At 36.1% G+C, this 72,089-nt stretch overlaps 5 protein-coding genes across 5 annotated transcripts; 3 read left to right on the plus strand and 2 right to left on the minus strand.

Moving 5' to 3' along the window:
• Positions 1-508: 508 nt before the first annotated feature.
• On the plus strand, positions 509-9,098 carry LOC120175910 (1-phosphatidylinositol-3-phosphate 5-kinase FAB1B-like). Its single transcript, XM_039182454.1, has 11 exons — positions 509-1,492; positions 1,779-2,669; positions 3,384-3,537; positions 3,663-4,007; positions 4,182-5,021; positions 5,107-5,438; positions 5,791-5,914; positions 6,006-6,176; positions 6,274-7,740; positions 7,998-8,264; positions 8,370-9,098. The coding sequence occupies exons 1-11, from the start codon at positions 867-869 to the stop codon at positions 8,691-8,693; spliced, it is 5,541 nt and encodes a 1,846-aa protein (XP_039038385.1). The 5' UTR covers positions 509-866; the 3' UTR covers positions 8,694-9,098.
• A 43-nt stretch (positions 9,099-9,141) lies between these two features.
• On the minus strand, positions 9,142-9,995 carry LOC120175911. The gene is made up of 3 exons (XM_039182455.1): positions 9,747-9,995; positions 9,515-9,639; positions 9,142-9,420 (listed from the first exon to the last, which is right to left on the minus strand). Exons 1-3 carry the CDS (start codon positions 9,942-9,944, stop codon positions 9,312-9,314), a joined length of 432 nt encoding a protein of 143 aa, XP_039038386.1. The 5' UTR covers positions 9,945-9,995; the 3' UTR covers positions 9,142-9,311.
• A 17,460-nt stretch (positions 9,996-27,455) lies between these two features.
• On the plus strand, positions 27,456-30,916 carry LOC120175855 (O-fucosyltransferase 36-like). The gene is made up of 3 exons (XM_039182412.1): positions 27,456-28,856; positions 29,370-29,619; positions 30,517-30,916. The coding sequence occupies exons 1-3, from the start codon at positions 27,607-27,609 to the stop codon at positions 30,691-30,693; spliced, it is 1,677 nt and encodes a 558-aa protein (XP_039038343.1). The 5' UTR covers positions 27,456-27,606; the 3' UTR covers positions 30,694-30,916.
• Positions 30,917-40,679: 9,763 nt separating this feature from the next.
• Positions 40,680-44,480, plus strand: LOC120175956. Its single transcript, XM_039182498.1, has 8 exons — positions 40,680-41,280; positions 41,433-41,497; positions 41,649-41,747; positions 42,290-42,337; positions 42,678-42,747; positions 42,860-42,931; positions 43,537-43,665; positions 44,152-44,480. Exons 1-8 carry the CDS (start codon positions 41,086-41,088, stop codon positions 44,293-44,295), a joined length of 822 nt encoding a protein of 273 aa, XP_039038429.1. The 5' UTR covers positions 40,680-41,085; the 3' UTR covers positions 44,296-44,480.
• Positions 44,481-44,680: 200 nt separating this feature from the next.
• LOC120175957 (protein STRUBBELIG-RECEPTOR FAMILY 6-like) lies at positions 44,681-49,266 on the minus strand. Its single transcript, XM_039182499.1, has 15 exons — positions 49,164-49,266; positions 48,176-48,308; positions 48,009-48,080; positions 47,854-47,919; positions 47,689-47,760; positions 47,550-47,621; positions 47,402-47,473; positions 47,255-47,320; positions 47,097-47,159; positions 46,700-47,007; positions 46,288-46,571; positions 45,900-46,171; positions 45,440-45,715; positions 45,180-45,336; positions 44,681-45,019 (listed from the first exon to the last, which is right to left on the minus strand). Exons 1-15 carry the CDS (start codon positions 49,264-49,266, stop codon positions 44,843-44,845), a joined length of 2,193 nt encoding a protein of 730 aa, XP_039038430.1. The 3' UTR covers positions 44,681-44,842.
• Between the last annotated feature and the right edge of the window lie 22,823 nt (positions 49,267-72,089).

Consider the following 72,089-nt stretch of genomic DNA (forward strand, 5'->3'; position numbering starts at 1 on the left):
GATTATTTTTGTGCATGGAAACAAATGCGTAGGCTCTTTCAGGTATTGTTTTGATACCGACTTGCTAAATGGAAAGATGGGGTTCCTTCTTTGATATTGAGAAGGAGATGCTCCTTATCATGGTCAAGAATTTCACCATTTTATTGGTTTCTTGACAAAGAATCTCATCCTGCATTGTGGGGGCTTTTACCCACTTTTCGTTTCCTTAGTGTTTGCTTGCGTGACAAGAATCTATCGGCTGGTTGCTTCATTCTTGAAGGTGTTGATCATGATTGTTTGATGCTGACGTTGTTGATTGGCAATTCGAGGTAAAAACTGTTGAATTGCAAATCTTTCTGTTGTATTTATCTGCAGGGAGGGAGAAAATCCACCTATTGATTGATTTGTCATTGGTTGTTGTAATGAAGAAATGATATTTTTCCAACAATGGATTTTGTTTAATTCACGTCTGGTATTGATTGAAGAAAGATGGATTTGTGTTGGTTCATGAGAAGGGGTGTGCTTTGATCTTATCTTGTAGAAAGTAAGAATCGGTCTTATAATTTTACGTTTATAAAGTCTGGGTTCTTGCAATCTGTGACTTCGTTCGACTAGTTTTGGTTCAAGAATTTGAAGATGGAAGAATTTCATTTTGTTCAACTAGTTTGTGTTGCCAGGAATTGATTTGGTTCTGATTTTAATGGAGTTGGAAACGATATCTTGTCTGACGTATGATATAGTCAATTCTAGGATTGAGATGAAGAGGTAGAATTTCTTCAGTAGGTAGATTGGTGGGCGTAAAAGTTCAGTCACAGAATTTTCTTGGTCGGATTTCGTCTTCCGGCCTAGTATATGGTTTGTTACCAGGGTCAAATGAATATAGCACAATGAATGGAGATAGTAGGATCATCGGTAGGTGGATGATGGATGCTTCTAATAACATATTTTCTGAGCTAGTTGGTGTACTAAAGTCATGGCTCCCTTGGTTATCGGAGCCTGCTAATGTATCACGAGATTTTTGGATGCCTGATCATAGCTGCAGGGTGTGTTATGATTGCGATGCCCAGTTCACATTATTTAACCGTAGACACCATTGTCGACTTTGTGGCCGAGTTTTCTGTGCCAAGTGTACGGGAAACTCAGTTCCTGCTCCATCTTATGACCCAAGGATCCCCCTAGAAGAGCAGGAGACGGTGCGGGTTTGTGATTATTGTTTCAACCAATGGAGGTATGGCTTAATTGCTAATGATGGTAGAGTGTGGGTGCCCAACCGAGCTCTTTGTTCCTCAATGTTGGCCACTAGTTTTTACAGCACTAAATCTAGTGGCCTCAGCTCACTGTCATATCGAACGGGACGAAATCAACATATGCAACCTAGGTCTATTGTCAGCCCTCGTTCTGCAATGAAAAAAAGCATGCGTAGACCTAGCCTGAAAACGCCAAGGTTTAGCAAAGATCTTATTATGGACGCAGGAGATTCATCTTCAAACCAATACGAGCTTTCATGGAACAGGTCAGATGATCTTGCACCCCTAATTACATTTTTCTTAAAATTTTCAAGTTTTGTATACTGGTCAAGCATAACTTAATTATTTATATTTTGACTTGGACCTTAGGATGTCTGAAAGTATGTATAGAGCATTATTTTTCTTGATTTATCAATATGATTTTTTCTTTATTTCTCTTAAAAGGGAAAGGAAAGAGAAGTAAGTAGCCATTGAAACCAATTGGAAGAGTTAATGAGAAAAGGTTTAAACATGCAATTCCAATTGCTTACATGTTGCTTGCTTTTCTTCCAGCATCGAGATTGATGATGAGGACATGTCTGATTTCTCTGAAGATAATGGCTACTATACACCTCTTAGTTTTGATGATATGAGCAATAATGATGGATCGCATAAATTTCATCTTGAAGGAGAAAATGTTGGCTCAAAAAGTTCCAAAGGAATATTGACTCAAAAGGTTTGGATTGATGAAGAGGATGATGAGTACCGCATATATCTGTCTGATTCTGAGACATTGCATTACTCTGATGACGACGATGGCTACTACACTCCTATCGACTTTGATGACATTAGCAATGATGATGAGCCACAAGAAGTTCATCCCGATGGAGAAAATATCGACTCAAAAAGTTTAAGCAGTTCTCTAGTGAACCGGGTCCCTTCACCAAGTTCGGAAGCAATATCACAGCTTGTGAAGAAAGATGAACGCGATGGTTATGAATGTGAAGCATCACCTTCTTTATATCCTGCCGAGCCAGTAGATTTTGAAAATGATGGACCTCTTTGGCTCCCTCCCGAACCAGAAGATGAAGATGATGAAAGTGCAGCTGGTCTGTATGATGACGAGGATGATGGGGATGGTGCAGGAGACTGGGGGTATTGGCACAAGACAAGCAGCTTCAGAAATGGGGAATCTCGCTCTAGGGATAAGTCTACCGAGGGGCAAAAGAAAGTAACAAAGAATATTGTTGATGTACATTTTAGGGCTTTGATTGCTCAGCTTTTACAGGTTGAGAAACTTCCTGTGGGTGATGAAAATAGTAAGGATAGCTGGTTGGAGATCGTCACCGCTCTTTCTTGGGAGGCTGCTTCGCTTTTGAAGCCATACACAACCAAAGGGGGTGAGATGGACCCTGGTGGATATGTTAAAGTGAAATGCATAGCTTCTGGGCATCGCAATGAGAGGTAAGTGTTACATAAGATCATAGATGTTTGCATGGTACCCTTAACCATTTTGTTCTAATGATTTTTGATATCTGAATTAGATAAATCACTGAGATGAACACTATGATTGTTTTGTAAAAACAGATAACCCTGTATCTTGTCTGCATCAACCCTTTACATTCTCTTTAATGTTCTAGCATATGAATGTAGTATATACTGCCTTAGTTTGGCAGCTGAATAGCTGGTTCCTAATTTGATAACTAATCTAAATATAGGAAGTTCATTCTAGGATTTTCTTCATTTTTTCTGATCTGTGATAAGTAAGAGATGAATCGATCAACAATCTTATCCAAGTAAATAGCCATGCATATTGTGCTGCAACTTGAGAAAGTCATTGATTTCTGATAAAAAAAATTAGAAAAAAAAAGAATTAAATTATCATGTCAGGAATGGCTTGCCAAGTAGATTGAGATACCTCTCTTTTGAAGTCCAAAATCTCACTGTTTTCCACGGCCTAAACATAGCAAGATCTGCTACCTCCCTTCAATTCTTCTAGTATCTCATGCTGCGAGTAAAATGAAGGTTTTCATAATAGTTTATTGTTGAAATTAGACTATCAGTTGCACCACTTTCATTTGCTGCATTGATATGTTCCGATTTAACTATGACACTTTCCTCGTTGCAACCTTTTATTTTTGTTTTAACTATTTCTGATTTTGCCGTGGTTTCATGTAGTATGGTTGTCAAAGGAGTTGTTTGCAAGAAAAATGTTGCTCATCGCCGAATGACTTCAAAAATAGAGAAACCTCAATTCATGATTCTTGGTGGAGCTCTTGAATACCAGCGGGTCTCTAACCTATTGTCAAGTTTTGACACTTTGTTGCTGCAGGTATTTCATGTTTTATAGGTTTCTTCTAATTTTGCTTCATTGATTTTTATTTCAACGGGGATAATTTTTTTTCATATAAATTCTAATTTTTGTGTTTAAGTTATTGGTTTCACATGTTTAACCAGGAAATGGATCATTTGAAGATGGCTGTAGCAAAGATATATGCACATAAACCTAATATCCTTTTAGTAGAGAAAACGGTTTCTCGATTTGCGCAGGAATTTCTTCTTGAGAAAAACATATCACTTGTTCTCAATATCAAGAGGCCATTATTAGAACGCATTGCACGCTGCACAGGTGCTCAAATAATCCCTTCAATTGATCATCTGTTTTCTCAGAATTTAGGCTACTGTGAAAAGTTCCATGTTGAGAGGTTCAGGGAAGATCTTGGCTCTGCTGGACAAGGAGGGAAGAAACTGGTGAAGACTCTAATGTATTTTGAAGGCTGCCCTGAGCCATTGGGTTGCACTGTAAGTTATTTAAACTAACCAAAAACCAAAGAACTGGAAAATAACAGTAAATAAAGTTAAAATTTACTTACTTTTTGTTGACATTCATGTTCTCCACAGTGTTGATCTATATCAAATTTGTTGCTATTATGGACCATTTTATTAGTTAACTGAATATATATATGTTTGCTTCAGATACTACTTAGGGGTGCAAAAGGAGATGAATTGAAGAAAGTCAAGCATGTAGTTCAATATGGAATTTTTGCAGCTTATCACTTGGCTTTGGAGACATCATTTCTTGCCGATGAAGGAGCCTCTCTACCAGAATTCCCAACCTCTCCAATGGTTGTGGCACTTCAGGATAGCCCGTCAACCATTGCAAGATCCATATCAACAGTTCCCGACTTCACTTTTCCTGCCAATATGAAGTCTCCGGTGCCACAACATTTTAGTGGACCACAAAGGGCTACCAGTGTTCCATCGGCAATCATCAGTCGTAATATTCAGAAGATAGAGGAAACTCCAGCATCTTGTTTAAGTAAAGGTACAAACTTGTGGTCTGTACAGCCCACTTTGAAAGAGTCAAGTGCTCTTGTATCATCTACTTCTGAGAAAACTTCAGGTGTATTTTCCAAGAAAAGTGAAATGGGTACCAAAGAATCCTCAATTAGGGAAATTGTTGTGGATAAAAATAAGTCATCTTTCACGAATAACGGTGTCCTTCCATCTGAATCTTTAGCACACATGAATTCAGAGGATAATATCACAACAGTTGAACTTCAACCAGGTTGTTCAGAGGCAACATCTGTGCAACAGAATGGTAAAAACCATAATAACCATTCTGAGGTATCAAAACCATTAAAAGAAGTGTTTCCTTCTGCACCTTCTGATAATCAGAGCATTTTGGTATCATTATCATCCCGATGTGTGAGGAAAGGGACTGTCTGTGAAAGATCCCATCTCTTTCGTATCAAGTACTATGGCAGTTTTGATAAACCTTTGGGTCGGTTTTTGCGGGATCGTTTATTCGATCAGGTAAACTTTCTGTTCTTCACATTTATATCTTTCTCTGTTCAGACGCAGCATTCCCCTCAAACTAAGGAGACTGCTGATTTTTCAGAGTTACCAATGCCCTTCTTGTGAATTGCCTTCAGAAGCACATGTTCACTGTTATACTCATCGGCAAGGAACACTAACCATGTCTGTTAAGAAACTCCCTGAACTTTTCTTGCCTGGTGAAAAAGAGGGCAAGATCTGGATGTGGCATAGATGCTTGCAATGTCCTAGGACCAATGGTTTTCCTCCGGCGACTCGCAGAAGAGTGATGTCTGATGCTGCATGGGGTTTATCTTTTGGGAAGTTTTTGGAGCTTAGCTTTTCAAACCATGCAGCTGCGAGCAGGGTTGCAAGTTGTGGCCATTCTTTACATAGAGATTGTCTTCGTTTCTATGGGTAATTTTCTTTCCCTATTGTTTTTATTTTTGTTAACAAAATATCATTTGTGAGTATAAATAGTTTCCTTCAAGAAGAATGTGCTATTTTTGTGAAGGCTATTGACCATTATACTTATAGTTAGCTAATAGCTACACTGTGTCATTAAACTCCTTAGTCGGATGACATTAATCATATCATATTTTTCAGTGATCTTAGATAATTTTTTAATGTTCTGGGTAATTGATTAAATATTTGGTATGTGATGTATATCATGATCTGGCTGATTAATTAACAGGAACTATTAGCTGAAAAAAGTATTCATACATCAAATCTCTACACTTCCTCTTTCTCAATGTTTAAATATATGCAGATTTGGGAGAATGGTGGCCTGTTTTCGGTATGCAACAATTGATGTTCATTCGGTATACCTCCCGCCTCCAAAAATTGAGTTTTACTATGAGAATCAGGAGTGGATACAGTTAGAAACAGATAAGGTGCAACAATAATCGATTTGGTTTTATGAAGAATCCAATTTGGTTCTCTCAGAATTTGTGTAATCTATCTTTATATTTTTTTTATAAACAGGTGGCTAAACAGGCAGAGCTTCTGTTTTCTAAAGTACTAAAGTCCATTGATCAAATTGCTGAAAAACAGATTGACTTAGGGCCACCTGATAATAACACGAAAACAAACGATTTTAGACATCAATTTGCTGAACTAGAGGGAATATTACAAAAGGAGAAGTTGGAGTTTGAGGTAAGACTTTATATGTTGTACTTTTTCGCCTAGTTGACATGGATTTTATGTCTAGGCCTAATTCGGTGGAGCTTGTGTCTGTGTCCCTTTGGTTTAGGAATCATTGCAAAAGGCTTTGAAAAGGGAAATGAGAAAAGGACAACCTGTTGTAGACATCCTTGAAATTAATCGGTTGCATCGGCAATTACTTTTCCAATCTTATATGTGGGACCAACGTCTGGTTTTTGCAGCCAAATTAGAAAGTTACAGCCCCCGTCATTGTTTCAGCAATTCATTTTCAGGACATGAGGAGAAATCCGTTGTTGATATTGATAAGCTCAAGGACATGGATATGTCGGAACATGGAAAAGGATCTGAATCTGGTGACTCACCTGTGGTGGATGCAAAGCTCAATGCTAATCAGTCAGATGCAGTCCATCAAGAACCAAACATGAACGGAAATTCAAATTGCGAAAAAAAAGACTGCAACAATCTTTCTGCTAGCCAAAGCATGTTTGATCAATATGGCAATGAGAAACCGAAGGCAAATGTTCGCAGGGTCATGTCTGAAGGCCAGTTTCCTGTCCTAGAAAATTTGTCAGATACCCTTGATGCTGCTTGGACTGGAGAAATTCAGCGAGGACCTATATTATCCAAGAAAAATTCATTTTCACTTCCTGATATTGGTGCTGTGGATTTGGAAGACCGTTCTGAGGAAAATATTGTGCCAAAGGTTTATGGTTCTCCTTCCCCTGCATTGTTCAGTATAGGTTCTGAAAATATGGAAGAATTCGTAAACTGGTTAAAAATGCCTTTCTTGAGCTTCTACCGTTCATCGAACAAAAACTTTTTTGGAAGTTCTTCAAAGCTTGATGCATTGCATGTGTATGATCAGTTAAATATTTCATCATTTAGAGAATTGGGACTACAAGGTGGGGCTAGGCTGCTTCTTCCAGTGGGTGTTAATGACACTGTCATTCCAGTTTATGATGACGAGCTCACAAGCACCATATCGTATGCTCTAGTATCACCTGAATATCATTTTCAGATAAGTGACGATGGCGATAGACCTAAAGACTGGGGGGAGTCCATGTCTTCATTGTCCTCCGATTCAGTGTATTCTCAGTCGTTCCAATCTGTTGACGATATGCCTTTTGATCCTCATAGAAGTTTTTGTTCCGCAGATGACCCTACTAGAAGCCGAAGCTCCGTCATTATGGACCCACCCTCTAGTTTGAAGTCTTTGCATGTCCGGGTGTCATTTGGAGATGATGGGTCAGATAAAGTGAAATATACGGTTACTTGTTACTATGCAAAGTGGTTTGAAACATTAAGGAGAGTATGTTGCCCATCAGAGCTAGATTTCATACGATCTCTGAGTCGCTGTAAGAAGTGGGGAGCTCAGGGTGGAAAGAGCAATGTTTTCTTTGCAAAGACCTTGGACGAACGGTTTATCATTAAACAAGTCACAAAGACAGAGTTGGAATCATTTACAAAATTTGCACCTAAATACTTCAAGTACATGTCTGAAGCAATTAGATCTAGAAGTCCAACATGCCTGGCAAAGATTCTCGGTGTTTATCAAGTACTTATTCCTTGAGCCTCAGATGTTCTAATGATGTATATCATAATCAATAATCTTTCGGATAAAAAAGATGGTCTTCTGTCCTTCCTAAAACATCTACCTTACGAGGAGTTTTAGAAAGGACAGTTGACCTTTGCTTTTTCTTGCTTTTAGGAACTAGATGGTACTAGGAGTTCATTTATTCACAGACACATTGCATGTGTTTTCCGTAACCATTATTTATACCTTATTGTTGTTTTTCTTCTCTTTCGTGGAAGGTTACAACAAAGCAACCTAAAGGAGGGAAAGAATCAAGGATAGATGTTTTGGTTATGGAGAATCTTCTGTTTAGGAGAAGTGTCACGCGGCTATATGATCTCAAAGGATCTTCTAGATCTCGTTATAATCCCGATTCTAGTGGAAGCAACAATGTTCTGCTAGATCAGAACTTGATTGAATCAATGCCGACTAACCCCATTTTCGTGGGTAATAAAGCGAAGCGTGTGTTGGAAAGAGCAGTCTGGAATGACACTGCTTTCCTAGCAGTAAGTTATAAATTGTTGCTTCGAGTTAGCATGCATGGAGATCCGTTCACATGACACACATCTTCGAGTGTATGCTCACTTTCTTTATCTTTTTCCACCTTGCAGTCGAATGACTTGATGGATTACTCTTTACTGCTTGGAGTGGATGAAGAGAAGCATGAGTTAGTTATCGGAATCATCGATTTCTTGAGGCAGTATACATGGGACAAGCATCTTGAAACTTGGGTGAAGGCTTCAGGCATCCTTGGCGGGCCGAAGAATGCATCGCCAACCGTGATTTCACCTGAACAATACAAGAAGAGGTTCAGGAAAGCAATGTCAACGTATTTTCTAATGATCCCAGATCAGTGGTCTCCTCCTACCGTTTCAAGCAAATCTCAGTCAAATACAGGTCAAGAGAACAGTCAACGTTCTGTCTCCACCAAGTGATTCTGTGAGTCTGGCATTGAACATTCAAACTATAATCTGGGGTTTAGCTCTTCCATTCTATTTCTTTTTATAGTTCATATGATTCTTTCAATTTTTTCGATTCTTTTGAAGGGTAGTTTTCCATTAACACCAAAAGATATTCATAATTATGTTGTTAGTAGATGCAAAAACAAGGCTCTCTAAAGCCATGGGAATATCTGTCAAAGGTCCAATATTTCTTGTCCGCAGCAGGAAAGTTTTGTACAAATATTCTTTGATTTAGCGTTTTATCATGTAGTGTGTCTTTGTCAACCTTTTCTTTTTCATGTATCACAATGAATTAGAAGAATTCTGGAGTCTTTCATATGTTCTTTATTTCTGGGTTCATTGCTCATTCAGAATCAAGTGATCCTTTAGAATAATAGTTTATCGATTGAAAAATAACAATAAACCGAAAAGGGCTATTAGCTTTGATAATCAGAGTACAAAAACAAAGTGATTATAAGACGGAGATGTTCTAGTTATCTATATACGATCTCTAATACTTGATCTTTCTTGTAGAAACAATTATTTCCTGAAATCTGTGGAATCTGGTAAGAGAGAAGCTTTCTGATACTGGAACTTGTTAAATTCAATCCACTAGGAGTCATCTTGCACAATGCTAACACCTTTATTAGCCCTGCTTAATCCGCCACCATTAAGTATTTGAAGCCATCTATCTTGAAGAAGATCAAGGATCTCAGCATCTCTGGACTCAGAACATTGCCAAAAGTTTCAACTTGGAGTACAAAACACAGTCATTTGAATATGGCTTATCATGGAACCCGAGACAGGATTCTTACCTCGAATGATACGATGCTCCCGGAAACTGTCGTGGGCAACGAGGGCCTTCATCATACCCTTCGCAAACAATTTCTCCATTTTCATCTCTATAGCATATTACACCCTGGGACTGATCCTCGAAAACCTTTTTAATTATGATGCAAACATCAGATCAAACATCCATGACAAGTTAGGCAATCTATATATGAACGAGAAACATAGAAGACAAAACAGGAAAGCAAAAATATTGACCTTGTTGGAGAATGATCTGGTCTGATTTGTGTAAGCTTTCTTGTCAGGAACTTCACTCTGTTTATTCATAACGATCTTGTTGGCATGTTTGATAACTGGTTTATATGTTGTAACTGGAACATGAAAAGGAACAGAGCTTATTACAGACATTGATCTTGTGCTACCTGGATGGAGGGGTATCAAAGGAAGAGAAGACATCACTGTGTTTATGTTTAACACTTTGGAACATGACGAAGCATAGGTTATAAAGTATTGCTTTTTTTTCTAATGAAAATTTCAAAATATTATTTTATTATGAAAACTGATACAAGAATTATATATAATTGTTGGGTGGTTAATGTCTTGTCATGGTTTTGCAACCAGAAGTTTTTATAGGCAAGGTAGGTCCCTCAGAGCTTATCTTCAACTTATTGCTGCAGGTGTAACCTGAGTCAGCTTTTTTTTATTCTGATTTTTTTTCTATATAATTTGTTGGCACGTCCACTCAGATATTGAGTTATATTACGGTTATTGCTTTGTAAATATTAGTGTTTCGTCCTAACACTATTTCTAATAGCCTATTTTTGGATAAAAATAATTTTAGAATAGTTAAAATTCTTGTCCTAGATAAGACCCTATTTTATTTGTAACTAAAGCTCCTTGAACTACACCTATAAAAACAATCTTGTACCATTCTTTTTCAAATGTGAATTGAATAAAATTCCTAGTATTTTTCAGTAAATTATAGTTTCTACATAGTATCAGTTAGGATAGATCCCAACTACGATGGTTCTTTTGAAGGCTGTGACCTCTGTTTCTCACTTGAATCCTGTTGACACCGGTAATTATGCTACGGTCAATGCTGCATTATTTTCTTCGTTTGGTTCTATTTATTGGATTGTTGATTCCGGGGCTAGTGATCATATGACGAGTGATTTCACACTATTTCATAATTTTCATAAAGCAGTCTCTTACTTTAGTGTCTGAAGTGTTGATGATTCACTTTCGACTATTGTTGATAGTGGCTCTATTCACATCAATTCGCATATTGTTTTATTTTCTGTTTTTTACGTTTTGAATTTGGTTTACAATCTTCTTTCGGTTAGTAAATTGTCTACTTAATTGTGTTGCACTACCATTTTTAACTTTGATATTTGTGAATTTTAGGACTCGAACTCGTGGATGGTGATTGGCAGTTCTAGGCATCGTGGTGGACTTTACATCCTTGAAGCCCCCCTTCAGTTCATACCCAAGCCAACTCTAGCATTGTGTCTTCTATTGTTTCGATATCTCCATCACCTAATGATGTTTTTGCTGAGATTGTTTTATGGCATTTTAGGTTACGTCATTGTAGTTTTTTTCCATCTTGCAAAGTTGTTTACCAAACTCTTCATTGATAAAAATCTTGCATCTTTCTCTTGTGATATTTGTCATCTTTTCAAACAAATTTGTAGTACATGTCATCCTTCCTCATATCACCCTTTTATGCCTCTTGCGATCGTATACAATGATATTTGGAGTACATCTCGTGTAAAAAGTCTGAATGGAGTTCGTTGGTTTGTTTATTTTATTGATGATGATTCTCGTATGACATGGACTTTTCTCATGCACGAAAAATCCGAGGCTGATGATATTTTTAAGCGATTCAATAAAATGATTAAGAATCAATTTCAGAGTTTTGTTTGGATTTTTAAGTCTGAAATGGTAGTGAATATTTTTCTCACTCGCTGGGGTCTTTCTTTAAGGAAAAATGTGTAACACCCCAAAGTAGGGGTCAAATTATGAGTTCATGAAATTTATAGACAAATATATAAAGTTACAGGAATGTGGGGATCAAACCCATAATTAGACTATTTTCTTTTATAAGTAAAATTTAACCCCTCCCCCAATCGTGAAACCCGATAACCCAAACCCCGATAACCCAAGTAACCCCACCGTAGCCCCTCCGATCAACCCCTCCAACTGGCGGTTGATTACGCTGTTCGTGTCATCGACATCAACAGCGACTGGCGATCCGACCTCGACCCTTAGAACGTCGTTTCGATTGCCGTTCATCGCATGGAGTGTGTAAGGGAGAGAATCATTCGGTTACCTCTACGTCGTCTCTGCTCTGGCCGATGGTGCAGGTTACGCCACCTCCAATCGTCACGACGCGCCAGCCTAACCAAAACCCCTATCGATCCTTGTCGTAATACGGTGGCAATCGTCGAGAATCGACGTTGAAGCGTTCGACAGGAAAACCTAGCCATCGCCTCTGTTTTCTTCAAATTCATGCCGATGATGACCCAATGGAGTTACACCGCCCTCACCATCAAACTCTCCATTCCGTCGCGGTCATGACCCAGTCGGCGATGTCCCCGATCGACGTGATTTTCTCTGGTCGTCATTGGTAATTACCTCCGATCACTTCTTTAATTATTTTTAATTGGTTTTAATTGAGTTTTGATGTTGAATTTGATCAATTATGGTGATTGTTGAAGCAGGGGGTAATCGGCCTACTGGAATGGCCCTTGTCGTCGCCGCAAGCGCCCCACGCACCGTCGGGTGCGCGTGGGACTTGTTTTGGGTCCTAGGAAATTTCTAGAACCGGGTCAACCCAACCCATCTGCCCAACCCGCCTAGTTCGGTCTAGTCACCGAGTCAACTCAGTCTGAGTCAACCAGTTGACTTTGACCAAAAAGTCAATTTTTTCAAAAAAAAAACATATTTTATGTTTTTTGACGTCCTGAGTCTGAATTTGAAGTACATTTTTTCAAATTCGCACCCGATAAGCTATTTTCGATGTTTTACCTTCGGAATTCAATAAGATTCCTAAATTGAGTTCAGTTTCTGACGTAAATTCGGTTGCTTTGTATCCGAGGAAATATTGGACGTTAAATTCAAGTTCGAGGGCGATCAAATGAAGTTTAATTGGTCAATCGGTATGACACATAAATCGAGGTAATACTCTACTACTTTTTGTATGCTTTCGGACTCATTGATGGATGGTAAATGCATGAGTAGAATTGATTGATACATTAGATGTATTTAAATATTACTGGACTCAGACATTGTAATAACTCTGAAAGGATAAACTTGTTTAATTATCAGAAAAACTGCATATGATCGAATTGAAAAGAATTACCAAAATATCCTCGAACTATAATAACCTCCATTGAGCAAAGGAATAAATACCATGAGCGCTAAAGGAACTAGAATTCATCCAAGCCTAAAGGAAATGACGATGATACGCTTAAGATGTTTAGCACTATAGATGATTATGTTATGGAGACGATTTGAGAACTCATATCTTTATAGCTTTGAATTATTGAATTAAATTCCGGATCTATATTGGAATTATAGAAATACTTTGAAGTGTAAAATGACCAAAATGCCCCTAAAGTATAAAATGATCTAAAGTACCTCTAAGACCTGGAATAACTATTACCTTTAATTCTGAAATGAACAAATTAACCTAAAATACCAAAATAACTTTATTATATGACCAAATTGAACTGAACGGAAGTACAATATGTATCCAAAATTTAGAAACATCCAAATTACTTTGGAAAACTCTGAAGTGACTGGATAGACTTGTTTGCTAAATGATCTACGTAACCTCAATGTCTATGGATTAAGTAAGTGATTTGGATAAGTCTGTAAATATTGATGAACTTTTATGATGTACTGTCCCTATGGGTTATGAACCACGAATTAAAGTACGTTATCAATTTCTGATATTGTTGCAATGTGGAAATGAAATATAGAAAATTGGATTATCTGTTTGTCTCTTTAAGATATATTCAACGATGATTCTGAAGGTGACCTATGGACAAGAATTGTTGGTACTAAAGAGTGAATACCATGGAAGGGCAACGAATGGGCCAGTTGACATGCATCAGTTCTGGGAGTTGTTCAACTCGAGTTATTTCGATATTCTGATAGATCGAAACAGATTGTAAATGTTCTGAACCTTCATTTCTCCCTTATCAACTCAAATTACTCCGGTCATAACTGATCATACAAGTAAGTCAGATGCAAATGATTCTGAATACCCCATTTGATTCAATTGAACTTAAAATCCTAATAATTCAATTCATAATCATGAATACCTTTCTGTCGGTCATAACTGGTTTTAAAACGTGATTTTTTGAAATCACTGATTTAATGATTTACTGGCTTATGAACTATGACTACATGGTATATGTTCTCTGGTTACCTATTTTCACTGAAAGATATGAATTGCTCATGATTTATGGAATCATGGAGTTTACTGTTTATGAACTATGGTTTCCTATTTTCATGTGTTATACTCGAAATGTTTTATTGGGATATTACCTGGGTACACTGGAGTATGGAGGTACAACTCTGATCAAGTTGGTAAATCCTTACGGACCTAAGGTGATCCTTGGGTAGGCTTTCAGGCCCCAAGGCACTCCCTTAGGTTAATCATGAGACTACTTATGGTGTACAGGTGGAATCAGTTATATGGTTTATTTCATTATTACGATTATGAGATATTACTGGATCACGATCCAGATATTACGGGATTACGATTAAAATTGATTTCTATTGGATTCTTTATATGGGTAGGATTCTGGAGTATGGAGGTACAACTCTGATCTAGCTGGTAAATCCTTACGGACCTAAGAATACCCTTGGTAGGCCTTTAGGCCCCAAGGCATTCCCTTAGGTTAACTCCCTTTGTTATGTGCTTTGAGTAAGCCCTTATGGATGCAGTTCTACGGAACTGCATAATGGAGTTTGGTTAGAGGGTTCCACTATGATTTTAAAAGATTTAAATCTTTTCACTAGTTTTGATGGGAACACACTAGATATCCGATTCGATCTCCTGAAAATTTGATACTATGAATGTTTTCTATGAACTAAGATATTCATGGCTTCTACTCGTGAACTATCATTGGAACCCTAGCTTATCCCGAAAACCTGTATACGTCTGATTCAATAAGTAAATTATATGGCTTTAAATTTATCTGCTTGTCCTGTAGCATCAATGGTAGTTCTGTATTACTGAGCTTCCCAAAGCTCACTCTGTTACTCACCATTTCAGGTTAAAAGAATCATACCAATGCAACTTTCGACTTCAGTAAGGGAGTTCCACCGACGTTGCTTGCGGAGTACGGTGTATGTGATTAGGGGGTATGTAAATTGTATTTTGTTTTATGTACGAGACTGAAAATCTATTTTATTTTTTAATACTGGTAAATTTTTACTTTTGTATTTATAAATTGATTTTTATGATTTTACATGTTTTAATAAAAAAATTATTTTTTTTAAGATTTTTACGGTGGGTCGCTCCGGTGGCCCTAATGTGACACCCCGGATCAGATCGGGCCAACCGAATCGGTCTGAGGGGATTATAAAAGGTTTTCCATTTCATTTCATGTGTCAATACACCTCAACAAAATGTGACAGCTGAGCGTAGAAATTGATATCTTCATGAGGTCATCAGGTCACTTCTTTTTTCTACTTATGTTCCTAAGTATCTTTGGGGTGAGATTCTTTTAACTGATACTTATCTCATTAACCACATACCTAGTAAATTTATGCAATTTCAGGTTCCACGAGATGTACTTCTTGCTCAATTTTTCATATCATTAACTACTAGTGTTCCTATTTGTGTCTTTGGTTATACTATTTTTGTCCATGATCATACCAACTCTAGGTCTAAACTTGAACCAAAGGTAATCTGGTGTGTCTTCGTTGGGTACTATTCTATTTAAAAGGATTATAGGTGTTACTCTCCTTCTAGTAAGAAATTTATTTCTTTAATGGATGTTACCTTCCTTGAAAATAAACCTTTTTTTTTCACTAAGTGTGAAATTCATGGTAGAGTAAGTGTGAATTTCAACATTTTTCAGTTAATACAGAACTACCAGTTACCATATTTCCCTCTAAAAGTACCAAAATTCAACTACCGCTTAGCACAACAACCACTTAGCACAACAACCACTTCCAATTTTGAAGGTCAAATAGACCTACACCAACCATAAACCCATTCAATTATCCTCAAACACCAAACTCATCTATGTCACTGTTTATCTCTCAGAGTGATCTTTTTATATACAAACGATGATCAAAACTCATCCCACCAGTTTCCACACTGCTTATACACTGTTAAGAATCGGAACCAAGTTTGAATTACTTGGAAAATGAAGTTGATCAGTGTAAGTTGGATGTATTAGTTGATACTAGTGAGTTACCAATTTCTCAAAGGAAGGGAGTATGACGGTGTGCAACTCATCCCATTAGTAAGTTTGTTGTTTATGGTAAACTAATGTCTGACTTTAACAAATTTACAGCTAAAATAAACAGTATTCACATTCTAGACACAGTAGAATAAGCATAAAATAGTTTTGAGTGGAAGAAGACAGTAGAAGAATAACTTTCAACACTTGAAAGTAACAAACCTGAATTATTGTTGATCTTCCTAAAGACAAGAAACTAGTTGGTTGCAAATGGGTCTTTACAGTGAAATACAAGATAGATGACAATGTTTAACGATATAATAATAGACTTGTGACAAAGGGGTTCACTCAGACTTTTGAAGTAAACTATCAAGAGACTTGATCCGGTTGTGAAACTCAACACTGTGAGGGTATTATTATCATTAGTAGTAAATGAGGATTGAGTATCTCATTAGTTAGATGTCAAGAATGAGTTCCTCAATGGTAATCTCGAAGAAGATGTTTATATGTGGGTTCCATTAGGAGTACATATGAAATCTGGAAATCTGCGAATGTACAAACAGTTGAAATATTTATATGAACTAAAACAATCGCCTCGGGCTTGGTTCAACAGGTTTACAAAGGCACTTTTGCAAGACAACTATAAGCAGTGTCAATTTGATCACACTCTATTCGTAAAGACTGCACCAAACAAGAAAAAATAATCTTAATTGTCTATGTTGATGATATCATCATCATGAGTGATAACTTAGTGAAAATAAAGAGGTTGACGACATTGCTAGTAAGAGAGTTTGAAACCAAAAATTTAGGGACCATGCGATATTTTTTAGGCATGGAAGTGACAATATCAAGAGAGAGAATTGTTACAAATTTAAGGAAGTATATTTTGAACTTACTTTTTGAGACTGGGATGATTGGTTACAAGCCTTTGGAAATTCCCATAGAAGCTAACCTAAAGTTACGAAAAGAGGAGAGTCCAATAAATAAAGAACAATATCAAAGTTTAGTAGGTAAGTTAATTTATCTATCACTAATGAGGTCGGACATAGCTTTTTCTGTTAGCATTGTAAGTCAATACATGAATGATCTTAGAGAAGAAACATTTGGAGGCTGTAAATCGAATCTTGAGGTATTTAAAAATGACATCGAGACACATATTGATTTTCATAAAACATGAAGATAGGATGATAAAATTTTTCTCATATTCTAGCTGGGCTGGAGAGCTAACGAATCGGAGGTCAACTACGAGTTATTGTTCATTTGTTTGGGAAAACTTAGTGACTTGGAGAAACAAGAAACATGTTATTGTTTCCAGAAGTAGTATTGAAGTAGAGTTTTGAGCAATAAAACTTGGAATTTGTGAAGGAGTTTGGTTACAAAGGCTTCTAACCGAGTTAGAGGTGTGCGATAACAACCATTTTAAGCTTCATAGTTATAGTAAATCAGTAATAAGTATTTCTCAATACATCATGATAGAACAAAACATGTGGAGATCGACATCCATTTTATTGTGGAGAATGTGAATGATGGAACAGTAAATCTAAACTATGTCTCTTCGAAAAATAAGCTAGCGAATGTCTTGACCAAAACACTTTCAAGGGTTACTTTCGAGGAAATCACATCCAAGCTGAGCCTTTATAATATTTACTCAACTAGCTTGAGGGGGAGTTTGAGTTATATTACGATTATTGCTTCGTAAATATTAGTGTTTCATCCTAACACTAATTCTAGCAGCCTATTTTTTTAGATAAAAATAAATTTAGATTAGTTAAAACTCTTGACTTAGATAGAATTCTATTTTATTTATAACTAGGACTCCTTAACTACACCTATAAAAACTGTCTTGTAGCATTCTTTTTCAAATGTGAATTGAAGTAAATTTCTAATATTTTTTTCCAATAAATTATAGTTTCTATAGATATTAATTACTGTGATTTTATTATTCTAATATTACTGTGATTTTATTATTCTAATATTACTGTGATTTTTAGATATTTATTACAATTTAAAGTTTTCGAATCGAGTCGAGCTCAATAATACTTGAGCTTGACTCAGATCATTTACATTTGGGATAGAAAGATTTCATTTTGCTTCTACCCATTAAAACTCCCAATAATAAATGTTTTAGTATTTTCAAGTATTTGGTATGGAATTTAGTACGAAGAAAAATTTTAAAAAAAATTACATCAAACTCTAAAATATTTTTAAAACTTGTATTAGTCTATTTCAAACTCGTAAGAAATTTAATTTTATGAAAATATTAAAACTTTTGAATATTTTCAAATAAGTTATTCGAAATTATTATTTTTTGATTTATTTTAAATTCTTGAAAATTCAATTATACCCTCACATTTTTATTTTTTTTTAATTTTAGTTAAACTTTTAATTTTTTCTCAAAAATTTTGATTATACCTCTAAAATATTAGTTAAACCCTTCAAATTATATCACTAAGATATGTCTTTAGGAGTATAATCAAACTTTTCATATTTAAAAATTTGATAAAATATATCATTCTTCACTAAACTTTACTCTCTCTCCTATTTTACTCACTATACTTTCAAATTTTCTAATTTACTCATTAAACTTTCAAATTGCTCATGTTTTGATCACTATGGATTATTTTATTATTATTTTTGTATGACATGACTTTTTTTATTATTATATAATATAAAATAATATAAAATATAAAATAAAAATAGAAGGTGGACGGATATCAACGTTGGCCACCGTGGTGGCTGCTCGGTCCCAAATTTCATAGGTTGGTTAGTCTCGACCCCCTGAGTTCGAATATGGTGACTGTTTCACCAAAAAATATCCCAAAACTCATGAATATTGACTGAAACATTTCAGCTTCCCCACTTTCAATCTCCAATCCATGGAGTTCAGAGCAAGTTCAAACAAAATGGAGGCCGAATTTAGACTCAGGGTGTCGAGGCGAAACGACCCATGAAATTTGGGACCGAACGACTACCATCTACGACGATCGACAACGACCGATGATGGTGTCCATCCACCTTTTGTTTTTATTTAAATTTTATAGTATTTTTATATTAAGTAATAATAAAAAATGTCACATAATATGAAAATAATAATAAAATAATTCATAGTGATCAAAACAGGAACAATTCAAAATTTCAATAAGTAAACCAGAAAAATTAAAAGTACATTAAGTAAAATCGGGAAAGATAATAAAGTTAAGTGAAAAATAGTGTAATTTACCCTTAAAAATTTGAATTGGTGTCATTAAATGCTGAAAAAGTGGGGTCCATGGAGTTTCATTAAAGTAATTTTTCTGTTAATAATTGGACTTGCCATTAAAGTAAATATTAAGATTACGTGCGCGTTAAATCATGTCGGTTAAATGATAAGATATAATAACATTTTGAAATGGCTGTGGGTTTATTTTGTTTTCTTTTGAGAAATAGTTGTGGTGTTAAATTTCTTTGGAAAAAGTCGAATGATGAATTAAAGTTTTGGCACTCTAGGCCAAGCCTAAGCTGAATTATTCATTTGGGATTACTGTTTCCATTATCAAATCATAGGGGGTGGAGAAATAAACTGTACAACTGCACCAACAAAACTTCCAACTTCATAACAGAAAATAAGCAGCACTGACTGACTAACTAATTACAATCCTAACAGTCAGGTTGTGTATACTTCTTATATTGTGGATATGTCCTTATGCTGGGCTAACAGTCCTACCACTGGAAAATTAGTAAGTCTAATGATTCACCTGCACTGTTCCAGCCCCCATCTGCAAACCAGTTTCATCCATTTACTTACACTGCCATTATGGCTTCTTTCATTAATTGGCAGTCTTTTGGGAAGCTAAATGTGTTGTTGTTGCCTGAATTCTTCATTGATATTAACAGACAGACAAACTTTACATGGCTGCACATGATGTTAACCGTATTAAGTTGCTTCGAGTTGTTTTCTTCTATCTAATTCTGTTGTACCTTCCTTTTCATCTTTTCAATTTATTGTTTAAACGATGGGTGCACAGTTACAATCAGGAAACTTTTGCCTTGGTTCTGTTTTCTCAACTGTTTCTGGATATTGCTTTCGAAATTGAGATTTATCATCAGAATCACCTCGAGGTGAAAAAATCTAAATCCGAGTCTAATAAAGTTGTGAACACCCCAGGGGAAGATGTTAAAGAAGTAGATACCAATACGTAGTCTATTTGAAATTCTAATTTAGGTACAGTATAGTAACGGGTGAGGGCAGTCATTCCCCTATAAATTTAAAAGTTAATATATTTTAGATTTTTTTTTATATTATTTTTTGTTAATAATTTGTTTTTATCTTTTCTAAAATTTTATAGGTTTTTGTCTTTTAAAATTTTATAAATTCATCGTCAAATGTAAAATCTTATGTATATTTCTATTTCCAAGTAACCTTACAACCGTTTTTTCAAAAGAACAAAGTTACTAAATATACAAATGTTTTCCATTTTGACCGATTGCATCAAATCTCAGACTATAAAAAAAGAGCAAATGATGAATAAAAGAATATACTATAGACGGGTGTATTGCCCTCCTCTCACGATTTGCTGGTTAAATATAGACAAAACTCTCACAAATTGCCGATGAAAGCTCTAAAGAAAGTGGGTTTTCAATCCATTTTCCAAGCCTTTTAGCAAAAGAAAGGAAGGAAGAAATGGTAAAGTTTTGGTGAGGGGCTACGTTGATCCTGCTGAGTGGACAATTGGGAGGAACTTTGAGCCACGAATCAATGCACTGAACATGAAAACTATGGTGACATATTGGTAAAGACCGGAGCTTTTCCCCTTCGGAGACCTTGCATGTTAGTAAAATAGACTGCAAAACTACACTGTTAGCACTGACTGGAAATATAAACAATAATTAAAAGGAATAGATTCGTAAACCGTGTCGTGGTATAACCACGGCCTTAGAAACGAATTCGCCCCGATGTGTGTAATCGCTGTAGTAGGCGGACTGTCCCCGAGGTTAACACGGTCACTCCGAATTTCGTACACCCGAAACTGGAGTGAACTGCTGATGGTATTGCACTTCTGATCGGAAAGCACACAGAGGGAACTTTAGAAAACACTTGGAGAGTGAATTCTGAAATGTTGAGAGTGAGTTGAGAAGCTGAATATATCTCTCTATTTATAGGCTAGAAATAGGGTTAAAATCGTTCATAAAATTTCAGGATTAAATCTCTTCTTTGTAATAGCTGAAACGTCTAGATGAACCTGACTCAGAAATAGTCCATGTTCATTGCATCATTATTCAGCTATTATAACTCCCGAAATTATATCATGTAACCCTTGGAATTAAATTAAATAACTCCTGTAACTCCTGATATTAACAGCTTGTCCCCTTTGTACAAAACTGGAAATCAGTCCAGATACATCTTAACGTTTTTGATTTAATTTAGGAAAAGTTGTTTAATTTCTGATAACTCTAATAAACCAGCTGTTATCATTTAAATTTAAACAGTCCTCAGCAACCTATAAATATCAGTTGAAATCTTTCACATTTTTCCATTTGTTTTTTTTCAAAGAGAAATTCCTCAAGAATTTTCTCTAAAAAGATAGTATCCGCGCGGACGTGTCGAAGACACGTATTACCACGACCACAAGTCGAGCCGAGCCGAGACGAGACGGTGGCGGTGCGCGAGAGTCCCCCTTGTTCTCTTTCACTCAACAAGGAAGTAGGAAATCTAAACCATAAATACCCATTCCCAATAGTATTTCCAATACTATGTGGGATTGAGCATTACCAACATTCTCCCACTAATGCGAAAGAATTCTTCTGAAACTCGAAAACAAACTTTCCAGAAGAGCAATAGCGAGATTAGTTGCTTAAGCACTAGTGAACGTATCTGGAACTAGTACATAGTTATAATGAGCAATCATTCTCTTAGATAAGTGAAACTAGACTGGAACTTTCTAAGATGGGGGTAAACTCATAACACACAACTAACCCCTTCATCCATTTGAGTCCTCGATGTGTAAGATATATATATATATATATATATATATATATATATATATATATATATATATATACAAAAGTATATATTTGACCATCTTACCTCAGGATTCTAGTAAGTGTAACATTATAAATAATTAAGAGTATGTTGACTTTCTTCAAGTTCATTATAAATGAACCACCCAAACTCTGGGCTAAGAAGTCATTAAGAATAAATATTCAACCTCGTTTATCGGTAAATTCAATAAGTCCTTCTTACTAGAACCATCCAAATACTTGGATTTGAATTTATTAAGAGTTTAACAAACTCAACATTTTTGTTGGTAAATTCATTATTTTCTTCTCACTTAGGAATACCCACTCAAATTGGGTTATGAACTTATTAAGAATATATATTCAGCCAAAATCGGTAAATTCATCAAGTCTTTCTCACTAAGACCACCCAAAGCTTGGGCTATGAATTTATTAAGAGCACTTAAGCTCATCATGGGAATGCACATTATTCGTCATAGGGATAGGAAGTAGGAATGTGCACTATGAGTCTTTCCATGGTTTCTTTTTACCACATGAAACTTAGATAACTAAGTTGGGTATCCACCATGAATTCCTCAACCAATGGGCTTGAGACCCATCCCCCTCGACGAATCTAGGACCAGCTTCCGACTTAACCCTTTGGTAAGCGGATATGCTAGGTTCCTTTCCGACTTCACGTACTCTAAAGAGAGCACTCCATTCTTTATTAAGTGTCTAACTGATTCATGTCTTATGCGAATGTGTCTTTTCTTACCATTGTAAGCTTGGTTCTTAGCCACACATATCGCAACTTGTGAATCACATAACAATGAAACTAGAGGAGTCGGTCTTCCCCACAACGGAATATCTGCTAACAAGCTTCTGAGCCACTAGGCTTCTTGCCCAGCTAGGTCAAGAGCTATAAACTCTGACTTCATGGTAGAACGAGCAATACAAGTCTTCTTTGATGATTTCCACGAGATTGATGCTCCACCCAAAATAAAAACATACCCGCTCGTAGAGCTTACCTCATCATTATCAGAAACCCAGTTGGCATCACAATATCCTTCTAGTACCGCAAGAAAGCCAACAAACTCAAGTTTCCAATCCAAAGTACCCTTAAGATACTTCAGTAAGCGTTTAAGAGCAATCCAGTGCTCACCACTCGGATTATGAGTATATCTACTCAGTCTACTCACAACATAAACAATATCAGGCCGAGTATAGTTCATTAAGAACATTAAGCTCCCAATTAATTTAGCATATTCAATTTGGGAAACGCTACTTCCTTTATTCTTAACTAGATGTATGCTAGGGTCATAAGGAGTTCGAACAGGGACGACATCAAAACTGTCAAATTTCTTTAGCACTTTCTCTATATAATGTTCTTGACATAAAGAAAATCCCTTCTCAGTTTTGGTAACTTTGACTCCTAAGATTACATCTACTTCTCCCAAATCTGTCATCTCAAACTTAGTGGACAAGAAATTTTTAACTTTGTTAATGGACTCAATATTAGAACTGAAAATCAACATGTCATCAACATAAAGACTTATGATAACACATTCAGTGTCAAACATCTTCGAATACACACAAGCATCCGAACCATTCATAACAAAACCAAAACTAAGAATAGTTTTATGAAATTTCTCATACCACTGTTTAGGAGACTGCTTAAGTCCATAGAGTGACTTTTTGAGTCTACAGACTTTGCCTTCCATACAAGGTGCTTCAAAACCTAGTGGTTTCTCCATGTAAATCTCCTCATCTAGATCTCCATTCAAGAAAGCAGTCTTAACATCCATTTGATGTACCTGCAACTTATGAATAGAGGCTAGTGCAAATAATGCACGAATCGTTGAGATTTTTGAAACGGGAGGGTATGTATCAAAGTAGTCTAAACCAAACCTTTGAGTGAACCCTTTGACAACTAACCTTGCCTTGTACCGCTGAATCGAATCATTTGGCCTTAGTTTCTTCCGGAAGACCCATTTGTTGGAGATTGGTTTGAATCCCTTAGGCAAGTCAACTAATTCCCAAGTATGATTAGACATTATCGATTCTAGTTCATCATTAACAACGCTTTTCCAAAAACTAGCATCGATAGATCTTATAGCTTCTTCAAAAGTTTTAGGATCCTCATCTAACAGAAAAATTTGAGCTATATGATCTGAAATGGAGTCTAAATCATTTATTTCAGAAATAAAGGAAGTAATAAAGTCTGGTCCAAAAGAGGTTTCAACTCTTTGCCTTTTACTTATTCTAGGCTCAAAAATAATTTGTTCAGAAGACCTAGCATGATTACTAGAAGAAGTTGATGGAATATATTCTATTTGTGTTTCAATATTTATTATCGGTTCCTTTAAAAGAAAAATATTTTCAAAGAAAACAGCATCCCTTGACTCACAAATAGAATAATCTTGTAAAAGCATGAATCTGTATGCAACATTATTAGTAGCATACCCTATAAACACTGCATCAACAGTTTTAGGTCCTATGGTGGACTTCTTAAAGTCTGGCAAACCCACTTTAGCCAGACACCCCCACACTTTCAGGTATTGTAAATTAGGAGCGTATCCTTTCCTCAATTCATATGGGGTAGAATCTAATTTCTTATGAGGAACTCGGTTCAAGATATGAGTTGATGATAGAATGACTTCCCCCATATGTTATCAGATAACCCTGAACTTATTAGTAAAGAATTCATCATCTCTTTTAAAGTTCTATTTTTCCTTTCGGCTATACCATTCTGTTGAGGAAAATAGGGGGCTGAAGTTTCATGAATTATGTCATTCTTTTCACAAATATCTTTTAAGAAATTAGATCCATATTCACCACCTCTATCAGATCTAACCCGTTTGATTCTCCTATCTAACTGATTTTCAACTTCTACCTTATAAATAAGAAAGAAATTTTCAGCTTCATCTTTAGTCCTTAGGAGATAAACTTTTGTATATCTTGAATAATCATCTACAAAAGTTATGTAGTAGTGTTTTCCTCATTTACTTTCAGTGTTTCTAAAATCTGCTAGATCAGTATGAATAAGTTATAACAGCTCAGTCTTTCTATTAGAAACAATCTTAAAGTGAGGTCTAGTATGCTTAGCTTCTACACAAATTTCACATTTGTTAAAGCTAGTTGTGTCTAGTTTAGGCAAAATATTCGTATTTATCAATTTCTTTAAAGCATGAATATTCACGTGTCCTAATCTAGCATGCCACATATCAATGGATTCAACAATATAAGCAGAAGTGGTAGCTTTATTTTCATTAAATTGAGTTTCTATGATAAATAAACCATTGCTTAAAAACCCTTTTCCAACATAATCACCATTTTGAGAAAGTACAAGTTTATCTGCCTCAAAAACTAACTTAATGCCTGCCTTATTCAGAAGCCCACCACTTATCAAATTTCTACACAAGGCAGGTACATACAGAACATTATTTAAAGCCAGAGTTTTACCAGAGGTCAACTTGAGTAAAATTTTTCCTTTGCCTAGCACTTCAGAGCTGCTAGAGTTCCCCATGTACACACGTTCACCTACGTTCACATCCTCGAATTCGGTGAAAAACTCATTCCTTACGCAGAAATGCTTTGAAGCGTCAGTGTCAACAACCCATTCCGAACTGTTTTCCACCAGATTGACTTCTGAGACCACCGCAACAATGATCTCATCATCTTCTTCTACAACGTGCATCTGTGGCTTGTTGTCATTCTGGCGGTCTGAGCGGTGTTGGCATTGGTAAGCTTTGTGGCCGGGTAAACTGCAGACATAACACTTGAGCGTCTTTCCTTCAGGTTTGGCCTTTCCTGACTTATTGAAGTTGGTAGCCTTCTGAGGTTTCGTCTTCTTGTCTTGATTCCCACGTTTCATGATCTTCTTAAATTTAGACTCAACCAAATTAGCTCTAAAAGATAAATTACTCATAGAATTAGTAAGCTTATCTTTTAAACGGTTGGCTTCTTCAATCTTCATATGACCCATGAGCTCTTCAAGCGAAATTTCTCTCTTCTTATGCTTAAGAGAGTTGCGGTAGTCGGACCAGGACTTGGGCAGCTTCTCAATGAGAACATTGGCTTTCAGCACCTCGCACATTTGTATCCCTTCGGCGATGATGTCAGCGACTAGGTTCTCATAGTCATGGACTTGATCCATTATCGGCTTGTCATCAGTCATCTGGAATTTGAGTCATTCGCCGACAACGTACTTCTTAATGCCAGCATCGTCCTCACCATACTTCTTGCAAAGGCAGACCACGTTGTTGCTTCTTTCGATATCTCCAAACCATAGCTTCAACCGTTGGTTTTAAGCACGGCGGCAACCGATGTTGATGGCAACGAGGAAAGCCGTGAAAAACACAGATTATTGGGAGCATCTTAGCTAGCTGAATGTGCTACGGAAATGGAAGCTTATGAATTTATTGGATTTGTTTCGAGTAAAATTCAACGGTTCTAGTTCTTGAACTGGTAAGAAATGGTGGATGCTGCTTCCGTGTTAGTGGTAATATGTTCATGAAAGTTCCTGCAAAGGGAAACTGAATTGGAAACGTAAATTTCTTTTAATCCTTAGGATTATAAAGTAATATTTATTTCAAATTTTATATTAATTATTAATAATATACCTCATATATATATATAATTATTTGAACCCAAATTATTTAAGAAAAATTATATTTTATGTTATTATTAAGACGGCTTTAAAATCTTCTATAAGTGAGATTAAAAATAAATCATGTAGTTTTAATAATAAAAGGAAATGTTTTTTCTAAAAGGATTAGCTTTTGTTGAATACGTTTGATCTTTGGATTTCGCCTCCTCTCAATTGGTGTAAGGTTAATACTGATGGTTCATTTAAAATAGGTGACGGATTTGCTACATGTGGGGGTGTCATTAGATCCTCGAATGGTGGTTGGATGATTGGTTTCTCTAAAGCGATCGATATTTGTTATATTGTTGAAGCGGAATTGTGGGGTATCCATGAAGGACTTTCTCATGCTTGGAATCTTGGGGAGAGGCAAGTAATGGTAGAAACCGATTGTTTGGAGGCTGTTCGAATGTTGCAGGAAAGTGATAGAAGAGCTTCGATCATCATGCTTCTTGATTGTGTTAAGGAGTTGATACATCGGGATTGGAATGTGGTTTTGAAGCATATTCACCGGGATACAAACAAGGTGGCTGATACGTTAGCGAAGTTAGCTACAGCGAGGGGCGAAGTCCATATGGTTTTCACTACTCCGCCAATGAAAGTTATCAATTTTGTGCAACAAGAAGCTGCTAACAGTGTTTTGACACCAGCTTTTAATTCGTGTATTTTATTCCTCTTGTTTCATTAAAAAAACAGTTTTTCTTTAAACTCAAGAAAAGTAGCCTAAAACTTTTTCCTACTGATCCGTCTTTGCTTATAGTTCTTTATAATTCAGTGTTCCACTTTAACTAACTTCTCACGTGGGTTTAGTACGACGTCGGCTGTTTTTGGATCGGGTCGGTGGATCCAACCCACCCAATACAATGGTACCGAGTCATTTTCCTCCACCGATTTGTTTCTCCTTCCACAATTGACATTCTTCCTTCCTCGACCCAGCTAATTCAACCTCTAATTATTATTATTCGTATTTTTCAAACCCTAAAAGATTAATTAACCGATCCCGGTCTCCATTTTAATCCGCAGACTCGGCCGTTTCCTTCACTCGTTGACTCACTGATCACTCATAAGCAAAGCAATGGACCGGGATTCATCCGACGAAGACGACGACCGCCAGACCTTAATCCACCAAAACGACACCAAGAACCTCCCGCACCAAATCCCAACCACCCAACGCGCTTCCACTCCTCCGAGATCCAGTTTCCGCATCGAGGAGATCGAATCCCAAATCCGACGCCGTTTCAAGCTCTCATTCAACAAACGTTACCTCTTCGCCATCGTTCTCCCTCTCCTCATCATCCCTATCTTCTTCTCCGCCGACATTCGCTCCCTCTTCTCTTCCAACATCTCTTCCCTTAAATTCAATACGGCGTCGGATCGAATCAAAGAATCCCAACTCCAAGCTCTTTACTTGTTGAATCAACAGCAGAGTTCCCTTCTTTCTATTTGGAATCACGCTTTCGTGAATTCTAATAACAATATCACCGCCGTTCAATTTGATGATTTGAAAGCTGCATTGCTCAATCAGATCACGTTAAACAAACACATTCAGCAAACCCTCTTGTCCCCTCACAAAACCGGAGACGCCCTTGAAAACGGCACCGTTTTGGACCCCGACTATGCCGGTTACAGTTTCGACCGTTGCAGAAAAGTTGACCAGAAATTCGCTGAAAGAAGAACGATCGAATGGAAACCCAAGCCCGATAAATTCTTGTTTGCGATTTGTTTGTCAGGTCAAATGAGTAACCATCTAATTTGTTTGGAAAAACACATGTTTTTCGCAGCGGTTCTGAATCGGGTATTGGTGATTCCAAGTTCGAAATTCGATTACCAGTACAATCGAGTGCTCGATATCCAGCACATTAACGATTGTGTTGGGCAAAAAGCTGTTATCCCATTCGAAGACTTCATGGAAATCAAGAAGAATCGCGCTCACATTGATAGGTTCATTTGCTATTTTTCGAGCCCGCAGCCGTGTTATGTGGACGAAGAGCATTTGAAGAAGTTGAGATCGTTAGGAATTTCGATGGGGAAATTGGAGAATGCTTGGAAGAATGAGGATACTAAGAAACCGAGTACAAAAACGATCAAGGATGTGGGAGAGAAGTTTGCTTCGGATGACGATGTTATTGCAATAGGGGACGTCTTTTTTGCGGGCGTGGAAACAGATTGGGTGGCGCAACCAGGTGGTCCGATTGCGCATAAATGTAAGACTTTGATTGAGCCTAGTAAGCTTATCTTGTTGACTGCTCAACGGTTTATTCAAACGTTCTTGGGAAGTGATTTTATTGCTCTTCATTTTCGCCGACATGGATTCTTGAAGTTCTGGTATGGTTTCAATTTTTTTGTGATTTATTATTTTAAACAATGGAATTTGTGTAGCAAAGTTAGAATCTTTACTTTTAAGTCATAAAGTTATCGTAGAGAACAAAAGTCTAAGGTTAAAACGATGACATTATCTTTATTTTGCTTTGATTTAGTGTTGTTTGGTTGAGTATGTCAACTTTATCTGTTTTAGTTGAGCATATGCATAGTTCTGAGAACGGAATCAATAGGCTTTGATTTCAAAGTGTTTGGAATTTACTAGCATGAAAGGGTGCCCAGTCCATAGTTCTTTGAGAGTTTCATGTATTCGAGTCTTACATGATTACAAATGATGTGGAGTGCTGGAATTGCATATAGACTCCCATCCTACCATAGAGGACTTGTCTTAACAAATGGGTTTTGGCCATTGCCATTAAATGTTGGTTTCTTGTCATTTTGGGTCTGTCTGTATGGCCTTATGCTTTGAGAGTGGGGTTTGTGTAAAATGGCACTAACATTACTTGCTTATTTCCTCAGCAATGTTAAAAACCCAAGTTGCTTTTACCCTATTCCTCAAGCTGCGGATTGCATCACTAGAATGGTTGAAAGGGCCAACACTCCAATTATATACCTTTCAACAGATGCAGCAGAAAGCGAAACTGGTTTGCTACAATCGATGGTTGTGCTGAATGGGAAAACTATACCACTGGTTAAACGGCCTCCTCGCAGTTCAGCTGAAAAATGGGATTCCTTGTTATACAGACATGGCATCGAGGATGACCCTCAGGTGAGATTTTATACTACTTTAGTGTTACGAGGAAGAACAAATAAAACTTTGTTTTGTTTTTCGAATAATGAATAATCCTGTTTTCTATTCAAAGGTTAGAATTGTCTACATGACCAGGGCTTGTCTTCTCACTATTCAAGCCCTCAATCCTGATAAGTTTAGGATTTTCTAGAGTACAAGTCCAAACTGTTGAAAAATAAAGGTTGACTTATCATTTAGCTTGTCAAGTTGTAAGGCTTGTTTTCCCATCACAAGTTCACCCTGCTTTTTTTGTCACATAGTGCTAGGTCTATGTATTAGGTGCTATGAATGATTGGATCCTATGTGTTAAATCCATCGAATGAACAATGTTGTCAAGGTGTGCACTTTGGCATGCCTATGCATTGCGCCTTTGCGGTAGACAGAAAAAGTTCCTTACAACCTTTCAGGCGAGTGAGCCTTTTGATTAGGCACATGGCTGATGCCTTTAGGTAGTCTTTTTAGCTTGTTTGATTGAAGTTCTCTTTAAGTTCTTTAATTTTTAACTTTTTTCATAATGTGTGCCTTACTAGTAATAAAGAGGATAGTATCAAACTCTCTACTTCTCAATATTCGAGTTTTCATGCATATCAACCAACAAAAGGAAAATTCCATGTTTGTAGGTAAAACTGGCTACTCTTTTGAGCTTATCATACACACGTGTCCTTTTTCAAGTTCTACCTTGTGATAATCAACCTATGCTTGGTTCTGAGAGCACAACTGAGCTTCAGAAGTATTTGATTCACTTATTATTCTGTACAGATTGAAGGGTTGTGTATCCATGATCAGCCTCCCCGACTTCATTTTAACCTCCAGTATCCCTATCATTATTATTTTGCTAGGATCATTCTAAATTTGCTCTTAATTGATATTTTAAAGGTGGAAGCTATGCTGGATAAGACCATATGTGCTATGGCGAGTGTGTTCATTGGAGCCCCAGGTTCAACATTTACGGAGGACATTTTGCGACTCCGAAGGGGCTGGGGAACAGCATCTTTATGTGACGAGTACTTGTGCCAAGGTGAAGTGCCAAACTTTATAGCAGGTGAGGAGTGAAGAATATGCAGAAATGGCAGGCAGTAAAATTGTGACATTTTAAAGATGCTCCGTTGGAGAAAATGGTAGGTTCGGTATGATTGTATTATACGAGCATTTCATTGATTTGATTACTTATTAGTTTTACAACATTCTCACACCGTAATGGAGTTTGTATGATGCGATACACTTTGGGGCTGAAACCCTGAACTTGAATTCATTTATTCTGTTTGTAAATCAGTTGACAAAAAAAAAAACATTAGGGCCTACATTGGTTTGATTCGATCTGTCAGAACCGTAAATTCTATATAAAACCTAAAACTCAAGCTTTGTTATATAAAAGGTTTTAAATGCACCATTGCCCCCTTAAATTATACACTTTTTATCGAGTTGTCCCTTAAAGAATTTGCCAGGATATTTTGCCTCCTAAGTTTAAATTATTATCTCTATTAAAATTTGAGGGTAAATTGTATATTTAGTCATTAAACTATTCATGTGGTTCTGTTTTGGTCACCCCAACTATATTTTTCTCAAAATCATCACTAAATTTAAGTTTTTTAAAATTTAATTTTAGCGATGATTTAAAAAAATAATTGAGTGATCAAAATAGGATTATGAAAATGGTTGAGTGGTTAAATATGTAATTTATCCTTGTTGTTTTTAATCGAATTAACAGTTTGGGTTTGGGGTAAACAAGGTAACAATTAAAATTTAGGGGACAAATATCTCGAAAAAATACTTAAGAGGCAACTCCGTACAGATAGGATAATGGTACATTTAAGCCTATATCAAACCATTAAGTAAAATAAAAGGTAAACTATATAAATACTCATTCTTGTTTGAGTAAAATTTTCCTTTTCTCATATGTTTTAAAACTATCGATTGGTTAACAATGTTGTCAATTCATAACAAATTGATCATTTGACTTTAAAAATTATTATTTTACTCTCTTTTTTTCGTTTATAACAAATCAATCATTTATGTTTTAAATTGTTGTATTAGTTTATAAAAAATTCATCACTATATATAGGCCCCGGGGCCACTCCCTCCCTCAAATATTTTTACCATTGAAAAATAGGGATAATTATCAATTTAGACCTTTAAATTTTTATTTATTTTGACTTTGCCATCATTTTCTAATTTTAATTATACTTTATCCCTAAACTAAAATCCTAACTCGTCCCTGATCACTATTGTGTAAAATCAATATCGTAAGGCGTAAGGTTGACTCGTCAATGACAACGGACGATTACATTATTATGAAAGGACACATGGTTAAATTGGAAGAGGCTGCAGACTTTCTAGGGAGCATAAAAACAATGCATGTGATAAATCACCAGACACTTACATACGATGAGTCATTACACTTTCTTTTTGAGAACATTGTGTTGGTATGTAAACTAGAGGGACTTAACGTGGTTTCTTACTCGAAAATAAATTGACAAACGAGATAAAGGTCATCTTCACATGCGTTTTCCAGAAATTGTTCGTCGTTACGCCGCTTACGTTTACAGAAACATATCTATACTCTACCGTTGATATCACAATCGATTTTTACCAAGGAGACCATACAGATGATGGAGTTCTAGGGATGTTGGTTCACACATTTTCTATTCTAAGTGGGAGGTTTCATTTGAATGCGACAATAACTAGGTCATTTTTAGTGATATCACGAGGTCGAATGTTGTCTTCAGCTATAGATTTGAAGGTGGTCATTGTGGAGGGGAGAGGAAGCCAAGTAAAGCTCTCTTGTGTGGAAAAAAAAATTGCTAGGTTATTCGGTTAACACATCAATCAGTATTCCGTTACTGTGGCTGTTAACGACGAATGATCGATTTGTTATAAATTGATACATTAGTGATCGAATCATTAATTTTAAAACATTAGTTGGGAAAACAAAAAGAGAAAATAACCTCAGTGACCAAAAATCCCATATAATATACGATTTTAACCAACTTTTTCCGGATTTGCCAAAATGACCAACAAAATCGTAATGCGATCGCTAATTCGCAACGCGATCTCCATTATCGCAAATCAGTTTCCAGATTCGCAACGCGATTATGACTATCGCAATGCGATTTTCCAATTTTGCGTTGCGATTTTCCCAATTCGCAATGCGAATAAGTAAATCGCAATGCGAATTTGGAAAATCGCAATGCGATACTGACTATCGCAACGCGATAATACAAAATCGCAATGCGATACTGACTTTCGCAACGCGATACTGACTTTCGCAACGCGATTCTGACTTTCGCAACGAGATTCTAACTATCGCAACGAGATAATACAGAATCGCAATGCGATTTTCAAAGTTCGCAACAGGTTTTAGTTTCGCAACACAAATTTTTTGTGTATATATCTACGCAGCAGCAACAACTCATAACCTAAATCCCTAAATCGCAACTCATTCCATCTCCATCTATCACTCTCTCCGGCGACATCCGTTCCTATATCCGTTCCTATATCCTTCCCCATCCGACAACATGTCTTAGTTTCGCAGCTCTTTTGTTTAGTAAATTAATTTACAACCATGAAATCATCTAATGTTGATCATGTTTGGATAGATTTGTGTTTTGAAGGGTCATGGGAGAATGTTCATGGTGTTTTACAATATATGCCTTTACCCATGAATCTTCAACTAAAACTGTCATTAAAAAAGTTAACTTATGAAACTCTAATGTTACGTGTTTCAAAGAAATTGAATTTAGAGCCCCTAAGTGGATTTAGGCTATCTTATCAGAGAAATTGTAAAGTTTATTTGTTAACCGACAATGAAGATGTTGAACGATTCATTGCTTACATTAGTGTTTCAAGTGATGATGTTACATTGTATGTTGTTGAACCTAGAAGTAGTATTGTTGGGTCAGTAGCGGGTAGTAATCAACTAAGTTTTTCTCAAAACCCACAACCTTTCTCTAATCCAAATCCCAATCAACTTTCAGCACCAAATTCCGGTTTTCGTATTGACCAATTAGACGATGATGAGCCAACAGAAAAAATTGTGAGTACTAGTCAGTATTCGAAATTTGATCTTGGTCAATACCCGGACTTTGATATTGGTCAATACTCAGATTTTGATGATGTTTCAGAAGAAGAAACAGACCCTGCGTGTAATGATTTTGATATTGGTCAATACCCGAATTTTGATGATGAAACAGCCGTTACCGAGGAAGATGTTGTTGATGATAATGAGGAGGAAGTTATGACTGTGAATGAACATGTTGAACATCCATTCTGTAATTCATATAATCCTGAATAAGAAAAAGAAGAAGAAAAAGTCCCCGAAGAAAAGAAAATGCCACGGGAGTATAACTGTAATATGCCAGAATTACTTCAGATACCGAAAGAAGAGTTGGTAAAGAAAACAGTTGATTGTTACACAAAAGTTATTCGTATCAAGAAAGATGATTTTTTTGATACAAAGGAAGACTTGAAGATAGCTTTGTATACGAAATGTGTGGAAGATGGCTATCAACTAAAAGTTAACAAATCAAGCAAAGATCGTTTCGAAACAAGGTGTATGATTGACAAAAACTGTACGTGGTGTATGATTGCAAAGAGGATAAAAGATTGCGAAATGTTTCAAGTTAGGACTTTTATTGATAAACATACATGTTCAAGAACCCAAGTTTTTCCTCACCATAGACAGGCAAACAAAAAGGTGTTGGGTGGTTTTCTGGCTGAGTTAATGTTTTTGAATGGCAGGGTATATCGGGGACATGAAATTATGACTGACATGAATGCTCGGTTCAAGATTAGTATATCATATTCTCAAGCTTGGAGAGCCAAATGTTATGCCTTGGAATTGTTGAGGGGGTCGCCAGAAGCATCGTTTGCCCAACTGACGGCTTATTGTCACAATTTAAAGCTGAAAAATCCTGGGTTGGTAACTCATATCAAAACAGATAGAGATGGACGCTTTGAGTTGTTGTTTATCGCCATTGGTGCTGCGGTTAGTAAATCAATATAATTCCGTTGACTCATTTTTGTTAGTTACATGCATTTCACATTTAAATGATTATATTTCTTGTGTATATTATTTTGTAGATTCGTTCGTTTATTACTTGCATGCGCCCAGTTATTATAGTTGACGGAGCACATTTGAAAGGTCGATACCTTGGAGTAAACTTATTAGCAGTAGCCATGGATGCTAACAATTGGATATTGCCAATAGCTTACGGGGTTGGCAAATATGAAACCTCTGATTCATGGACATGGTTTATGGGGAATCTTAGGGATTGCATAGGTCCTATTAGCAATCTGACAATCATATCCGATAGGCCAAACTCAATTGACAACGCTGTTAGAAGGTGTTTCCCAGATGCTTTTCATGGACTTTGTGGTGTTCATTTGTATAGAAATCTAAAATCAAGGTCTGCTGGTATAAAAAATCACAAATGGACATACTGGAAGGCTGTAAAAGCTTATCGGGAGTGGATTTTAATAAGCATATAAACTGTTTAAGACGTGTTTTGCCTCAGTGTGCTCAAACACTAGAAGATGTCGGGTTTGAAAGATGGTCAAGAGTACATCAACTTGGAGCAAGATATGGTTTCATGACGTCTAATAGTGCAGAATCAATCAACGCTCTAAGTCGTCATTCCCGGAAATTACCCATTACTATGTTAATGGAGTTTTTTCGAGCCTCTATTCAACAGTGGTACTACAAATCATCTTTTACAAATCAATTAAACAATCAAAAAATAAGCAATAATTCTTATTTCCTCATCTACTATTGAATCAACTTTTGCAGCCATACATCATTTTCACGCAGCTCACTTCTGAGATTAACCTGCAGAAACCAAACATTTGGTCAAACAACACTTTCTACACATCTAAAACCCACAAACAGCAAATTATTGAATTCTAGGTACTTAACCAAACATTTTCAAACCACAAGCCTATAAACTTACCAATTATTTATGGACATTTTTATAACACGGATGCAGGTAGGCAGCGTCTCGTATATATCGATCTAGTCATATAATGCCGAAACCACAAGCCTACTGCAGCTCTATCTCTATCGGTGGGAGGTAGATACTTTATACTTCCTGTGATCAAACGCTCCAACGCCAAGCATACGAGAGGACCACAATCCCCTCTGGGTCCTTTCGTTTGTTGTGGTGCGGTCTCGTCTCTGCTAACTGTAATATTGAGCTTCTTTGGCTTCTTGTTTCCAGAACGAGTCCAATAATTTATCGCATCCAAGAATTTAGCCAAATGAGAGCTCCATCCCTTAATAATATCTCTTAAATCAGCCAATGATATGTAATTTATCATGCTGCATATACTATTGCCTTAAGGGATGGGAGCTGAAGCTCGACGAGAAGCCAATGTTTACGTTCCAAAACAGTGATAAATACCTGCAATCATAAGTAATAATTCATTCATTTGCGCACTTATTTATGAATACCTTTAAACTCAATCTAAAATAAATACTAACCTTATCGACCTCCCACCATGCAGGATAAAGTTTAGCTTGTCCATTGCCCAACGCAAATGATTCATCTCGTTGATTCTTCAAGTGAACGGCGTTAAAAGACGTCGGCATAATTGTATATCGCGTATTTCTTTTATTTTCCTTAAGTTTCCTAATTATTAGAAGACGTGACACCCACGCATCGATATGCTGTTTTACAAAAAAAGACATATATTAGTAACTTACAAAAATTTAAAAAAAATAATCAAATTGAAATATTAAGAAAAATATAAGACTTACCCCTCCATCGAAATAGCCATTGTCTTCGACCCCTAATAATACGCCCCACCAAGACCGATCAAGCAACAAATAGATATCATCGTTGAGCTTGCATATGTCAGTGAAACACCCCTGGATCCGCTCATGTAGATAAAAATCAACTGTGGTCTTAGCCCAAAGGGTGTTATCCAGAATTGTGTCCGGTAGTTGTCTCCTCTCCACTTCAGATATCGGTATGGTACTGGTCGGTAACTCATACGAGAGCCAACTTGAATCCATCATGTCCGGTACGTCAGAGGGTTTCTCAAGAATCCTACATATGACGCCATGTGAATCGGGCTCTTGAATGGTGGGAGGGACCTCTTCAACGATGACAGTGGCCTTTTGAACGGTGGGAGGGGACTCTTGAGGAATGACAGTGGCCTCTTCTTGCGGTGTCTTCATACTATTGGGGTGTACGGAGACTTAATAGCACGTGCACGCCGTCTGATGCGTGAACTCTGTCGTGCAAGAAAAACCCGACGTAAAGCATCCACCTTACCGGTCCGCTAAATAATTAAATACAAATATCAGTAAATAAACAAACATGATACTTAAACAGTGAAAACAAAGACAAATATGTTTCAAACTTGCATTGAATTCACCCAAGTCATTATTCTATCATAGTTCACAAAATGCATCAGATAACAGAGGCAAATATGTTTCAAACTTGCAACACTGTCAACTTAGTATTTGTCTTTGTCTATTGGTTGAGGTAATGCAATTCATTCAAGTTTCAATTTGCAGAAGAAGAATAGTTTCTGGAACTTAAAATCGCAACGTGAAAAATGACTATCGCAACACGAAATGAAAATCGCAACGCGAAATGAAAATCGCAACGCGAAACCAAAAGACAAAACAGTGTTACTAAATTAGTTTCAAGAATAAACTATTTCTTCTTCTTCTGCAAATTGAAACTTGAATGGATTGCATTACTTCAACCAAAAGATAAAACAAAGACAAATACTAACTTCACAGTGTTAAAGAATACACAGTTTAGCAGAATTGGCAGCAACCGAACAAATTTACTTTCAACCAAAAGACAAAACAAAGACAAATACTAACTTCACAGTGTTAAAGAATACACAGTTTAGCAGAATTGGCAGCAACCGAATAAATTTACTTCAACCAAAAGACAAAACAAAAGACAAATACTAACTTCACAGTGTTAATAAACAGTTTAGCAGTATTGGCAGCAACCGAATAAATTTACTAAGCAATCTAAGTGAAATGGTTAATCTAAGTGAAATTACGAGTAAATTTATCATCAAGTTAAATATGGAAAATCTTAAACTTACCTCATTGCGTAGAGTATGAACCTCATTCTGCAACGATACTACCATCTCACGTAGAGCGGCAACCTCACCACGTAAAGTAGACACCTTCACACGCCATGCACCATCGTTATCGCGTAGAGTACAGATCTCCTCATGCAACGCATTGACCTCATCACGTAACTCCCTTGACTCATCCCGTGTAGGTGGAGGTGGAGAACAGGGAGATAGAAGTTGTGGCATCTTTGTCGGTCGCCTATCATGAGGTGATGGTGGAGAAGAGGCTCGATGATGTGACGGGATAGGTGATGGCTCTCGTTGTAGAGGTGTATAGTCGGGTCGATCAGGTGATGGCTCTGGGTGAGGTGATGGCTCTCGAAGTGGAGGAAGTGGAGGCTGCTCATCATTCGTGCCATCAAGAAAATGCTGACTAGCTTGCCACCAATCAGTGGCAAGCTCAGTCTCATTAATGGAGTGTTGGCCTCCTAAAAATATAAAAACTCAAACAAAGTTAAACGTCTACTATTAATAACTTGTTTATAAATGATAGTATTTGTGTTAACTTACATTATTTATTGTCGTATATGGTATTAAGTCTTCCCAATCCAAACAGACATTTCCTCTTCCAGGAAATAGCCCTAGGAATATCATTTGAGGTTTTTAATGCATATGTCCGCATGCTGGGGAAAGCCTCGAATATCCAAATCTACAAACAATATAATAACAAACATTAGTAATTGTTAAATAATTAATTATAATTTTGAAAACATTATATAGAAATTCTTACCTTAAAGGCCCAAACAAAGCCTGACAAAGTGTATTTCGACCCATCGCCCCGCAAACTTTTGCGGTCATCAAAGGCAGACGACAACTTAGTCCAGGTAGCTTTCCATATATACGAACCCCACGGAAACAGATTCCATGCATTTAGGTCATCTACCAATAATATTAGCTCTTGAGGAATAGGTTGTCTGGCCTCTCTGCCTAAAAAGCCGGCATACAAAAGTAGTAGAAGGCATACTCGGACAACATCGACGTCATTCATCCGAGTAAAACCATCTTTCTTATTAAACAATTTCTTCAGGTCGTCGACGTGTAAGTTCGGATTCTCTATTGACTCATCAGGAAAAACCCTGGATAACCATGATGGGCGGGTGATATGACGAGTGTACCGGCCTACATCATCGTGTCCGAATCGTAGACCAGTGATTAAGCAGAACTCCTTCCGCCCAAAACAAGTATACGCCGGTGGAAAATGAAACCATATCTCTTCCTCACCACGTTGTATACTGTCGGGTAGATCGCTAGTCATGGTCTGAAGCCATAAATGGGTCAAATTAGCATCTCCACCCAGATGCTGTACTCTCAGTCATGGCCCAAAGCAGGTTTCCTCAAACAATTTTCTTTGTGCAGGTGAAAGCTTCGAAGCAATTGTAGTGACTAAGCTAACTTTATTCCTTAATGTCAATGAAGCCGAAAAAAATTTCTACAAAAACAATAAACATACCAAGTTAGATATACCAAAAACTACACTGTGAAGATATACCAAAAATAATAAACATAAATAGTAGTTTATTCTTGAAACTAAAATTTGCAACACTGTTTTGTCTTTTGGTTGAAATGAAAATCGCAACGAGATAATGAAAATCGCAACGCGGAAATGACTATCGCAACGAGAGAATCGCAACGCGAAATGACTATCGCAACGCGAAATGAAAATCGTAACGAGAGAATCGCAACGCGAAATGAAAATCGCAATGTGATTTTGGTTTCGCGTTGCGATTATCTCGTTGCGATTTTCATTTCGCGTTGCGATTCTCTCGTTGCGATAGTCATTTCCACGTTGCGATTTTCATTCTCGAAACTATTCTTCTTCTGCATTACTTCAACCAAAAGACAAAACAAAGACAAATACTAACTTCACAGGGTTAAATACTAAACAGTTTAGCAGTATTGGCAGCAATCGAATGAATTTAATAAGAAATCTAAGTGAAATGGTTAATCGAATATTGAAATTACTAGTAAACTTATCATCAATTTCAATATGAAAAACCTAAAATAATGCAAAATTTTCAAAATAAAAATAATTAAAAAAACTAACCATCGGAGGTTGATTTTCAATTTCTGAATGATTGTGAGGGATTTCTGACCGTGAATGGTTGTGAGGGATTTCGCCGGCGATGGGGACGAAAATCTTCGGAGATGGGGACGGATTTTGCCGTAGAGAGTGAGAGATGGAGATGAGACTGAGTGTTGTGATTTTAGGTTTGAGGTTATGAGTTGCGATTACTGTGGACGGTTCAGTTTCCGATATATTAAGAAAAAATTCATGTTTGGAATTTGAAAAAAAAAATACGCGTTAATACGAATGGCGCTATGTAAATCGCATTGCGATAGTCAGATTCGCATTGCGATTTACGTATTCGCATTGCGAATTAGGAAAATTGCATTGCGATAGTCAGTATCGCATTGCGATGTTCCAAATTCGTATTGCGATTTACTTATTCGCATTGCGAATTGTGAAAAACGCAACGCGAAATTGGAAAATCGCATTGCGATAGTCATAATCGCGTTGCGAATCTGGAAACTGATTTGCGATAATGGAGATCGCGTTGTGAATTAGCGATCGCATTACGATTTTGTTGGTCATTTTGGCAAATCACGAAAAAGTTGGTTAAAATGTATATTATATGGGATTTTTGGTCACTGAGGTTATTTTCTCAAACAAAAATGAATGTCCCTTTTTCCCATATATATGGGGTAAGGAGAGGTAAGATAGTAGGCTACCCCCAACACCAGGTTGAGAGCAACTTCCGTAAGAGACCTCCGAATTATGAAATGTCCTCCGTGAGACTCGATCGCACGACCTAAAGGTTAAGAACCTTATGCTCTACCAACTGAGCTGGATGGTCATTTCAGTTGGGAAAACAAATATTTACTCAAATATGAGTGACCAGTAAATGTAGTTTACCCAATAATTTCACCTGTGCGAACTGAAACGGCCGCTTTTCATTTACTATAAGTTCACAAGCGCGCCGCCTCCTCTCTGTTTCTTTTTCTTTAAGTCTCCGTCTTCTCTTCTCTAAGCAATCACCATCTCAAAGTACTCGTCTCGTTTAAACGTTTCACTGAACCGAACTTGTCGGCCGCCTCTTTATTCCTTTACAATCAAAACCAACTTTTGTTTTCTTCTCAATTCTTGTAAAAAGGACTTTTTTCTTAACTTTGGAATGTACAGATCCCTTTCTGACCATCAACTTCAAATACCAATTTGAACCCACAAAGAATCAATACCAAAAGTAGTACTCCTCGCCATCACCATAAATTAATCTCCGTTTTTGTTATTCCTTTATAGTAAAGCGTACACACTTGATAATAGTACAACGGAAAAGTATCCTAATCATGAGAGCTAAATTGGTGGTGTTCCCAATTAAAGGGAAAAACTGGTGCTTTAGCAGATCCATTGACCCGGCTCCATCAGAATTCTCCTCTGCTAACACACCTTCCACTGTTAAAGAGCTTTACAAGAAGATTTCATCCAATTCCAAGCCCCTCAGTGCCAATGCTGAGCTTCTTATCGATTTCGTTTCCAACAAGGTAAGCCCTCTTGTTTTGTTATCCTTTATTTCTATGTTTTAAACGTTAAACGCCCCACTTTTTGCTTTTTTATTTCATGCTTTCAGTAACTTCAATGTGTATTTGAATACTATGTTACTCGGTTTTTGGTTAGGTGATGGTTGTTGTTATAGATGAATAAGTCTTTGATGGGATTGGAAAAGGCGCCTGAAGGCAGTTTCAAAAACAAGCTACATGGGTATTACTTGAAAGTCAAATATGTTTGGTTTTAGTTTCTGCTGATTCTTCTTCTATTTTTGGATTTAGAATCAGCAGAAATCTGGTGTTGGATTATTTGGCTTTAGTTTCTGCTGATTCTTCTATTTTTTTCGGTTGAATGTATTTCCTAGGCTGGGGTTGCGGCTTTTAGCTCGTGTTACACCATCTGAGATTTTGCTGAAATCTATAACCAAGGAGGTTACTAATGTTCAGATTACATACCCCACCAGGTTCTATTCTTACCTTTTTCATTGCTGCATCTTCTGTTGTATATCTGCAATATACTTATATTTCTTAATCTTGCCAGTATTTATATTTAAATGTTCTCTAGGATCTATATTTAAGCCCCCCCCCCACCCAACACACACACACACACACACACATATCTTTTTGTTTTCTAGCTTCCATAGCATTATGGTAATGTATTAGAAGTGATTTTGTAGAATTTGGTTCAAACTAGAGTAGGTCCCTACCATGTTTACAGCTTACATATTGCTGCATAATTTCTTTCTTGTATTGTTCTTTTTGAATATTGAAAAATGAACAATACCAGGCATCCTTCTATGATTTATTTCTTTGTTGAAATCTATATGCATTTTCTGCTTCTTCTATGGAAAAATGAACAATGACATATTTTGGTCTTGTATCTGGGACTTTGCATAATTTGTGAGCTTGATGCACTAAATGGAATTTTGAATTATGTTGGTTATTTGCATGTCGAGGTGCTTTTAGACTCATGGTTTGTTCCTGATACTTCTAACTTTTTTTGGAGTTTAAATGCATTGCTTGTGCGGCGAAGATTACGACAAATAGCCTTGAGGTAATAGTTTTACCTCCTTTCTATTGCTTCTTAATTGCTAGAGATGAGAAGATATTTCTCATGTCCAAACAGGTTGTTTAACCATCAAAATGTAGGGATGCTTCATTGTTTTCTAGGTTTCTATATATTTCAGAATAATCATGATAATAGTGCCACTCGTCCTTCAACATGGTTAATGACATTTCTGAGCTTTGGCATTAAAGGAATTTAACACCAACAGAATAACTATAGATTTTGGAGTGTATCGTGTGCGTAATTTTATATTTATATGTTTCTTTATATTTGTACAAATTCCAGCAGTAAGCAATATCATCACTAAAATGTGTTTTTCAATTTTCAGGGGTACTGTTATACACAGAAAATACTTTTATGGTTCGGTTTCATTGCTTCCACTGACTACTGCATTTACTGTATGTATCTATTTTTAATTGATTCCATCATTTACTATATAGCCTCTTTTGTGTCTTGATTTTTTTTCATTTATATTTTGTCTCATTCTCACTCGATCTTCTTTTCTCACAGGTTCTGCCTCTGCCTAACATCCCATTCTTTTGGGTCTTGTTTCGCACTTATTCGCATTGGCAAGCTCTCCAGGTGGATTCAATGTTCTTAGAGTTAGATACTTTTGTGTGGTTTCAAAAGGACTGTCGTTGAGGAGTGTGTTTACATGGATAATATTTGAAATGAACAGTTTAGCATAACCTATTGTAAAAGCTGCTTCTTTATAGTAAAATTTAATTTTAGAAATTCGTGCCTATCTGTGATAAGAATACAAAATCTTTTTGCATCTTTTCACCTTGAGTCATAAATATTACAGTAATCTGCTTCAAACATGATTTTATTCGCAAGGTTACTTCTTTTCACGTGTTTCCTTGTCACTGCTTTCTATCATCACCTCTTTATATGTCTACGATATGTGCATCTTTCATCTTTCGCTTTCTACTTCTCTTAGGTTCGGCTGCATGCATGTTGTTTCTTGCTTGAGGAACTGAGGTCTGTTCTGCTTCTTGCTGAATCGGCGGAAAGAATCAGATGGTCGGTAGACAGTAGTTAGTTTTTAAGCAATGGAGCATTGGGGTTCTGTTATGTGGATCCCTTAGTTTTGGTGTCATTGTTGATCGTGATCACTAATTTTGAACTGTCACTTTCAAAAGTATCAGTATTCAGTCACGGGTGTTTGTCTATGTTTGATTTTGCAGGGAAGTGAGAAGCTCCTTCAGCTAGTCTCAGATCACTCCCAAGATCAAAACTCAATTGTTTCAAATGGGAAGGAACCTGAGCATAAAGACTCGGAATGTGGAACTAAGAATTTACCAAATTTCAAATGGGTAAGCTCATGTGCTAATCTGAATTATGGAGTGGACATAACAGGATTATATGATGTTACTTTGTTTATGTTTCGCGTCGTTGTTCTTGCACTTCTGTTAGCTCTATTACCTCTGACACCGAGTATGTTCTGTTTAGGTTTTCCATTTTACTTGTCATCATTTTTTAGTGTTAATAATGATATTTTTTGTTAATTGGTGTTTAGCTAAGTAAATTTGATAAATAATTAGATATTAACTTGGTTATCATGTTCAGTGCTGCATCTTTACAAAGATTTCTCAGTAGCAGCCATTCTTTTATATCAAAAGAATGTCAAAAGTTCATTCTTTTATTCGTTGTCAATCTCATTTACTCAACGATCCTTGAACGGTTTAGCTTGTAATTCTTCTTGGCGATGCATAGCTTTAAGAGCAATGCCAATAACATAGCCTTGATGCTAATCATTTTCGTTTAAATGTTATATTTTCATTATCGATACAATGGACCAGGTGTTGGAACCATCAAATGAGTTGGAGGACCTTATTAACCGGGGACATGAAGATGGTTATCTTAGTGAACAAGTTATCTCAGATATATGCAATTGTTTTAGTTTGAACAAGAACGATGTTTTGAAGTGCAGAGATTTGGTGTAATCGACATTTTTTTCCTGTCGTCTATAGAGGCTGTGACAACAATATGATGAAGATATACATGCACTTACTGTTGTACATAGCGTTAATTCCTTTATGTTTTACGGATTATTTTTTCGGAGATAGGAAGGATATAAATAAGGATCTAGCATGTTACTTTTGAATACCGAGGAAGATGATTCAGAAATAGTGTGCATAATTAGGTAGTTTTAGCCAATCGAGTACTGATTCAGTTGGGCATTGTTGTTGTTATAGACTCTTTGTGGTCACATAATGTTGTCCAGTGAATGCAATTATATCTTTGAAAAGGAAATATTTGTGGTACTTCCTGTTCTGATTGTAAATAGAACATTAAAGTTTAACATATACACAACGGTGAAAGAATTTAAACTGGTGGGGTTGGACTACATTGCAACATATTACAAAGTGCTGGCCTGATTTGAAACTGAAGCTAAAGTTTGGGGAGGTGTATTTTATTAGCTACCATAAAACAATAGCATTCGACATGGTTATGATATCTCGAGTCCTCATCACTAAAACAGTCAACCGCCTACTGCATATCCCTTGAAGACATGTAGTCCTGTGTTTCATCAGCCACTGCTTTATCTGTTCTTCGAGATGCACCTTGATCCGACCCTTTTGTTCTCTTACTCATGTTAGCTCGTTGTACTAGTCGAACCAATGCTTGAACTACTTCTGACATTGGAGGTCGAAACTCGGGCTCTGGCTGTCCCAGCAGAATGATGACAAAAGATCAGTTAAATGCTACATCAATCCATATTTGTAAGAATAAGTTCATGTTTGGGGTTTATCCGATTCATCGAAGATGTAATGTAGATGAAACAAGAAAAAGGACAATGTGTGTCTGCTTTTTTCAACCACATTACCTGGACAGAAAGGGCGATCACGTCTGCAAACCTAGAGAGAGATTTAACCGGGTAAAGCCCGTTAAGTGCAGGGTCAACCATCTTTGATAGAGCATCGATATCATGCAGCTGAGGTGTTGCCCATCGAACCAAAGATTGCTCTAGTCTTGGCCTTGTGCTGTTAAAACACTTGCATATACTAATTAGAAATGTGGTGAACTAAGTGGGATGCTAGTACATCGAACGATGGAGTACCGAATGCTTCATGGATGATTCCTTACCTATCAAATGGCTTACGTCCGGTGAGAAGTTCCAACATAACCACTCCGAAACTGTAAACGTCACTCTTAAGAGAGTACTGACCAGACATTGTAACTTCAGGTGCACCGTATCCCAACATAGTAACATCATCACGAAAATTTACCTGATCTGCATTTGGAATAAAAGTTGCCAAGCCCGAGTCTGAGAGGTGAGGATTGAGTTCAACATCGAGTAAGATGTTTGCCGACTTGATGTTTTTATGAACAACAGACGGCGAGCAACCTTCATGCAAGTACCTGAAAAAAAAACATGCCATTGTTGCATTATCAAAATATCAACTTAGTGGGAGTCCACTTTAGCTGTTTATAAGGGGAAAAGGAGAGAAACAGGATGAACTGCAAATCCTTCTGTTTGCTGTGCTGATATAAAAATGAGATGAAAAAATAGATATTGCTGCCCATAATCGAATTATCAACTTACTCTAATGCGCGTGCAGTCCCCAGAGCGATTTTGACACGGGAATTCCAAATCAAAGGCTTGCTGTCTTCATCTGATAGATGCAGGAAGTCATGAAGTGAGCCATTTTTGTGGAACTCATAGACAAGTAGGTGCTGTCCATGCTCTGAACAATAGCCAACCAGCTCTGTGACATTTGTATGATTCAACTCGGAGATGTTCGAAACCATCTCTATAAAATTGTCGGCCATTTCACTGGGAAGAGCTGATGAATCTATTTTCTTCACCGCAAGAACCTATGGCAGTATGAACACAAGGTACAAGCCGGGTGAGTACTGAGTAGAAAATTCTTAAAAAACACTTAAGGCAAGTAAATGACAAACTATCTGCGTAAAATTATGGAGATTCACACCTTGCCGTCATCAAATTGAGCTCGATAAACACGGCCAAAAGATCCTTCGCCAAGAAGATTTTCAATGCTGAAACTGCCTGTAGCCATCTGGAGGTCTGCTATTGAATATGATGCAACAGTTTTATGAACTGGGACAGCTTTCTTAACAACAATGGGCTTTTTAGAAAAATCTTCTTCATCAAACGATTTGTGGCAGACAATGGGTGGGGGATGAAGGTTTATCGAAGCAGTTGTTTCAAAAGTTTCGGTCTCGACTGAAGAGGAAGGCTGTATGGAGCTCATTTCTGCAATACATTTTAAGCATGAGAAAAAAAGACAATTAGTTTGATCAAGAGAGCAAACCGTAAAGATAGAATTATGGTGACGTTAAAACGGCGACCATGCAGAGTTGCAGATCGACTATGTGTGTTACCTTGCACTTCATTAGAAGGAAGAGGAGAAAAGGGTTGATCATCAAGGCTTTCAATATCTGAGGATGGCCTCCTGGATCTTCTCTTCACCAGAAAGAATGTCACAATTGCCCCAACAATAAGGATAGATATTACTATTCCTGCTATGCCTCCACCCCCGATCCCTAATTTGTTGCCCCCACCACTAGAACCACCATCCGATGGGGAACTACTGCCACCGGATTTGTGATTTCTATTGTTTTTAGTGGCAGGAGAAGTACCAGGTGGAGGTGGAGGTGCAGGCCCCGAGCTCCATGAATTACCGTTTTTCCTATAACGAAGATTATTCATATCGAAACTGCAAATAACTTCAATACAAAATAAAAGTCACAGCATTTGATAATGTAGTGAAATGCTTACTGCAAATCGATGATTTTCAATTGATCCGGTATCCAGCCGGAAAAATGGTTATTGGAGATATACCTGTGAAACATAGAAACAACTATCACAAGGGTCAAGATTACAGGGTCATTTACACTATAAGCAAACAAAAGACGGATATACTACAAGTTACATACAGAGTGTCAAGGGGAAGATTGGCAAGGATAATGATAGTGCCCGTAAACTGGTTGCTCTGTAAGTACCTGCAAAAGGGAAAAGTATATAATTATGGAAATCCGCCATACACATTTGTTCCGGAAAACATATTTCCTATTAATACTTACATGGTGTTCATACTGGTAAGATTCTTAAAACTCACGGGGAGATCGCCGGTCAGAGAATTGAAAGAAAGATCCCTGAAGCAAGGAGTAAACATAACAGGCATTTATGAAAAACAACATATTCTCAATGGTGGTAGTAAGAACAGCTTACAACGTGGAGAGGGAAGAAAGTGGTCCAAACATGTCACCCAATTGGTTCTGCAACTGGTTATGTCCAAAATTTCTGTATTACCAGGAGTCAATGTCTACAGACCTCGTGTCGGAAATTGAAAATTCGGAACATTACTTACAGGTATTGTAGAGAATGCATCTGATTGATGGAATAAGGGACACTTCCAGTAAAATGATTAAATGCAAGATTTCTGCAGACAAATTAACATTATGTTATACAAAATCCTTAAAAAACGGAAACAGTAGACTCAGGAAAGGAAACAAGCGCACGTTTCAAAACATACAATCGTTGCAAGTTCAGAGGAATGTTATACGGTATATCGCCTGTGAGATTGTTATTGCTCAAGTCCCTGCAGATTTGTTCAAATATCAGTATAAAGATAACCAGATAAATGTACGAAAAGAAAATCAATCCACTCTTGGAGATTAGTTTTCCTACAGTTCCTTCAATGATGTCAAACTTTGAAGGCTGTAACCCATTGATCCAGAAAGTCCGAGACTAGACAGTTTACTGAAAAAAAGACCAAATAAAAGAATGTACTATAGTTAGCATCAGCTGGTATAGGACAAGACATATCGAAGGAAAATCGGAAACGAAAAAATTACATCTCGGTGACACGTTGGTCCGAGCAAGTAACACCTTTCCAGGACTGTCCACAAGGATCGCCATTGTTTGCGGTCCATCCAGTTAGCTGTGGAGGTGAATTTAAACTGCTGAACATTACCCCTAAGGCAGAAGCTGCACATCCAACATCCCACAGGCAAGATGAGTAAGCCGAGGAAAGAAGTTTTAATCACAAATCTTAACTTCTTCTACTTTTCTATTCGAAACATTCATCAAAACCGATTCATCGGAATCACTCGCAGTACTGGTGTTCTTCCATGCACGCCATGTATGGTTAGCAAATTTATCTTCCTATTATATATATAAATATATATGTCTACCCCTCCTTCAAGTGATTAATGAGTAAAATGGATGGTCAGAAATTTAGCCAAAAAATACTGGAACCCCACCAAAACAGGGAAATCTTAAGACTAAATCTCAGTTTCAAGGGTTCATATTTCTTTTCAGAACAGAGAAAAAGCATGGTGGGTCATGGATGCATTGTTGCCAGAGAAAAGAAGTGCTATTGGGGAGAAAGATATAACCTTTTTCCAGTCAGCAGCAATTCACAGAAGTGTCAGACAGTTATGCATTTGTGCATAAATACAAATCATAGAAAACTATGAATTGAAATGATAAGCACATATATTTTATATTGATAATATGATTTAATTTTGACCTTCTAAAATTTTATAATAAAATTTCCTCCTAACGTAAAACTATGCATCCATGACATACATTTACAAGTGAAATATTAAACTTCTCAATCTTATCTCCATAATCTACAAGAACCCACCTTTGAAAAGAAAGGTGAAACTTTATAGACAATAAACAACACTGACAAAGTATTTTTAAGAAAAAAGCAACGCAATCAAGGAAGTTCATTTCAAGCCACAAGCAGCTCAAAGCAGATAACAAGAAGAGACCCAACCAGAAAGTAACACCAAAGATCACAAATAAGGCAAAAAAAAGAAGCAAAGTAACACCAACCATCTCCTTGATCTGTTGCAGCATTTGAACATGGTGGCTTAAAACCCAAAATGCAGAGTTCTGTGAACAGCACCAAAACCAAACTTCTCCAATTCTTCTTCATCTCTCTCCAAACTGGTTACTTCCCACAAACCAGAACTGATTTTGGGTCTATACTTATTCTTTAAAAATGTGATACTAAATATTTTTTTCTTTCTCTTAATTATACAAAATTTATACCTTTTAACCACTAAACTAAGTAAAAGCTGACTTACCATAAGAATCCAAAACCACGGAAATGCTGATATTTTAACATTGTCATTAATTCTTTTTAGTTTTTGGTCTATCTTTTTGTTTTTTGACAAAGTATTTATCTGTTCATAATTTTCGCGGTCTTTCGGTTTTGTTAGTAAATTTCGGTATATTTATTAGTAAAAAAGGAAAAGAAATCTGGGTATAGATTCTTAAATGATTACAGTGATCATGAGTAGAATGATTATGACATTTTGGATTGTGCGAGTGGCAATGTACTGTCACTGTCAGAAGCCAAAATTGGTTGATTTTGTACCCTACCTCCCTTTCATGGGAGGTTCGACACCTTAATATAAACATAAAATAATGTGTTATCGATTTTATTATTATTTAAATAATAAAATTGGTAAAAAAATTTATTTAAAAATTTATTATTTTTTTATCTAAAATATTAATTTTTTAACATTTTCGGTAAAAGTGTTCAATAATAACAAAATCGGTAGAAAAAATAACAAAACGGTAGCGCTTTACCAAATCCGGTAAAGTGCCCAATAATAACAAAACCGATAGAAATAATAATGTTTCCGATAATTTTTACCGGTTTTGTTATTTAAATAATAACAAAACGGTAACGCATTTTTTTAGTCGTATATTAAGGTTGTCGCACGTGAGCATTTCCCCCTTTCATTTGTTTTTTTCGACAGTATTATATTTTTTAGATTTAATTGTATAATATTAGGGATGTAAAAAGTTGAACCAATCTTTAAAATTGATTGAAATCGATTTGAGTTAAAATTGTTTGTGACATGAGGTAATGGTCATTCGAAATCGATTCGAGTTCGAACTAGTGTTGACCTGAACCCGAGTTGGACCTGAAAATTACGAATCTGAACCTAACCTGTACTCGATCTACGAACGATCAAAACATGAATTGAACCGATAATATGATAACCAAACCTGACCTACATCCGACTGATATGAACCTAAACTAGAAATTAATCTGGTAAATAACTGATATTACCCGACCTGTAATGAACATGACCTATTATAAATCTGACATGTAATTTACTCAACCTATTATGAACCTTGAACCTGTCCTCCACAGACTCCAATTTATCTAGGTGGGACTCCATAACACCATGGGTCTCCTTGGCCTCTTCCTCGGTTTTTTCAAGTCTTATGACCCTCATTTCCCACGAAGTTGAGATCTCCTTTAACTTGATGAGCCTCTCTGCGTGCAAAGCAAAACCTTCCATCAAATAAGTCTATCTCTCGTCTATTGTCAGTTCCTCTTCTTGCTCTCTATTAAGACTCTCATCGTCTTCATGAGTGAACGCACTGTCTCGCTTGAACATGCCTTGAGCTCCACTTTTAAGAATCTCAACCTCGAGATCCAGCTTCTCTTGGTGTGCTTTTCTCGCCTCAAGGATTTCTTGCGAACTCATCATGAAATCCTCATGTTTGGATACCCATGATGCTCTCGATGAAGTTTTTAATAATTATAATTTTTATTATTTTTACTTTTATATTTTAAAAATAAATTATGACATATATAAATACATATATAGATACATACATATATGTGTGTATATATATATATATTATATAGTTATATACATTTATGTACATACATCATACACATTTACATACATCATTGATCATACATAATTACATATATACTTAATTACTTGTATATATACTTATATGTATATATATATATACACTTATATATATTTACGTGCATACATCATGCGCTTATATATATATATATATATATATAAACAGAATGTTTAGCGAACCGTTCGGCGGGAAGTTTGTTTATGTTATTTTATTTATAAACGAACAAATATGAACAAGATTTTATATTCGTTTAACTAAATGATCGAACACAAACAAAAGTCTCGTTCGTTCATTTACGTTTGTGAACGTTCGATAATCTGTTCATTTACGTTTGTGAACGTTCGATAATCTGTTCATTTACGTTTGTGAACGTTCGATAATCCGTTCATTTATGTTCATTTATTTATGTTCGTTTATGTTCGTTCATTTATGTCTATGTATGTTCGTTTATATTCAGCTCAATCACCATACTCATTTAAAATATTAAGATTCAATCATTAATATTTTAAAACCCAAATAATTTTAAACTCAAATCAATTAAAGAAAATATAAACCATACCCATTTAAAACCTAAATAATTTTAACTCAAGTTGTAGGTTATACTAATGAATTTTATGTGGTTATTGTTGTTGTTGTTAACATCCATTCACGTTCATTTATTGTGTTTGATTATGTTCATTTGTTATGTTTGTGCAGGTTTGTTTATGTTCATTTATTGTGTTCATTTACATTCGTACGTTTATGTTTGTTTACATTCGTTTATGTTTGTTTACATCCGTTCGTTTATGTTTGTTTATGTTCGTTCATTTGTGTTCGTTTATCATTTAAATGAAAGAACATGAACGAACACGAATATTTTTAGGTATGACTCATAAATATACCAGTAAAGGAAAGTCTCGTAGAGGGGGTTACGATTATGTGGGTTGGGGGTACGGGGGTATAACCCCGCGGTATGGTACAGGGTTATTTTTGTAAATATGTACCAGGGTTTATTTATTATAAAAGGAGATATAACCTAAATCTATGAGATATTGAATTGAATAAAAATTCTAGCGTCGCCTAAGGCACCGAGGACGTAAGCACATTGCTGAATCTCATTAAAATTCTTGTGCTCTTTCTATTTTCTTTACCCGATTATTCAACAATTGATATCAGATGTCAGGATCCAAATTCGAAGTTACGAAATTCGATGGTCAGGATAACTTCGGATTATGGAAAACAAGGGTGAATGATTTGTTGGCGCAGCAAGGGATCCTGAAGGCTTTGCGACCTACAAAGCCGGCGTCGATGGAGGAGGAAGATTGGGAAGAATTGCAGCAGCGAGCGGCAGGAACCATACGATTATGTTTGGCAAACGAGGTAATGTATCACGTCATACATCTGTCATCTCCAGATGAAATTTGGAAGAAGTTGGAAAGTAAGTTTATGTCCAAATCCTTAACGACTAAATTGTATATAAAGCAACGGCTGTATGGGTTGAAGATGCAGGACGATTATGATTTGGTGCAACACGTGAATGTCTTCAATCAAATTGTTTCTGATTTGGCTCGGTTTGATGTGGAAATTGAGGATGAAGACAAAGAGATAATTTTGCTGTGTTCGTTGCCTCCCTCTTACAAACACATGGTGACTATTCTTGCATATGGGGAAGAGACTATCAAAGTTAAGGAGATTACTATAGCCTTGTTGGCTCACAACCAGTGGAAGCAGAATGCAGGAGAAAGCTCTCAAGCTGATAGCTTATATGTCAAGGGTAATCGAGACTATGGATGGAAGCCAGAGAAGGCATGGTCTGGGAAGCGGAATTTTAGATCCAAATCTAGGGATAAGAAGATAATTCACTATTACAAGTGCAAAGAGGTAGGATATATGAAGCGAGACTGTCTAAAGTTGAAAAACTAGACTGATGAGAAGCGTGATGACTCATCCAAGTTTGTGAATGTGGTCAAGGATGATAATTCTGATTGTAGTGAGGGTGATATGCTCTCTATTTCAATAACTCAATTGACGGATGCTTGGATTCTTGATTCTGGATATTCTTATCACATCACACCAAATAGGGAATGGTTTTCGATATTCAGGTCGGTTAATTCTGGTTCTGTATATTTGGGTGATGATTGATGTTGCAATATTATTGGTATTGGTGATGTCAAAATTAAGATGTATGATAGTTCTGTTCGGATGTTGTGTGGTGTTCGGCATATCCCAGATTTGAAGAAGAATTTGATTTCTTTGGGCACTTTGCACAAGAATGATTTTATCCCTAAGGTTGATGAGGATAGGGAAACCATTCAGATTGTTAAAGGAGCTTTGGCTGTGATGAAAGGAAAAATGATTGCAGAGAATATTTACAGATTGTTAGGGAGTACCGTTGTAGGTGGAGTTCATTCTGTTGAGTCATGTGATGATACTATCAAACTGTGGTATATGCATCTTGATCATCTTAGTGAACGTGGTATGACTGAATTACATACAAGAAATCTGTTGTATGGTGTTAAAAGTTGTAAGCTCGATTTTTGCAAGTATTGTGTTCTTGGTAAACAGACTAAAGTTCGTTTCAAGACTGGAAGCACACAACTGAAGGGATTCTTGATTATGTGCATTCTGATGTATGAGGGCCTTCTACGACATCGTCTTTGGGTGGATCTAGGTATTATGTTACTTTTATTGACGATTTTTCACGGAAAGTTTGGGTGTATTTTTTGAAACAGAAGTCTAACGTTTTTGAGAAGTTCAAGCTGTGGAAAGCTGAGGTAGAAAACCAAACAGGACGAAAAATCAAGTGTTTGCGGTCTGACAATGATACGGATTACACAGATTCACAGTTTCTAAACTTCTGTAAGGAATATGGGATTAAGAGGCATTTTACAGTGCACAAGACACCACAACAGAGTGGTGTTGTTGAACCGATGAACATGTTATTGAATGAAAGAGCCAGATGTTTGCAGTTGAATGCGGGGATTCCCAAACACTTCTGGGCTGAGGCTATTAACATGGCGTGTTATCTTATCAATAGATCGCCAAGGGCATCATTGGCTGGGAAAGTTGCAGAAGAGGTATGGACTGATCATGATGTTACTTTTGATCACTTACGGATTTTTGGTTGTCCTGCTTATATGCATGCACCTGCTGATGAGAGATCCAAACTTGATGCAAAATCGAAGGAGTACATTTTTCTGGGTTACAAGAAAGGTGTCAAAGAATTCAAGTTCTGGGATCCAGTTGAGAAGAAAATTGTGATCAGTAGAGATTTTTTTTATGAACAACCCATGTTGTAGCAGAAGAAAGACACGACAGTGGTGGATTTTGAGCAATTTCCAGTTGAGAAAATAGAAACTTCTTAACCGACTTCTGGTGGTTCCACTACGGATGATTTGCAGGATTATAGTCTCGCCATAGACAGGGTGAGACGGACGAATATAAAGCCTCCGAACAAATTGGGTTTTGAAGACTTGGTCTCTTTTGCACTTACTGTTAGCATTGATGATCCAGTTACTTTTCATGATGCTGTTAGTTTTCATGTTCCCCTTCCTGAGGGTAAGAACCCGATTGGTTGCAAATGGGTGTATAAGAAGAAACCAGTCGTAACAGAAAAAGAGGGGGAGAAGTTCAAGGCTCGTTTGGTAACAAAGGCTTTTTCACAGCAGAAAGAAGTTGATTATGATGAAATTTTTTCTCCTGTGGTCAGGCACACTTCAATCCGAGCAGTACTTGCATTGGTGGCTAGTTGGGATTTGCATTTAGAGCAGATGGATGTGAAAACTGCTTGTTTTTTCATGGTGATTTAGAGGAGCAAATCTACATGCAGCAGCCTGAAGGTTTCACTCAACCTGGAAATGAGCATTTAGTTTGTAGATTGAAGAAATCTTTGTACGGGTTGAAACAGTCTCCGAGACAATGGTACAAACGGTTTGACTCATATATGATCAAGATTGGCTACAAGTGATGTGAGTATGATTGTTGTGTCTTTGTTAAGAACCTTGATGATGGTTCTTTTATTTTTCTGTTACTGTATGTTGATGATATGTTAATTACTGCGAAGAACATGGATGATGTTATCAGTTTGAAAACTTTATTGAGTCAGGAATTTAATATGAAAGATTTAGGTACTGTAAAGAAAATTCTTGTAATGGAAATTTGTAGGGACAGAGACTCAAGGAAACTGTGGCTATCTCAACGGGGTTATGTTAAGAAAATGCTAGAAAGTTTTGCGATGAGCAGCACAAAATCAGTGAGCACTCCATTGGCGAATCACTTTAAGCTCTCATCAAAATAGTGGCCTAAGACAGATAAGGAAGCTGAAGATATGGCAAAGGTTCTGTATTCTAATTCTATTGGCTGTTTAATGTATGCAATGATATGTACTCGTCCTGATTTAGCTCATACTGTTAGTCAAGTTTGTAAGTACATGTCTAAACCTGGTAAGCAACATTGGAGAGGCAGTCAAGTGGATATTTAGGTACTTAAAGGGTATTGTGGGATATGGAATTGTTTTTGGTAGTCAGCGGTATAATCCTTTGGTTGAAGGATATGTGGATTCAAACTATGCGGGTGACTTGGATAATAGAAGATCTATGACAGGGTATGTCTTTACTCTTGGTGGAGGGCCTATTTGTTAGAAGTCTAATGTTCAATCTGTTGTGGCATTATCTACAACTGAAGCTGAATACATGGCAGCTGCTGAAGCTACAAAAAAAGCTTTATGACTTACTGGTTTAGTGAAGGAGTTGGGTGTTCAGCAAGGTGGAGTTCAATTGCTTTGTGACAATCAAAGTACTATTCACTTGGCTAAGAATAAGGTATATCGTGCTAGAACTAAGCATATTGATGTAAGGTTTCACAAGATCAGAGAGTTTGTTGCATCTGGAGAGATTTTATTTAAGAAGGTACATACTGATGAGAATGTCGCTGATATGTTCACCAAGCCAGTTACGACAGACAAGTTCATGCATTGCTTGGACTTGTTTAATGTTTCGAGTTGTTATAGAAGTAATGTAACCCAACCCACATTGAATGTTTCCTAAGGGGCAGGATATTCGCCAAGGCGGAGATTTGTTAGGTATGACTCATAATATACCGGTAAAGGAAAGTCTCGTACTATTTGCGGTATGGTACATAGTTATTTTTGTAAATATGTACCAGGGTTTATTTTTAAAAAAAAGGAGATGTAACCTAAACCTATGAGACATTGAACTGAATAAAAATTCTAGCGCCACCTAAGGCACCGAGGACGTAAGCACATTGTTGAACCTCGTTAAAATTCTTGTGTTCTTTCTGTTTTCTTTACCGATTATTCAACAAATATGCTACATTCCTTAACGAACGGATACAAACAAGAAATTTTTTGTTCGTTTATGTTCTTGTTCGTTCATTTGTTAGATTAAAGTTAAACGAACGAACATGAACATACCTCGTTCATGTTTTTCTATTCGTTTACAGGCTTATGCATAAATATATTATATACACTAGTATGTTATATATATATTACAAGTATAATAGATGCAAAAGTGTAATTTACATTACATATACATGTATCATAACATTTATCGTACATTTATTATATACAATATACATATATTATATACACATATTATATATCTATAATATAGTTGTTTTAATTTGATCCTTACATGTTGTTTAATTTATTTAAATTATAGTTTGTAAATTTATGTTTAATAAATTTAGTCCTTAAAATTATATTATAATATACAAAACCTAATAAACTTTTGTTCCTCAACTTTTGAAATGAATGCAATTCAACCCATTTTATATTAATTTCAGCTTCATATTTTATAATTATTTCGAATTAATCCCTATGAGTTGTTTAATTTATTTAAATCTTAACTTGTAATTTCATATTTGTTCAATTTAGTGCTTAAAATTATATTTGTATATGAAATTGATCCATACTTATTTATATTTTTATAATTTACTTCAAAACCAATAAATCATATAATAAACTTCATTTCAAACTATATAAATTATATCATAATCTCCAAAACCTATAAATGTTTGTTTACCAACTTTTTAAATGGATTCAATTTAGTCCATTTTTATATTAATTTCAACTTATCATTTTATAATTATTTTGATTTGATCCATCATTCATGCGTGTTGTTTAATTTATTTAAGTTTCAATTTGTAATTTCATGTTTGTTCAATTTAGTCTTTAAAATTATATTTTTATTAAAATTGACCCATAATTATTTATAATTTTTGTAATTTACTACAAATCATATACAATTACAAATTATAAATCGTCGTTCATGAAAGGTGAAAAATAATTAACCTAAAAATGACTTGACCTGAAGTCAATACGTACCCGATACGATCTGACCTGAATTTTGTCTTTTATGATGTGACCTGATCTGGACGAGATCCTACCTGAAGTCCATCCAAACCTAAATTAACATGGTATTTAATTAATTCGGATCTGAACTGGCATCGATCCGAACTAAAATTAACCCAATCCGAACTCAAAATGGATCTAATGTCAAAATTAACCTAAAAATGACCTGAACTGATTTGACTCGGACCTGACCTAATTCGATTCGAATCATCAAATTGAACTGATACGATATATACCTGATTTGACATGACTTGAAATGACTTGACATGATCCAACTAAAACCTGAATGATTTTCTGATTTCACATCCCTACATAATATATCTCTAAACTATGAACTTCATTCTATATATATTAGTCTCTAATTTTTTTAATATTTTAATTTTATTCCTAAACTACACCAATCATTCCAAATTAATCCTTCAAATTTTAAAAGTTTTAAATTCATCCTCAAATTATGACCCTCATTTTAATTTAATCCTTAAATTTTTGAACATTCTAAACTATTATCAAACATTTCGATCGAGGTTTTTATTTTTTTATCGTTATGGTACTGATGGTCCGACCGACAAAGGTTATTACCGGTGTAGTAGTTCAAAGGCAGAGCCATCTCAGAGGGGGTGCACCATGAACTCCCGCTCGAGGCTCCATCGTCCATCATTATAAAATAATGTGTTTGACAATATTATAAGTTAGTGACGATCCTTTATTGTTTTAGTTATATTTTAAAAAATTCTTAATAAAAAAATAAAAATTATATAATAAATATTAAATTATTTTTAAAAAGTAATAAAATATGCAGATTTATGGGAGTAAAATAAAAATAAAATGTAATGTTTAATAAATAGTTTATTTTACAGTAATTATTGAATCAACCCAAATTTATGGTCCTTCACTTGTCGCTTAATCAGGTCTCAGGTCCAAGATTACAAATTTATATATACTACATTATAAATTATTTCATGGAGTTTCTCGAAATTTAATCCATTAATTTTATTGCTTTTTGTAGATTTTATATATTCATAGGTTCGATTCAGATCTCATTGTAAGGTCGTAAATTTACCTCTCTTATTTTGAATGTAAATGTTGTGATCTAAACTCCTAATTGATGGTAGCATGTATAAAAATATTTTGATGATTTGGTTAGCAATGTGTTTAGACCCAAGTGATGAGCGTTGTGGATCTAGAAATTTAAGAATAGAGTATAAAATTTAATTAAAAAAACAATGGTATGCATATTCCCCCACAAAACATTACACTAAATTTAATAATTTTTCAAAGTAATAGCGATGCACTTAACTTATATGGGACTCAGTGCATCCGTCCCTGAATATAATTTGTATGACAAATTATAGACATGTGTATGGTAATATTTGTTGATTGATGCATAAGTCAATATAGCTACGAAGAGTAAGGGAAGATAAAAAGAATAATCAACCAACGATCCGCTAGTTTAGTGTGATGAGATATTAGTCTTTTTAAACAAAATCAGAAGTTCGAATCTTGACGATTATGAATGAAGTAAATTTGAGGGAATGAAGTAAATTAGAGGGAAGATTACTCCTATAACGAGCCTTTATAAAACTCGAATTATATTAATTGAATACTAGTAATTATTTAAGAAACGAAGAATCAATTATGAACATAAGATATTTTAGTGACAAAGGTAAGAGAAAAATAATAATTTTATTTCTATAATTTTCATCCGAGCCCAACACACCATTTAGTCCATTTAGCCCAAAGAAAAAATATAAATTATTATTTTTATTTGATAAATAAAATATAATAATAATAAATATTATATTTTTAAATATATAAAAATAGTTATATTATTTTTAGAGACAGATTAGGTGAAATACTATTTATTGGACCTAAATTTAACTTCTAATTTTTTTTTATTAAAATCTAAATTTTCTTAAAACCTTAATTTCATAAAGTCTAATCAATTCAAAATCTGTCTAATCCGAGTACCCAGCCCTAAGTTTTTACTTGAAGAATTAGACTTATTTAGTATAAAAATAACATTTTTTTTAGAAGCACGTAATATTAGCTTCTTCTCGAGTCTCAAAGTGAGCAGCTCCACCACGCGCTTCAAAATTAATTGATTTATTTCTAAATGTCTACATTCTTCTGTACATTGTCTTAGATGCCTTTGCAAGTTTAGTACTTAATGTTTTAATTTTTAGTCAAAATAATTCATGTTGGATGAAAATTATTAATTGATTGGCGGTCAGACGTATGTTGCTGACGTGATATTCTTATACATGCTTAATTGTTGATATGATATTTCACATGTGCTTAATTAAATGACATGTCTCATTTCACGTTATCAATTTGAGTAACGTGACACATGACATTAGATACATCATCAATTTATCACGTGTGACAATGTCATGCCATCAAATGTATTAACCGTTAGTCAACCAATGGTTTCTATCCAATAAGATCCATTTTAATAAAAAAAAAATGAGAAGTTAAAGTGTTAAAAAAATAATAAGAACCAAAATCATCATTTATATAAACATTGGGCTAATTTTGGTATTACGCCATTAAGGACATTACAGTCTTGAGCTTTACTCGAACAAAGGGTCAACTCTATTGCTTGCTATTCTTTGTTTCTCCATGCAAATGCAGAAAGAGCAAACTATGCAGCAGCTTCCATGCAAATGTAGATCCCTGATCACCTTCTGAATCTAACCATCTTCACTTCGCTTCCTTCACATTCCAGTTAACCTTACTAGGATTTCGAGACCGAGTGTATCAATACATTAAGTCTTAACCCTCAAGGCCTCAAACCATCGAGTTTCCCCCCGCCTCTTTTTTCTCTAACGAGTCTTTTCCCTTTGCCATGGCTGAGTTTCAGTCCCAGCAATACAAGAGTCGGGCAGCCAAGGGCCCCGCAAAAAGAAAACGGCACGGTTTCTCCACCAAGTGCGCTTCCTTGGTTAAGCAGCAACGTGCTCGGCTCTACATCTTGCGCCGCTGTGCCACGCTATGCTTCTTTGCTCCTACATTCAGGGTGATGACTAGCGACCAACACCAGCGCTCCCTTCATCGATCATGCTGATCCCTGTTTGGTTCTATGGGGCTTACGGTGTGGAATATCAGCACAATTCTGCGTAGTTTCCTTCTGTGTTTTTGACCTGATTGGGGTAATCCCATTGGGTTTTTAGGGGAACAGGAGAAGTTTATGGCCACACCCTTGCTTTTTCACCAAGTTGGGATTAAGCATGATCTGGATGGAGTTGGCAGTTGGTACTATTGATTAAACAAAAAGTTGTTTGCCTGTTGTTGTTAAGGTTAAATGTTACTTTGTATTAAGGAATGCTACATTTTGGGATTAAAAAATATGGTATGCTACCTCTTGAGAATGGTCATATGGCGCTGTTACAAGTCTAGGTAAGTCTTAGTATTATTGTTGGTTGATGAGCGCTGTTATATCGTTAAGAATCTATTGCTTTGTACTGCACCGTCGGACCAAGGTTGAGTCGGTTGAGAGTTGGTTGGAGACGGTTCAGGTGTTTGTTAGTTGCTAGTCTCTAAATCAATAATCATCAGTCATTTGCATACAAGTCACTCGATCTCTATCGAGATATTACGAGTCTTTAATCAATAAAATTTCGGAAAGTACGGCCTCTCTTTCTCTGCCTATCATCAATTCTCATTCTTCACCATCATGTAAATATCATCATAACATGGTATCAGTCACCGACAACTCTAGTGCTCCATTTTCTTCCGAAGTTATCGTTGGTTTTGGATCACTAGTGTATTTAGGAATCCAATCATGTAAATAGTATTTTCGATCGTGTTTATCGTGATTACGGACAGAGAGTGGATATAACTACTATGCTTACGAGTAACACGATCATGTAATAACGATTTCAGATTATACGACGGACACTATTAACCAGGCTGCTATTTAAATCTTTCCTCCATCTGATTATGATGAGGATGAAATCTTTCCTTCATCTGACAACATGCATACTCAAGAGTTGCAGTTTCAGGAGGCTCTCATGTCATTTACTGTCCATTCACAGCCATTTCCAACCCATGTTACGCCCTAAATATCACTCCAAGCCATGCTCTTTGCCTCTAGTTTATAAAACTGGTTTAATATCTTTCGACTTTCGATGATGAGAAAATATCTTTTTGATATTTATTTTGAATTTAAAATTATTAAATAAGATTAAGAATAAATTAGAAAAGATTGAAGTTGTGGACTATTTTGTAGAGAGACTAATTAACTTGTAATGTTTGAATGACAAATTAATCCATTCAATTTAAATGATGAGTCATGGACATAGGTGTCATTAGCACAAAATTAGGCTAATTTTCCTTAATAAAATTAAGGAGTAAAAGTGGGGTGAATGAACCCCAGGGTTTTGAGTCATTAGAGAGCGAAAAGGTTTTGAGCTATCTTCAAGCTTGCTTTCACTTCCCCTTGCCGCCATTGATGATCTCCAAGGTAGCTTATGGCCAACAAACCCTGGTTATAAAGTAAGAATTCAAGCTGAAATCCATATTGATATCAGTTATTCCATAGTTTAAGTCGGGTGGTAGCAGAAAGAAAAGATGATCGTCCATTGAAGGTGGGCTCAGTGAGACATGTTGAATCTTTGGGAATGAAGCTTGTTATCCTTCCACTGTTAAGAGAGGAAAGTCTTCGCTTCTCTGTGAAACCAGCCTCACGCAGTACCCTTCACTCTAATAGCCACGAGACACCAACAGTTTACACTGAGATCCCATGGCCCAACTCTTTGCCTGGAACGGGCAAGCCATTACAAAGCCTCGTGGGATCCGACTCAAGGAGCCAACCCATGTCCCATCACCTCAATTAATGCCCCCACTCGGGTTACAAGCTTCCTTTACAAAGCTCGGCGATACATGCGGTGGGTAACAGCAAATGTAAATAACTAATATCTGCTCATTCTTATCAATGTGGGATTCTTTCTTCCTAACTGCTCTTTCTAATGTTCATGTCTTCTTGGATAAGCTGAATTTGTTCTGTTTTAACCATACATGCTATGCTACTACTGGTAAACTGATTGCCAGCAAAGAAAGCTAATGAGAGCATTCATTCTCTATGTGTAAGTCTCTTTGATACTTCTCTCTTCTTCCCCTGAGCTCCAAAGCAACGTCATTGAGTCCTATCGCATCCTATGTTGCAACTTAGCTAAATAACACTGTTGCAGTTGGGAAATCTCCACTGTGCTATTCGAAGAAGTATAGAAAATTGACTGGGATGATCAAAATATCCGTAAGGTTTTTTTCTTTCTTTCTGAATTGACAGGCTATATGGTATAAATTAATATTTTATTTATATATATATATAATATTTGAAATTATAGGAATTTTTATTTTTATATTATTAAAATATATTCTTTAATTATTAAAAATGTAAAATTATTTTAAAATATAATATTTTAATAATTTAAAATATAATAAATAATTATAAATATATTATTTTAATGAATTTAAAATATTAATTTATTGGGGTTGGGGTCTGAGTATTAATCTAAAATTTGGGCGGAGTCGAGACAAGACGAGATTAGGTTTAGAGAATATATTTTTGGTCGGAATTAAGACGGCCAAAAACAGAATATATTTTCCGTCGGGTGACCATCCCTAAATTTGACGGATGCCATTAAACCTCACAAATTTACTTCAACAAATTTGACTCAACTGAATTGAATCCAATAGAAACCACCAAGAAGGATAATGCAATTGGATCCAAGTCAATGACGGATAATGCAATTGGATCCAAGTCAATAATGGATAATGCAATTTTAACATATCGTTGTAGTTAGTTTGAACGAACAAGATTATCTTTTTAAGTCATTAATGTTCGGTTCATGTTCATTTACATTTTTAATATTATTTTTGTGTTTGTTTATTTATTTTTGAAAATATTCGTGTTCGTTTTTATTGTCCGCGAACATGTTCGCTTAATGTTCACGAATGTATTTATTTATATGTTCACGAAATTGTACATTTAGTGTTTAATAACATATTCGTTTAGTATTCATATAACATTTATTTAGCTAATGTCCGTTTGTCGTTCATTTATATATTTAACTTTCGTTTATATATTTATTTTGTACTTGTATATTTTTATTTTATAGATATTTAATTTAATTGTGTGTTGAGATTATTATATATTTATATCATGTTCCAGTATTTGTCTAACTGATTATTGTCCAAATATTTTAAAAGGCATGTAATTAATATACTATCATACTCTACTAGTAACTAGTGGATTATTTTTTAAGTATGAGTCCAATCACTCAACTCTGTATAATATATGCATATCACATATGAAAAAATATGAAGAAATATATATGTATTGTATATAATTATAGAAATTATTTTAATTGAAATCAAATAGTATCATAATATTATAAACATTTACAATTAAATTAAAAAATGTAACACCCTAATCCGATCTGAACTGAAAATCGAAGGACTAAGGCATTACATGGGACACCGAAGTGACTGACCTAAAAATTTTCTTTAAAAACATTTACAATTAGCACATGAAAATCATTCATACGAGTTTTAAAATAAAGCAATATATTTATGTTTACAAAATACAGGGAGCTTTCAAAGGTAAGTCTCCAAAATACATAAATTTTAAATAAAGTTACGACTCAAAATAATACAAAGGTCTATGACAGTACATGTTCTCTAAAAAGACTCAAGACGTACTCTAAAAAACAGCTGATCTGGAATGTGACTGTGCGATAGGCTCCTCGTCGATCTTTCTACTAAATTGCGCATAAAAACAAATTTCAAATGCTAAGCTCATAAGCTTAGTGCCACATTAATAAATATTCTATACTACATGTATTCATTACACGAGTATGCTGACAAGTGGGGACATGGCCATACAAAAGTATTAAAAAATGTGCTGAGGTAGGTATAAGGGTGTAGTCAGAGGAATTTTCTGCATCTCAAGATGACACCCTAGCCTACCTGAGATACCCTCGGGTATCAGGGTGAGATTCGAAATTTTCTGCAACGGAAGCATACATCCGGGCAACTTACTCCGTCGAGTCTTGGGGCATCTGCTCCTAGTCAGCAACTAAAGTACCTTGGTACTAGCTGAGATATATTTGAACATTTCTAACAGCAAAACGATCATCAATGGCTAAAGTACCTTGGGTGTCCTAGTCATTTCTCGTGCGTTATACAAAAGGTAGTTTTATGTCATCCTAATTTACACCATTCCTAGTTGCACTTGTATTTACTTATATTGTTCTCACTTGTAGTATTATGTATAAAGTTTGATGACCCTTGATCCCTTTACTCGAACACTTGGATCGAAATGGTTTTCTTACCCAATTCAGGACGAGGTTATCGATATTAAGCCCTTCAATATCGATATTAACCCTTGATTATCAATACTCACCTTGGTATCGATACTAAAAATGGCTACTAGATTCTGAAAGGACTAGGTAGTACTAGGTAGTATCGATACTCTTAGCTAGAGTATCGATATTTCCCCAAGTACCAATACCAAACGTTGCTTCAATATTTTGAAAATTTACTCAATATCGATACTCTTATTGAGAGTATCAATATTTTACTTCAGTATTGATACTCCCTTTAGTATCGATACCATTGGAATAATATTGATACTTATTGAACTGGTATCGATACTCCCAGTGAGAGTATCGATATTTTACTTCAGTATTGATACTCCCTTCAGTATCGATACCATTGGAATAATATTGATACTTATTGAACTGGTATCGATACTCCCAGCTCCAAAACACCTTGTTTTAGGCTACATGAAGAACAATATAGGTACTATATAAACAATATCGATACCCAAACCCAGAAATACCCTATTTTGAGCATGAAATTGTGCTTAACACTAACCATTTGCCTTTCTAGGACCATTAGGCATTGTTTAAGTCTTATGTGAGTTATTAGGGGTTACAAGGAGTCATTTTTCATGTTGAATAACATCACAATCAAAATATACCATGAAATGCTTAAGCACGCTTCATGAACTCATTTAACTAACAATTCACACCTAATAAGATACAAGTGATATAGTTAAGTTAGAAATGTGTTACCTTAGTGCTAAGTTGTTGGAAAACTTTCCCAACTCACCTAAGAACCAACTTCTTTTTTCCTCTTGCCTTGGAGCTTTTTCCTAATTCTTTCACTAGACATAAATAATGAAATGGAATACTAACCCATCTAGAGACTTAAGTAGACTAGAAATGTGATTCTTAGGCTTTAAAAATAGATTTGGAACACCATTGAATCCTTAAACCTAAAACCCATATTAAACCTTGACCTAAGGTTTTCCATGGTCAAAACATTATATGGTGAGCTTGAAAGAAAGCCTAGGAGATGAAGATTTCTTTTCTTACCTTACAATCTCAAAATAAGGATGAATTGTTAACGAAGTTATCACATTTGATGTGTTATGTGAGAAGGAGAATGAGAATGAGAGTTGAAATAAGAAGAAGATGAAACAAAAAGGTGAAGAAAAAGAAGTGTTGACCCGTGACCTCACCAACAATTAAGGGGAAACAACATTTGTTTCAAAAGATGGGATAATTGCCCTCCTAGTTCTCCATCTTTTAACATAAGTTTAAAAATGCCCCTTTTTAACATCTTTTGGGCCCAACACAAGTACAATTTCTATACTCATTTGAACCAATATTTCTGTACAAGCTAAAGGATTCAACTAGGGCCTTCACAGTTTAGCTTGAAACTTATAACCCGAGATTTAAGGGTTACAACTCTCCTCTCCTAAATAAGAAATGAAGTTGCACGTCCTCCTCAGTCTTCCAGGTTGTTTCCTCGACCCCATGGTTCCTCCACAAAACCTTCATTAGAGGGATTCTATTGTTCCTTAATTCCTCTACATCTTTTTCCAAGATCCTTATCGATTACTCCTCATAGGTCATGTGTTAGCTCGCTTCGATATGCTCTAAGGGTATGACATGAGAATGATCAAATTGGTATTTCTGGAGCATGGATACGTGGAACATGTTATGGACGCGTTCCAACTCTGGGGGTAAAATTAATCAGTAGGTAAAGGTCCAACCCTCTTAAGTACCATATAAGGTCATATGAAACGTGGGGTTAACTTTTCTTTGTGCCAAAACTGAAGTAACTTCTTCCATAGAGAAACCTTAAGGAAAACTTTGTCCTCCACTATTAACTTTGTATCCTTATATTTCAAGTCAGCATACGACCTCTGTCTATCTGATGCCTCTCTCAATCGACTCTAAATTAATCAAACCTTCTCTTCAATTTCCCCGATCAAGTTTGGACCCACTATCTTACCCTCGTTGACCTCTATCCAACATAGTGGAGTTCTATACTTACGACCATACAAGGCTTCACACAGAGCCATATGTATGCTCGGCTGAAAATTTTTATTATATACGAACTCCACTAACAAAAAATATCCTTTAAACTACCTTCAAATTCCATGATGGTGCACATAAGCATTTCCTCTAAGATATGAATAACGTGCTCGAACTGGTTATCTGTCTGAGGTTGAAAAGTAGTGCTAAAGTGTCGTTTAGTGCCTAAGGACTCATTAAGGGCCTTCTAAAATCGATAGGTGAAATGAGGGTCTCTATATGAAATAATTGAATTTAGAACCCCGTGTAACCTCGATATCTCGTGGATTTATAGATATGTTAACCTCTCTAAGGTATAATCCATCTGAACTAGGAGAAAATGATCTGACTTGGTCAATCGGTCTACTACAACGCACAACGTATCATATCTTAGTCTATTCATTAGCAACCTGGTTACGAAGTCTATATTCACTCTATCTATCATACTTCCACTATAATATCTGAATAAGCTGGAGAAACTCGAAAGAACCTGATATTTTGTCTTAATTTTCTGGCACACTAGGTATTTTGCAACAAACTCAGATATTTACCTTTTCATGCATGGAAACCAATACAATAGTTAAAGCTCTTGGTACATTTTGTTGCTACCGAATAAACTGAAAAGACTATAATGTGCTACATAAAGGATCTTATTACGCAATTATCGTCTACAGGTACGCACAAAGGACCCATAAAGAAAAATACGTCTCCATCGCGCAATTCAAAACCTAGAGTCTCACCTTGGTGGACTTACTCCACCTCAACCTTTAGGCAATTGTCTGAACATTGCAAACTATTGACTTCACTCATTAACTGTAGTTCTACTCGAAGCTTGGCCAATAACCTGTCATCACTAGATAGGCTCAAGCGTGCTAACAAGGCTCGCAACTCTAACATTGAATTTTTGTTCAAAGCATCATCAATAACGTTTTCTTTCCCTAGGTGGTAGTAGATCACACAATCGTAGTCCTTTAACAACTTAACCTATCTAGGTTATCTCAAGTTCAACTTCTTCTGTGTGAGTAGGTACTTGAGGCTCTTGTGGTCGGTAAGGATGTTAAAGTTCTCACCAAACAAGTAATGCCTCCAAATCTTAAGTGCAAAAACTATTGTTGCAGGATTTAAATCATGAGTAGGGTAAGTACACTCATGCGTTCTGAATTGACAAGATAAATATGCCACCACATTCTTTTCCCACATCAAGATAAATCCTAGCCCGTTTAGTGACACATCACTAAACACAATGAACTCTATACCTGAATCATGCCGGGTTAAAATGGGAGCTTCAGTGTGGTTTACTTTTAGCCGATCAAAGCTTTGTTGTCGCTTTTTATCCCATACGAAGAAAACCCTTTGTTGTAGCAATTTAGTTTACAGTTCTGCTATCATCGAAAAACCTTTGATAAAACGATAATTGTACCCCACGAAACCCTAGAAACTACGTACCTCAGACACAATCTTAGGTAGTTCCCACTCCAATACTGCTTGAATTTTATGGATTCCACTCGAATATCGTCTGTTACTACTACATGGCCTAGGAATGAAACCTCTATCAATCAGAACTCACACTTTCCAAACGCTGCATACAACTAACAATTCTAAAGTGCTATAGAATGATGCAAAGGTGTTGATAGTGCTCTTCCTCTAAACAAGAATATCATCTATGAAGACCACCATGAATTGATCTAAATATGGATGTAATACATGGTCCATCAAGTCCATAAATATCGTCGGGGAGTTAGTGAGTCCAAAAGGCATCACAAGGAACTCATAATGTCCATAACTTATCCTAAATATCGTCTTGTTTATGTCGACATCCTTAACCTTCAACTGGTAATACCCTGGCCTCACGTCTGTCTTGGAGAAACTGCACAATCCCTTAAGATGATTAAAAAGATAATCTACTATAGGAAGAGGATAACGATTATTGATGGTCAACTTATTCAATTACCAATAGTCGATACATAATCTCATCGAACCATCATTCTTCTTAACGATGAGAACTAGTGCTACCAAAGTAGAAACACTTGGCCAGATGAAACCGTTTTCCAGTAACTCCTGGATCTGATTCTTAAACTCCTTTCCTCTATTGGTGCCATGGTGAAATGGACACCAGAACCAAACCTGGAAACACCTCAATGCTAAACTCTACCTCTCATGCAGGTTGTAACCCAGGTAACTCCTTTGGAAACACATTGAGAAACTCTTGACTAGTATGAATATTCTCTAGTGATGGAACTGCAACTCTAGTGTGTATTACGTGAGGCAGGAAGGCTTCACACACTCGATCAATTATCTTCGAGCTAATACTACTAAAAACCACTTTGGTAGAGAAATTAAACTTCTTGCTAGTCGAACTACCTTATTTCTATCATTCTTCCCAAGTTTGAGTTGCTTAGCCTTGCACTTCGAACTAGCATCATGCTCTAAAAGCCAATAAATGCTTAAGATCATGTCAAATTTTCTGAATAGTAACTCCATTAGGTTGGTTGAGAAAACCTGGCCTTGAATCTTGATTGGGCATCATTGATAAACTTTGTCAACAAGGACGTCTAACCCTAGGGGAATAGAAACTTGCACCCCTATCTCTAAATCCTTAACCAAAATATTTCTCTTTCGAACCAAGTCATAACATATATGAATATCTGGACTCTAAATCTACTAAGGGGATAGTTAGAATGAAAAATATAGTAAATGTACATGAAATCACATCGACTGCATCACACTTCTCTTGTGCTCAGAAGACATACTAACGTGAGGCCACTCTAAGCTCTAGACCAACCACTAATCTAATGGTACCCCTACTGAACTGTCCTGAAGTAGCTCCTCCACCTCTCAAGGAACCTCAAACTTGTTAGACAGATTGCGTTAACCTTTGCGTCAAAGTAAGAGCTGAGCTCTGATCCCTAGGGTAATCCATAACAAAATAATCCAAAGAACCACAACGGAAGCAACCTCTAAACACTGTTTGGAACTATCTAGGATATCTCTTACTGCATGTTGTATGCACTCGGTGAAATGGAGTCCATTCAGACCTACTGAATCCTATCTTAGAAACTAACGATAAGGTCCTCTTACGAGGACTAGATCTACCCTCACGGTTTAAGCTTTGTGCTAGACCTCTAGATAGACTCAACAATGACCTCCACGAGCCTTGAGAACCTCTAGCTCTCTTGGTCAACAACTGGGATGGTCTAGCTAACTCTAGGGCTCTTTGATTCTGTCCAACGGATCGATCGACGCCTGATCTCTCCTACTCAAAACCCTTTCAACTATTTTTACTTAATGGGTCAACTCTATAAAGATATGATAAGGTTCGACTGCCTAATGGATGAGGTTGTCAATGTGAAGTCCCTTCCAGAAACTCCTATATCAGTAGGCTTTAATCTCCACAAGCTCAGGTGTATACCATCTTAGTCTGAATAAGTATCTCTTGTAATTGAACACGGTCATGTTGCCCTACGTCAAATGTAGAAATTGATCCCTCAAATTATTTGTGTGTGCCTCTTCAATATATTTTTGTTGAAACTCTAACAAAAAATACTCCCGCGTGGGACTCTCTAGCTCCAACGCCATATTTACTATCTCCCACCAATCAATTACATCACTCTTTAGAAGAGCGGTGACACATTCTAACTTACCTTCAAGGGTGAAGTACAACTAGCGCAGTGTATAGAGGGCCTCACTAAGACATTGATTTGTAGCGATAGGGTGGACGTCCCCAGAACCATAAAATTCTGTGGTCTTGTACCAATAGAGCCTATCGACTGTAGATTCTTAGGAAGCTTCTACGAGTGGGGCCGATGGTGTTTTGAGGTAGAGGGTACAACTAACATCCTGTGAGTGACACTAACTATCTGCCTAACCGCAAAATGAGATCCCTAAAGAATGATGCATGACTCTCATTTATACCATCGTTACTCATATCGATATTATCAACAATTATTTTAGTGTGTGTCTAAAAAGGAAAAATATGTCATTATCACCATTCCAAAGACTGAAGATCGGAGAACTAAGGTATTACACGAGATCACCAAAGTGGCTGACCCAAAAATTTTCTTTAAATACATTTGTAATTATCACATGAAAATAATTCATAAGAGTTCTAAAATAAAGTAATACATTTAAGTTTACAAAATACAGGGAGCTCTCAAAGGTAAGTGTCCTGAATACATAAATTCTGAATAGATTTATGACTCGAAATAATACAAGGGTCTATGAAAGTTCTTGCCTTCTAAAAAGACTCAAGAAGTACTCAGAACTGAAACTGATATAGAATGTGATTACGCGATAGGTTTTTCATCGATCATTCTACTAACCTACACATGAAAATAAATTTCAAATGCTGAGGTCACAAGATGAGTTCCATACTAATAACTATTTTATATTGCATGCATTCATTACATGAATATGCTAACAAGTGGGGGCATGGACATAAAAAAGTATCAAAAAGCATGAAGAGGTAGGTCTAATGGTGCAGTCAGAGGAATTTTTAGCATCTTAGGATGACACCCTAGCTTACCTGGGATACCCTCGGGTATCGGTGTGAGATCCATAATTTTCTACATTAGAAGCATACACCCGACCAACTTACTCTGTCGAGTCTTAGGGGTATCTGGGCCTAGTCGATAACTGAAGTACTTTGTCACTAGTTGAGAGATATCCAAATATTTCTAACAAACAAAAGATAGTCGATTGCTAAAGTAGCTCAAGTGTCCTAGTCGTTTCCCTAGCATCATACAAAGACTAGTTTTATGTCATCCTAATTTACACCATTCCTAGTTGTACTTGTATTTACTTATGTTGTTCTCACTTATAGTCTTATTTATAAAGTTCTAATGACCCTTGATCCCTTTACCTGAGCACTTGAATCAAAATGGGTTTGTTACCCAATTCAGGATGAAGGTAGCAATACTGATCCCTTTAGTATCGATGTTGACCTTTGAGTATCGATACTTAACCTTGGTATCGATATTAAAAATGGCTACTAGATTCTGAGAGGACTAGGTGGTAGCGATACTCTTAGTTAAAGTATTTATACTCTTAGGTAAATTATCAATACTCCTATACTAGGATATCGATACTACTCCGAGTACCGATACCAAATTTTGCTTCGATGTTTTAAAAAATTACTCAGTATCGATTCTCTTATTAATTGTATCAATACTCTACCTTCAGTATCAATATTATAGTGAGTACCTGTATTGAAATTTGCTATTAGAATCTAAATTCTAAAATGGGTATCGATACTCATTGAACTAGTCTAAATACTCCCGATTCCAAAGCACCTTGTTTTAGGCCACATGAATAACAATATAGGTATTATTAATATAGTACCGATACCCAAACACAAAAATG

Source organism: Hibiscus syriacus, unplaced genomic scaffold (genome assembly GCF_006381635.1).
Source record: "Hibiscus syriacus cultivar Baekdansim isolate YM2019G1 unplaced genomic scaffold, ASM638163v2 tig00112217_pilon, whole genome shotgun sequence".
Lineage (NCBI taxonomy): Eukaryota > Viridiplantae > Streptophyta > Magnoliopsida > Malvales > Malvaceae > Hibiscus > Hibiscus syriacus.

What these genes read in the sequence shown, in the direction of transcription:
- LOC120175910 (XM_039182454.1), top strand. Translation starts at nt 867, where the DNA reads ATGAATGGAGATAGTAGGATCATCGGTAGGTGGATGATGGATGCTTCT. An exon ending in TTGACACTTTGTTGCTGCAG is followed by an intron (nt 3,538 to 3,662) that starts GTATTTCATGTT and finishes ATGTTTAACCAG; the next exon opens with GAAATGGATCATTTGAAGAT. An exon ending in GATTGTCTTCGTTTCTATGG is followed by an intron (nt 5,439 to 5,790) that starts GTAATTTTCTTT and finishes AAATATATGCAG; the next exon opens with ATTTGGGAGAATGGTGGCCT.
- LOC120175911 (XM_039182455.1), bottom strand. Translation starts at nt 9,944, where the DNA reads ATGTCTTCTCTTCCTTTGATACCCCTCCATCCAGGTAGCACAAGATCA. An exon ending in CCAGATCATTCTCCAACAAG is followed by an intron (nt 9,640 to 9,746) that starts GTCAATATTTTT and finishes ATAATTAAAAAG; the next exon opens with GTTTTCGAGGATCAGTCCCA. An exon ending in GGAGCATCGTATCATTCGAG is followed by an intron (nt 9,421 to 9,514) that starts GTAAGAATCCTG and finishes TTCTGAGTCCAG; the next exon opens with AGATGCTGAGATCCTTGATC.
- LOC120175855 (XM_039182412.1), top strand. Translation starts at nt 27,607, where the DNA reads ATGGACCGGGATTCATCCGACGAAGACGACGACCGCCAGACCTTAATC. An exon ending in CATGGATTCTTGAAGTTCTG is followed by an intron (nt 28,857 to 29,369) that starts GTATGGTTTCAA and finishes TTATTTCCTCAG; the next exon opens with CAATGTTAAAAACCCAAGTT. An exon ending in GCATCGAGGATGACCCTCAG is followed by an intron (nt 29,620 to 30,516) that starts GTGAGATTTTAT and finishes GATATTTTAAAG; the next exon opens with GTGGAAGCTATGCTGGATAA.
- LOC120175956 (XM_039182498.1), top strand. Translation starts at nt 41,086, where the DNA reads ATGAGAGCTAAATTGGTGGTGTTCCCAATTAAAGGGAAAAACTGGTGC. An exon ending in TTACGACAAATAGCCTTGAG is followed by an intron (nt 42,338 to 42,677) that starts GTAATAGTTTTA and finishes TTCAATTTTCAG; the next exon opens with GGGTACTGTTATACACAGAA. An exon ending in CGCATTGGCAAGCTCTCCAG is followed by an intron (nt 42,932 to 43,536) that starts GTGGATTCAATG and finishes TTGATTTTGCAG; the next exon opens with GGAAGTGAGAAGCTCCTTCA.
- LOC120175957 (XM_039182499.1), bottom strand. Translation starts at nt 49,266, where the DNA reads ATGAAGAAGAATTGGAGAAGTTTGGTTTTGGTGCTGTTCACAGAACTC. An exon ending in TTGACATCATTGAAGGAACT is followed by an intron (nt 47,920 to 48,008) that starts GTAGGAAAACTA and finishes ACAAATCTGCAG; the next exon opens with GGACTTGAGCAATAACAATC. An exon ending in AATCTTCCCCTTGACACTCT is followed by an intron (nt 47,160 to 47,254) that starts GTATGTAACTTG and finishes TATGTTTCACAG; the next exon opens with GTATATCTCCAATAACCATT.